General features: G+C 41.6%; 1 protein-coding gene across 2 annotated transcripts; it reads left to right on the top strand.

Annotated features, from left to right (window-relative positions):
• The first annotated feature begins 31,475 nt into the window (after nt 1–31,475).
• On the top strand, nt 31,476–58,214 carry LOC106072058 (membrane progestin receptor gamma-like). Of its 2 annotated transcripts, XM_056003804.1 has the most exons (5): nt 31,476–31,813; nt 38,300–38,455; nt 44,864–44,980; nt 45,787–45,923; nt 56,582–58,214. In XM_056003804.1, the coding sequence occupies exons 3-5, from the start codon at nt 44,924–44,926 to the stop codon at nt 57,387–57,389; spliced, it is 1,002 nt and encodes a 333-aa protein (XP_055859779.1). In that variant the 5' UTR covers nt 31,476–31,813; nt 38,300–38,455; nt 44,864–44,923; the 3' UTR covers nt 57,390–58,214. The 2 variants fall into 2 exon arrangements, with proteins under 2 accessions (XP_055859779.1, XP_055859778.1); XM_056003803.1 differs by lacking the exon at nt 38,300–38,455 and having other exon boundaries at nt 31,477–31,813.
• Nucleotides 58,215–72,089: the final 13,875 nt, after the last annotated feature.

Below are 72,089 nucleotides of genomic sequence, written 5' to 3'. Positions count from 1 at the left end.
TCGGTGCTGTGTCTCGAAGTCATAGGTTTGCAAACGTTCAATCCACCTGGCGACTTGTCCTTCAGGATTTTTAAATGACAACAGCCATTGAAGAGCAGCGTGATCTGTCCTAAGGATGAGTTTTGACCCATATAATTATTTGTTGAAATGTTGTATGGCATCCACAACTGCCATACGGAACATTGGTATATAGGTGTCCCAGTCATCTTGACGATCATCGACGACTTTCGACAGGTGTTGTTCCAGTGTTCGGTTAAATCGTTCTAACATCCCGTCTGACTGGGGGTGAAGAGGGGTTGTGCGTGTCTTCTCGATGCCGAGTACCTGGCACATCTCTTGGAAGATCTTGGATTCGAAGTTTCGGCCCTGGTCGGAGTGTAACTCTATGGGAGCACCGAATCGGCTAATCCAGTTTTCTACAAGTGTTTCCGCTATGGTGGTGGCTTCTTGGTTTGGTATCGCATACGCCTCAGGCCACTTAGTAAAATAGTCGATCGCTACTAGAACGTACTTGTTTCCTCTCTGGGACTCAGGAAACGGTCCGGTTACATCGAACTCTATTCTTTCGAAGGGATTACCGACGTTGTATTGCTGCATACATCCCCTCGTTCTCCTGTGCGGGCCCTTCGCTGCTGCACATGCGTCGCACCTTCGGCACCATTCTTCTACATCATCCCGGTAGCCGAACCAGTAAAACCGCTGGCGTACTTTTTCAAAGGTCTTGTTGACACCTAAATGTGACCCACTAGAATTATTATGGATTTCTTGCAACACCTCGGCAACTCTTACTTTAGGCAGCAACAGCTGCAAGCGATTGCTTTCTCCATCTGCGGTTTCCCAGACCCTCTTGAGAACTCCGTTGTAAATTGTCAGTGAGTCCCATTGCGCCCAATATGCCTTGGTAGCAGCTCCTTTATCAGAAAGGTGATGCCATTCCAGTCTTTGTCCATCTTCCTTCATAAGCAGAATGGGAGCCAGATCTTCATCTTTTAACTGGTCTTCTCGGACTCTTTCGTCGGACCATGATCCACAAGCTTGTACTCCAAGACGTTGGCAATCAATGATACCCCCCTTTTCTTCAACCTTGCTGCAGTGTTTACATTCCATTCTGCAAGGCCGTCGAGACAGCGCGTCAGCATTTTGGTGAGTTTGGCCTTTTCGGTGCTGTGTCTCGAAGTCATAGGTTTGCAAACGTTCAATCCACCTGGCGACTTGTCCTTCAGGATTTTTAAATGACAACAGCCATTGAAGAGCAGCGTGATCTGTCCTAAGGATGAGTTTTGACCCATATAATTATTTGTTGAAATGTTGTATGGCATCCACAACTGCCATACGGAACATTGGTATATAGGTGTCCCAGTCATCTTGACGATCATCGACGACTTTCGACAGGTGTTGTTCCAGTGTTCGGTTAAATCGTTCTAACATCCCGTCTGACTGGGGGTGAAGAGGGGTTGTGCGTGTCTTCTCGATGCCGAGTACCTGGCACATCTCTTGGAAGATCTTGGATTCGAAGTTTCGGCCCTGGTCGGAGTGTAACTCTATGGGAGCACCGAATCGGCTAATCCAGTTTTCTACAAGTGTTTCCGCTATGGTGGTGGCTTCTTGGTTTGGTATCGCATACGCCTCAGGCCACTTAGTAAAATAGTCGATCGCTACTAGAACGTACTTGTTTCCTCTCTGGGACTCAGGAAACGGTCCGGTTACATCGAACTCTATTCTTTCGAAGGGATTACCGACGTTGTATTGCTGCATACATCCCCTCGTTCTCCTGTGCGGGCCCTTCGCTGCTGCACATGCGTCGCACCTTCGGCACCATTCTTCTACATCATCCCGGTAGCCGAACCAGTAAAACCGCTGGCGTACTTTTTCAAAGGTCTTGTTGACACCTAAATGTGACCCACTAGAATTATTATGGATTTCTTGCAACACCTCGGCAACTCTTACTTTAGGCAGCAACAGCTGCAAGCGATTGCTTTCTCCATCTGCGGTTTCCCAGACCCTCTTGAGAACTCCGTTGTAAATTGTCAGTGAGTCCCATTGCGCCCAATATGCCTTGGTAGCAGCTCCTTTATCAGAAAGGTGATGCCATTCCAGTCTTTGTCCATCTTCCTTCATAAGCAGAATGGGAGCCAGATCTTCATCTTTTAACTGGTCTTCTCGGACTCTTTCGTCGGACCATGATCCACAAGCTTGTACTCCAAGACGTTGGCAATCAATGATACCCCCCTTTTCTTCAACCTTGCTGCAGTGTTTACATTCCATTCTGCAAGGCCGTCGAGACAGCGCGTCAGCATTTTGGTGAGTTTGGCCTTTTCGGTGCTGTGTCTCGAAGTCATAGGTTTGCAAACGTTCAATCCACCTGGCGACTTGTCCTTCAGGATTTTTAAATGACAACAGCCATTGAAGAGCAGCGTGATCTGTCCTAAGGATGAGTTTTGACCCATATAATTATTTGTTGAAATGTTGTATGGCATCCACAACTGCCATACGGAACATTGGTATATAGGTGTCCCAGTCATCTTGACGATCATCGACGACTTTCGACAGGTGTTGTTCCAGTGTTCGGTTAAATCGTTCTAACATCCCGTCTGACTGGGGGTGAAGAGGGGTTGTGCGTGTCTTCTCGATGCCGAGTACCTGGCACATCTCTTGGAAGATCTTGGATTCGAAGTTTCGGCCCTGGTCGGAGTGTAACTCTATGGGAGCACCGAATCGGCTAATCCAGTTTTCTACAAGTGTTTCCGCTATGGTGGTGGCTTCTTGGTTTGGTATCGCATACGCCTCAGGCCACTTAGTAAAATAGTCGATCGCTACTAGAACGTACTTGTTTCCTCTCTGGGACTCAGGAAACGGTCCGGTTACATCGAACGCTATTCTTTCAAAGGGATTACCAACGTTGTATTGCTGCATACGTCCCCTCGTTCTCCTGTGCGGGCCCTTCGCTGCTGCACATGCGTCGCACCTTCGGCACCATTCTTCTACATCATCCCGGTAGCCGAACCAGTAAAACCGCTGGCGTACTTTTTCAAAGGTCTTGTTGACACCTAAATGTGACCCACTAGAATTATTATGGATTTCTTGCAACACCTCGGCAACTCTTACTTTAGGCAGCAACAGCTGCAAGCGATTGCTTTCTCCATCTGCGGTTTCCCAGACCCTCTTGAGAACTCCGTTGTAAATTGTCAGTGAGTCCCATTGCGCCCAATATGCCTTGGTAGCAGCTCCTTTATCAGAAAGGTGATGCCATTCCAGTCTTTGTCCATCTTCCTTCATAAGCAGAATGGGAGCCAGATCTTCATCTTTTAACTGGTCTTCTCGGACTCTTTCGTCGGACCATGATCCACAAGCTTGTACTCCAAGACGTTGGCAATCAATGATACCCCCCTTTTCTTCAACCTTGCTGCAGTGTTTACATTCCATTCTGCAAGGCCGTCGAGACAGCGCGTCAGCATTTTGGTGAGTTTGGCCTTTTCGGTGCTGTGTCTCGAAGTCATAGGTTTGCAAACGTTCAATCCACCTGGCGACTTGTCCTTCAGGATTTTTAAATGACAACAGCCATTGAAGAGCAGCGTGATCTGTCCTAAGGATGAGTTTTGACCCATATAATTATTTGTTGAAATGTTGTATGGCATCCACAACTGCCATACGGAACATTGGTATATAGGTGTCCCAGTCATCTTGACGATCATCGACGACTTTCGACAGGTGTTGTTCCAGTGTTCGGTTAAATCGTTCTACCATCCCGTCTGACTGGGGGTGAAGAGGGGTTGTGCGTGTCTTCTCGATGCCGAGTACCTGGCACATCTCTTGGAAGATCTTGGATTCGAAGTTTCGGCCCTGGTCGGAGTGTAACTCTATGGGAGCACCGAATCGGCTAATCCAGTTTTCTACAAGTGTTTCCGCTATGGTGGTGGCTTCTTGGTTTGGTATCGCATACGCCTCAGGCCACTTAGTAAAATAGTCGATCGCTACTAGAACGTACTTGTTTCCTCTCTGGGACTCAGGAAACGGTCCGGTTACATCGAACGCTATTCTTTCAAAGGGATTACCAACGTTGTATTGCTGCATACGTCCCCTCGTTCTCCTGTGCGGGCCCTTCGCTGCTGCACATGCGTCGCACCTTCGGCACCATTCTTCTACATCATCCCGGTAGCCGAACCAGTAAAACCGCTGGCGTACTTTTTCAAAGGTCTTGTTGACACCTAAATGTGACCCACTAGAATTATTATGGATTTCTTGCAACACCTCGGCAACTCTTACTTTAGGCAGCAACAGCTGCAAGCGATTGCTTTCTCCATCTGCGGTTTCCCAGACCCTCTTGAGAACTCCGTTGTAAATTGTCAGTGAGTCCCATTGCGCCCAATATGCCTTGGTAGCAGCTCCTTTATCAGAAAGGTGATGCCATTCCAGTCTTTGTCCATCTTCCTTCATAAGCAGAATGGGAGCCAGATCTTCATCTTTTAACTGGTCTTCTCGGACTCTTTCGTCGGACCATGATCCACAAGCTTGTACTCCAAGACGTTGGCAATCAATGATACCCCCCTTTTCTTCAACCTTGCTGCAGTGTTTACATTCCATTCTGCAAGGCCGTCGAGACAGCGCGTCAGCATTTTGGTGAGTTTGGCCTTTTCGGTGCTGTGTCTCGAAGTCATAGGTTTGCAAACGTTCAATCCACCTGGCGACTTGTCCTTCAGGATTTTTAAATGACAACAGCCATTGAAGAGCAGCGTGATCTGTCCTAAGGATGAGTTTTGACCCATATAATTATTTGTTGAAATGTTGTATGGCATCCACAACTGCCATACGGAACATTGGTATATAGGTGTCCCAGTCATCTTGACGATCATCGACGACTTTCGACAGGTGTTGTTCCAGTGTTCGGTTAAATCGTTCTACCATCCCGTCTGACTGGGGGTGAAGAGGGGTTGTGCGTGTCTTCTCGATGCCGAGTACCTGGCACATCTCTTGGAAGATCTTGGATTCGAAGTTTCGGCCCTGGTCGGAGTGTAACTCTATGGGAGCACCGAATCGGCTAATCCAGTTTTCTACAAGTGTTTCCGCTATGGTGGTGGCTTCTTGGTTTGGTATCGCATACGCCTCAGGCCACTTAGTAAAATAGTCGATCGCTACTAGAACGTACTTGTTTCCTCTCTGGGACTCAGGAAACGGTCCGGTTACATCGAACGCTATTCTTTCAAAGGGATTACCAACGTTGTATTGCTGCATACGTCCCCTCGTTCTCCTGTGCGGGCCCTTCGCTGCTGCACATGCGTCGCACCTTCGGCACCATTCTTCTACATCATCCCGGTAGCCGAACCAGTAAAACCGCTGGCGTACTTTTTCAAAGGTCTTGTTGACACCTAAATGTGACCCACTAGAATTATTATGGATTTCTTGCAACACCTCGGCAACTCTTACTTTAGGCAGCAACAGCTGCAAGCGATTGTTTTCTCCATCTGCGGTTTCCCAGACCCTCTTGAGAACTCCGTTGTAAATTGTCAGTGAGTCCCATTGCGCCCAATATGCCTTGGTAGCAGCTCCTTTATCAGAAAGGTGATGCCATTCCAGTCTTTGTCCATCTTCCTTCATAAGCAGAATGGGAGCCAGATCTTCATCTTTTAACTGGTCTTCTCGGACTCTTTCGTCGGACCATGATCCACAAGCTTGTACTCCAAGACGTTGGCAATCAATGATACCCCCCTTTTCTTCAACCTTGCTGCAGTGTTTACATTCCATTCTGCAAGGCCGTCGAGACAGCGCGTCAGCATTTTGGTGAGTTTGGCCTTTTCGGTGCTGTGTCTCGAAGTCATAGGTTTGCAAACGTTCAATCCACCTGGCGACTTGTCCTTCAGGATTTTTAAATGACAACAGCCATTGAAGAGAAGCGTGATCTGTCCTAAGGATGAGTTTTGACCCATATAATTATTTGTTGAAATGTTGTATGGCATCCACAACTGCCATACGGAACATTGGTATATAGGTGTCCCAGTCATCTTGACGATCATCGACGACTTTCGACAGGTGTTGTTCCAGTGTTCGGTTAAATCGTTCTACCATCCCGTCTGACTGGGGGTGAAGAGGGGTTGTGCGTGTCTTCTCGATGCCGAGTACCTGGCACATCTCTTGGAAGATCTTGGATTCGAAGTTTCGGCCCTGGTCGGAGTGTAACTCTATGGGAGCACCGAATCGGCTAATCCAGTTTTCTACAAGTGTTTCCGCTATGGTGGTGGCTTCTTGGTTTGGTATCGCATACGCCTCAGGCCACTTAGTAAAATAGTCGATCGCTACTAGAACGTACTTGTTTCCTCTCTGGGACTCAGGAAACGGTCCGGTTACATCGAACGCTATTCTTTCAAAGGGATTACCAACGTTGTATTGCTGCATACGTCCCCTCGTTCTCCTGTGCGGGCCCTTCGCTGCTGCACATGCGTCGCACCTTCGGCACCATTCTTCTACATCATCCCGGTAGCCGAACCAGTAAAACCGCTGGCGTACTTTTTCAAAGGTCTTGTTGACACCTAAATGTGACCCACTAGAATTATTATGGATTTCTTGCAACACCTCGGCAACTCTTACTTTAGGCAGCAACAGCTGCAAGCGATTGCTTTCTCCATCTGCGGTTTCCCAGACCCTCTTGAGAACTCCGTTGTAAATTGTCAGTGAGTCCCATTGCGCCCAATATGCCTTGGTAGCAGCTCCTTTATCAGAAAGGTGATGCCATTCCAGTCTTTGTCCATCTTCCTTCATAAGCAGAATGGGAGCCAGATCTTCATCTTTTAACTGGTCTTCTCGGAATCTTTCGTCGGACCATGATCCACAAGCTTGTACTCCAAGACGTTGGCAATCAATGATACCCCCCTTTTCTTCAACCTTGCTGCAGTGTTTACATTCCATTCTGCAAGGCCGTCGAGACAGCGCGTCAGCATTTTGGTGAGTTTGGCCTTTTCGGTGCTGTGTCTCGAAGTCATAGGTTTGCAAACGTTCAATCCACCTGGCGACTTGTCCTTCAGGATTTTTAAATGACAACAGCCATTGAAGAGAAGCGTGATCTGTCCTAAGGATGAGTTTTGACCCATATAATTATTTGTTGAAATGTTGTATGGCATCCACAACTGCCATACGGAACATTGGTATATAGGTGTCCCAGTCATCTTGACGATCATCGACGACTTTCGACAGGTGTTGTTCCAGTGTTCGGTTAAATCGTTCTAACATCCCGTCTGACTGGGGGTGAAGAGGGGTTGTGCGTGTCTTCTCGATGCCGAGTACCTGGCACATCTCTTGGAAGATCTTGGATTCGAAGTTTCGGCCCTGGTCGGAGTGTAACTCTATGGGAGCACCGAATCGGCTAATCCAGTTTTCTACAAGTGTTTCCGCTATGGTGGTGGCTTCTTGGTTTGGTATCGCATACGCCTCAGGCCACTTAGTAAAATAGTCGATCGCTACTAGAACATACTTGTTTCCTCTCTGGGACTCAGGAAACGGTCCGGTTACATCGAACGCTATTCTTTCAAAGGGATTACCAACGTTGTATTGCTGCATACGTCCCCTTGTTCTCCTGTGCGGGCCCTTCGCTGCTGCACATGCGTCGCACCTTCGGCACCATTCTTCTATATCATCCCGGTAGCCGAACCAGTAAAACCGCTGGCGTACTTTTTCAAAGGTCTTGTTGACACCTAAATGTGACCCACTAGAATTATTATGGATTTCTTGCAACACCTCGGCAACTCTTACTTTAGGCAGCAACAGCTGCAAGCGATTGCTTTCTCCATCTGCGGTTTCCCAGACCCTCTTGAGAACTCCGTTGTAAATTGTCAGTGAGTCCCATTGCGCCCAATATGCCTTGGTAGCAGCTCCTTTATCAGAAAGGTGATGCCATTCCAGTCTTTGTCCATCTTCCTTCATAAGCAGAATGGGAGCCAGATCTTCATCTTTTAACTGGTCTTCTCGGACTCTTTCGTCGGACCATGATCCACAAGCTTGTACTCCAAGACGTTGGCAATCAATGATACCCCCCTTTTCTTCAACCTTGCTGCAGTGTTTACATTCCATTCTGCAAGGCCGTCGAGACAGCGCGTCAGCATTTTGGTGAGTTTGGCCTTTTCGGTGCTGTGTCTCGAAGTCATAGGTTTGCAAACGTTCAATCCACCTGGCGACTTGTCCTTCAGGATTTTTAAATGACAACAGCCATTGAAGAGCAGCGTGATCTGTCCTAAGGATGAGTTTTGACCCATATAATTATTTGTTGAAATGTTGTATGGCATCCACAACTGCCATACGGAACATTGGTATATAGGTGTCCCAGTCATCTTGACGATCATCGACGACTTTCGACAGGTGTTGTTCCAGTGTTCGGTTAAATCGTTCTACCATCCCGTCTGACTGGGGGTGAAGAGGGGTTGTGCGTGTCTTCTCGATGCCGAGTACCTGGCACATCTCTTGGAAGATCTTGGATTCGAAGTTTCGGCCCTGGTCGGAGTGTAACTCTATGGGAGCACCGAATCGGCTAATCCAGTTTTCTACAAGTGTTTCCGCTATGGTGGTGGCTTCTTGGTTTGGTATCGCATACGCCTCAGGCCACTTAGTAAAATAGTCGATCGCTACTAGAACGTACTTGTTTCCTCTCTGGGACTCAGGAAACGGTCCGGTTACATCGAACGCTATTCTTTCAAAGGGATTACCAACGTTGTATTGCTGCATACGTCCCCTCGTTCTCCTGTGCGGGCCCTTCGCTGCTGCACATGCGTCGCACCTTCGGCACCATTCTTCTACATCATCCCGGTAGCCGAACCAGTAAAACCGCTGGCGTACTTTTTCAAAGGTCTTGTTGACACCTAAATGTGACCCACTAGAATTATTATGGATTTCTTGCAACACCTCGGCAACTCTTACTTTAGGCAGCAACAGCTGCAAGCGATTGCTTTCTCCATCTGCGGTTTCCCAGACCCTCTTGAGAACTCCGTTGTAAATTGTCAGTGAGTCCCATTGCGCCCAATATGCCTTGGTAGCAGCTCCTTTATCAGAAAGGTGATGCCATTCCAGTCTTTGTCCATCTTCCTTCATAAGCAGAATGGGAGCCAGATCTTCATCTTTTAACTGGTCTTCTCGGACTCTTTCGTCGGACCATGATCCACAAGCTTGTACTCCAAGACGTTGGCAATCAATGATACCCCCCTTTTCTTCAACCTTGCTGCAGTGTTTACATTCCATTCTGCAAGGCCGTCGAGACAGCGCGTCAGCATTTTGGTGAGTTTGGCCTTTTCGGTGCTGTGTCTCGAAGTCATAGGTTTGCAAACGTTCAATCCACCTGGCGACTTGTCCTTCAGGATTTTTAAATGACAACAGCCATTGAAGAGCAGCGTGATCTGTCCTAAGGATGAGTTTTGACCCATATAATTATTTGTTGAAATGTTGTATGGCATCCACAACTGCCATACGGAACATTGGTATATAGGTGTCCCAGTCATCTTGACGATCATCGACGACTTTCGACAGGTGTTGTTCCAGTGTTCGGTTAAATCGTTCTACCATCCCGTCTGACTGGGGGTGAAGAGGGGTTGTGCGTGTCTTCTCGATGCCGAGTACCTGGCACATCTCTTGGAAGATCTTGGATTCGAAGTTTCGGCCCTGGTCGGAGTGTAACTCTATGGGAGCACCGAATCGGCTAATCCAGTTTTCTACAAGTGTTTCCGCTATGGTGGTGGCTTCTTGGTTTGGTATCGCATACGCCTCAGGCCACTTAGTAAAATAGTCGATCGCTACTAGAACGTACTTGTTTCCTCTCTGGGACTCAGGAAACGGTCCGGTTACATCGAACGCTATTCTTTCAAAGGGATTACCAACGTTGTATTGCTGCATACGTCCCCTCGTTCTCCTGTGCGGGCCCTTCGCTGCTGCACATGCGTCGCACCTTCGGCACCATTCTTCTACATCATCCCGGTAGCCGAACCAGTAAAACCGCTGGCGTACTTTTTCAAAGGTCTTGTTGACACCTAAATGTGACCCACTAGAATTATTATGGATTTCTTGCAACACCTCGGCAACTCTTACTTTAGGCAGCAACAGCTGCAAGCGATTGTTTTCTCCATCTGCGGTTTCCCAGACCCTCTTGAGAACTCCGTTGTAAATTGTCAGTGAGTCCCATTGCGCCCAATATGCCTTGGTAGCAGCTCCTTTATCAGAAAGGTGATGCCATTCCAGTCTTTGTCCATCTTCCTTCATAAGCAGAATGGGAGCCAGATCTTCATCTTTTAACTGGTCTTCTCGGACTCTTTCGTCGGACCATGATCCACAAGCTTGTACTCCAAGACGTTGGCAATCAATGATACCCCCCTTTTCTTCAACCTTGCTGCAGTGTTTACATTCCATTCTGCAAGGCCGTCGAGACAGCGCGTCAGCATTTTGGTGAGTTTGGCCTTTTCGGTGCTGTGTCTCGAAGTCATAGGTTTGCAAACGTTCAATCCACCTGGCGACTTGTCCTTCAGGATTTTTAAATGACAACAGCCATTGAAGAGAAGCGTGATCTGTCCTAAGGATGAGTTTTGACCCATATAATTATTTGTTGAAATGTTGTATGGCATCCACAACTGCCATACGGAACATTGGTATATAGGTGTCCCAGTCATCTTGACGATCATCGACGACTTTCGACAGGTGTTGTTCCAGTGTTCGGTTAAATCGTTCTACCATCCCGTCTGACTGGGGGTGAAGAGGGGTTGTGCGTGTCTTCTCGATGCCGAGTACCTGGCACATCTCTTGGAAGATCTTGGATTCGAAGTTTCGGCCCTGGTCGGAGTGTAACTCTATGGGAGCACCGAATCGGCTAATCCAGTTTTCTACAAGTGTTTCCGCTATGGTGGTGGCTTCTTGGTTTGGTATCGCATACGCCTCAGGCCACTTAGTAAAATAGTCGATCGCTACTAGAACGTACTTGTTTCCTCTCTGGGACTCAGGAAACGGTCCGGTTACATCGAACGCTATTCTTTCAAAGGGATTACCAACGTTGTATTGCTGCATACGTCCCCTCGTTCTCCTGTGCGGGCCCTTCGCTGCTGCACATGCGTCGCACCTTCGGCACCATTCTTCTACATCATCCCGGTAGCCGAACCAGTAAAACCGCTGGCGTACTTTTTCAAAGGTCTTGTTGACACCTAAATGTGACCCACTAGAATTATTATGGATTTCTTGCAACACCTCGGCAACTCTTACTTTAGGCAGCAACAGCTGCAAGCGATTGCTTTCTCCATCTGCGGTTTCCCAGACCCTCTTGAGAACTCCGTTGTAAATTGTCAGTGAGTCCCATTGCGCCCAATATGCCTTGGTAGCAGCTCCTTTATCAGAAAGGTGATGCCATTCCAGTCTTTGTCCATCTTCCTTCATAAGCAGAATGGGAGCCAGATCTTCATCTTTTAACTGGTCTTCTCGGAATCTTTCGTCGGACCATGATCCACAAGCTTGTACTCCAAGACGTTGGCAATCAATGATACCCCCCTTTTCTTCAACCTTGCTGCAGTGTTTACATTCCATTCTGCAAGGCCGTCGAGACAGCGCGTCAGCATTTTGGTGAGTTTGGCCTTTTCGGTGCTGTGTCTCGAAGTCATAGGTTTGCAAACGTTCAATCCACCTGGCGACTTGTCCTTCAGGATTTTTAAATGACAACAGCCATTGAAGAGAAGCGTGATCTGTCCTAAGGATGAGTTTTGACCCATATAATTATTTGTTGAAATGTTGTATGGCATCCACAACTGCCATACGGAACATTGGTATATAGGTGTCCCAGTCATCTTGACGATCATCGACGACTTTCGACAGGTGTTGTTCCAGTGTTCGGTTAAATCGTTCTAACATCCCGTCTGACTGGGGGTGAAGAGGGGTTGTGCGTGTCTTCTCGATGCCGAGTACCTGGCACATCTCTTGGAAGATCTTGGATTCGAAGTTTCGGCCCTGGTCGGAGTGTAACTCTATGGGAGCACCGAATCGGCTAATCCAGTTTTCTACAAGTGTTTCCGCTATGGTGGTGGCTTCTTGGTTTGGTATCGCATACGCCTCAGGCCACTTAGTAAAATAGTCGATCGCTACTAGAACATACTTGTTTCCTCTCTGGGACTCAGGAAACGGTCCGGTTACATCGAACGCTATTCTTTCAAAGGGATTACCAACGTTGTATTGCTGCATACGTCCCCTTGTTCTCCTGTGCGGGCCCTTCGCTGCTGCACATGCGTCGCACCTTCGGCACCATTCTTCTATATCATCCCGGTAGCCGAACCAGTAAAACCGCTGGCGTACTTTTTCAAAGGTCTTGTTGACACCTAAATGTGACCCACTAGAATTATTATGGATTTCTTGCAACACCTCGGCAACTCTTACTTTAGGCAGCAACAGCTGCAAGCGATTGCTTTCTCCATCTGCGGTTTCCCAGACCCTCTTGAGAACTCCGTTGTAAATTGTCAGTGAGTCCCATTGCGCCCAATATGCCTTGGTAGCAGCTCCTTTATCAGAAAGGTGATGCCATTCCAGTCTTTGTCCATCTTCCTTCATAAGCAGAATGGGAGCCAGATCTTCATCTTTTAACTGGTCTTCTCGGACTCTTTCGTCGGACCATGATCCACAAGCTTGTACTCCAAGACGTTGGCAATCAATGATACCCCCCTTTTCTTCAACCTTGCTGCAGTGTTTACATTCCATTCTGCAAGGCCGTCGAGACAGCGCGTCAGCATTTTGGTGAGTTTGGCCTTTTCGGTGCTGTGTCTCGAAGTCATAGGTTTGCAAACGTTCAATCCACCTGGCGACTTGTCCTTCAGGATTTTTAAATGACAACAGCCATTGAAGAGCAGCGTGATCTGTCCTAAGGATGAGTTTTGACCCATATAATTATTTGTTGAAATGTTGTATGGCATCCACAACTGCCATACGGAACATTGGTATATAGGTGTCCCAGTCATCTTGACGATCATCGACGACTTTCGACAGGTGTTGTTCCAGTGTTCGGTTAAATCGTTCTACCATCCCGTCTGACTGGGGGTGAAGAGGGGTTGTGCGTGTCTTCTCGATGCCGAGTACCTGGCACATCTCTTGGAAGATCTTGGATTCGAAGTTTCGGCCCTGGTCGGAGTGTAACTCTATGGGAGCACCGAATCGGCTAATCCAGTTTTCTACAAGTGTTTCCGCTATGGTGGTGGCTTCTTGGTTTGGTATCGCATACGCCTCAGGCCACTTAGTAAAATAGTCGATCGCTACTAGAACGTACTTGTTTCCTCTCTGGGACTCAGGAAACGGTCCGGTTACATCGAACTCTATTCTTTCGAAGGGATTACCGACGTTGTATTGCTGCATACATCCCCTCGTTCTCCTGTGCGGGCCCTTCGCTGCTGCACATGCGTCGCACCTTCGGCACCATTCTTCTACATCATCCCGGTAGCCGAACCAGTAAAACCGCTGGCGTACTTTTTCAAAGGTCTTGTTGACACCTAAATGTGACCCACTAGAATTATTATGGATTTCTTGCAACACCTCGGCAACTCTTACTTTAGGCAGCAACAGCTGCAAGCGATTGCTTTCTCCATCTGCGGTTTCCCAGACCCTCTTGAGAACTCCGTTGTAAATTGTCAGTGAGTCCCATTGCGCCCAATATGCCTTGGTAGCAGCTCCTTTATCAGAAAGGTGATGCCATTCCAGTCTTTGTCCATCTTCCTTCATAAGCAGAATGGGAGCCAGATCTTCATCTTTTAACTGGTCTTCTCGGACTCTTTCGTCGGACCATGATCCACAAGCTTGTACTCCAAGACGTTGGCAATCAATGATACCCCCCTTTTCTTCAACCTTGCTGCAGTGTTTACATTCCATTCTGCAAGGCCGTCGAGACAGCGCGTCAGCATTTTGGTGAGTTTGGCCTTTTCGGTGCTGTGTCTCGAAGTCATAGGTTTGCAAACGTTCAATCCACCTGGCGACTTGTCCTTCAGGATTTTTAAATGACAACAGCCATTGAAGAGCAGCGTGATCTGTCCTAAGGATGAGTTTTGACCCATATAATTATTTGTTGAAATGTTGTATGGCATCCACAACTGCCATACGGAACATTGGTATATAGGTGTCCCAGTCATCTTGACGATCATCGACGACTTTCGACAGGTGTTGTTCCAGTGTTCGGTTAAATCGTTCTAACATCCCGTCTGACTGGGGGTGAAGAGGGGTTGTGCGTGTCTTCTCGATGCCGAGTACCTGGCACATCTCTTGGAAGATCTTGGATTCGAAGTTTCGGCCCTGGTCGGAGTGTAACTCTATGGGAGCACCGAATCGGCTAATCCAGTTTTCTACAAGTGTTTCCGCTAAGGTGGTGGCTTCTTGGTTTGGTATCGCATACGCCTCAGGCCACTTAGTAAAATAGTCGATCGCTACTAGAACGTACTTGTTTCCTCTCTGGGACTCAGGAAACGGTCCGGTTACATCGAACGCTATTCTTTCAAAGGGATTACCAACGTTGTATTGCTGCATACGTCCCCTCGTTCTCCTGTGCGGGCCCTTCGCTGCTGCACATGCGTCGCACCTTCGGCACCATTCTTCTACATCATCCCGGTAGCCGAACCAGTAAAACCGCTGGCGTACTTTTTCAAAGGTCTTGTTGACACCTAAATGTGACCCACTAGAATTATTATGGATTTCTTGCAACACCTCGGCAACTCTTACTTTAGGCAGCAACAGCTGCAAGCGATTGCTTTCTCCATCTGCGGTTTCCCAGACCCTCTTGAGAACTCCGTTGTAAATTGTCAGTGAGTCCCATTGCGCCCAATATGCCTTGGTAGCAGCTCCTTTATCAGAAAGGTGATGCCATTCCAGTCTTTGTCCATCTTCCTTCATAAGCAGAATGGGAGCCAGATCTTCATCTTTTAACTGGTCTTCTCGGACTCTTTCGTCGGACCATGATCCACAAGCTTGTACTCCAAGACGTTGGCAATCAATGATACCCCCCTTTTCTTCAACCTTGCTGCAGTGTTTACATTCCATTCTGCAAGGCCGTCGAGACAGCGCGTCAGCATTTTGGTGAGTTTGGCCTTTTCGGTGCTGTGTCTCGAAGTCATAGGTTTGCAAACGTTCAATCCACCTGGCGACTTGTCCTTCAGGATTTTTAAATGACAACAGCCATTGAAGAGCAGCGTGATCTGTCCTAAGGATGAGTTTTGACCCATATAATTATTTGTTGAAATGTTGTATGGCATCCACAACTGCCATACGGAACATTGGTATATAGGTGTCCCAGTCATCTTGACGATCATCGACGACTTTCGACAGGTGTTGTTCCAGTGTTCGGTTAAATCGTTCTAACATCCCGTCTGACTGGGGGTGAAGAGGGGTTGTGCGTGTCTTCTCGATGCCGAGTACCTGGCACATCTCTTGGAAGATCTTGGATTCGAAGTTTCGGCCCTGGTCGGAGTGTAACTCTATGGGAGCACCGAATCGGCTAATCCAGTTTTCTACAAGTGTTTCCGCTATGGTGGTGGCTTCTTGGTTTGGTATCGCATACGCCTCAGGCCACTTAGTAAAATAGTCGATCGCTACTAGAACGTACTTGTTTCCTCTCTGGGACTCAGGAAACGGTCCGGTTACATCGAACGCTATTCTTTCAAAGGGATTACCAACGTTGTATTGCTGCATACGTCCCCTCGTTCTCCTGTGCGGGCCCTTCGCTGCTGCACATGCGTCGCACCTTCGGCACCATTCTTCTACATCATCCCGGTAGCCGAACCAGTAAAACCGCTGGCGTACTTTTTCAAAGGTCTTGTTGACACCTAAATGTGACCCACTAGAATTATTATGGATTTCTTGCAACACCTCGGCAACTCTTACTTTAGGCAGCAACAGCTGCAAGCGATTGCTTTCTCCATCTGCGGTTTCCCAGACCCTCTTGAGAACTCCGTTGTAAATTGTCAGTGAGTCCCATTGCGCCCAATATGCCTTGGTAGCAGCTCCTTTATCAGAAAGGTGATGCCATTCCAGTCTTTGTCCATCTTCCTTCATAAGCAGAATGGGAGCCAGATCTTCATCTTTTAACTGGTCTTCTCGGACTCTTTCGTCGGACCATGATCCACAAGCTTGTACTCCAAGACGTTGGCAATCAATGATACCCCCCTTTTCTTCAACCTTGCTGCAGTGTTTACATTCCATTCTGCAAGGCCGTCGAGACAGCGCGTCAGCATTTTGGTGAGTTTGGCCTTTTCGGTGCTGTGTCTCGAAGTCATAGGTTTGCAAACGTTCAATCCACCTGGCGACTTGTCCTTCAGGATTTTTAAATGACAACAGCCATTGAAGAGCAGCGTGATCTGTCCTAAGGATGAGTTTTGACCCATATAATTATTTGTTGAAATGTTGTATGGCATCCACAACTGCCATACGGAACATTGGTATATAGGTGTCCCAGTCATCTTGACGATCATCGACGACTTTCGACAGGTGTTGTTCCAGTGTTCGGTTAAATCGTTCTAACATCCCGTCTGACTGGGGGTGAAGAGGGGTTGTGCGTGTCTTCTCGATGTCGAGTACCTGGCACATCTCTTGGAAGATCTTGGATTCGAAGTTTCGGCCCTGGTCGGAGTGTAACTCTATGGGAGCACCGAATCGGCTAATCCAGTTTTCTACAAGTGTTTCCGCTATGGTGGTGGCTTCTTGGTTTGGTATCGCATACGCCTCAGGCCACTTAGTAAAATAGTCGATCGCTACTAGAACGTACTTGTTTCCTCTCTGGGACTCAGGAAACGGTCCGGTTACATCGAACTCTATTCTTTCGAAGGGATTACCGACGTTGTATTGCTGCATACATCCCCTCGTTCTCCTGTGCGGGCCCTTCGCTGCTGCACATGCGTCGCACCTTCGGCACCATTCTTCTACATCATCCCGGTAGCCGAACCAGTAAAACCGCTGGCGTACTTTTTCAAAGGTCTTGTTGACACCTAAATGTGACCCACTAGAATTATTATGGATTTCTTGCAACACCTCGGCAACTCTTACTTTAGGCAGCAACAGCTGCAAGCGATTGCTTTCTCCATCTGCGGTTTCCCAGACCCTCTTGAGAACTCCGTTGTAAATTGTCAGTGAGTCCCATTGCGCCCAATATGCCTTGGTAGCAGCTCCTTTATCAGAAAGGTGATGCCATTCCAGTCTTTGTCCATCTTCCTTCATAAGCAGAATGGGAGCCAGATCTTCATCTTTTAACTGGTCTTCTCGGACTCTTTCGTCGGACCATGATCCACAAGCTTGTACTCCAAGACGTTGGCAATCAATGATACCCCCCTTTTCTTCAACCTTGCTGCAGTGTTTACATTCCATTCTGCAAGGCCGTCGAGACAGCGCGTCAGCATTTTGGTGAGTTTGGCCTTTTCGGTGCTGTGTCTCGAAGTCATAGGTTTGCAAACGTTCAATCCACCTGGCGACTTGTCCTTCAGGATTTTTAAATGACAACAGCCATTGAAGAGCAGCGTGATCTGTCCTAAGGATGAGTTTTGACCCATATAATTATTTGTTGAAATGTTGTATGGCATCCACAACTGCCATACGGAACATTGGTATATAGGTGTCCCAGTCATCTTGACGATCATCGACGACTTTCGACAGGTGTTGTTCCAGTGTTCGGTTAAATCGTTCTACCATCCCGTCTGACTGGGGGTGAAGAGGGGTTGTGCGTGTCTTCTCGATGCCGAGTACCTGGCACATCTCTTGGAAGATCTTGGATTCGAAGTTTCGGCCCTGGTCGGAGTGTAACTCTATGGGAGCACCGAATCGGCTAATCCAGTTTTCTACAAGTGTTTCCGCTATGGTGGTGGCTTCTTGGTTTGGTATCGCATACGCCTCAGGCCACTTAGTAAAATAGTCGATCGCTACTAGAACGTACTTGTTTCCTCTCTGGGACTCAGGAAACGGTCCGGTTACATCGAACGCTATTCTTTCAAAGGGATTACCAACGTTGTATTGCTGCATACATCCCCTCGTTCTCCTGTGCGGGCCCTTCGCTGCTGCACATGCGTCGCACCTTCGGCACCATTCTTCTACATCATCCCGGTAGCCGAACCAGTAAAACCGCTGGCGTACTTTTTCAAAGGTCTTGTTGACACCTAAATGTGACCCACTAGAATTATTATGGATTTCTTGCAACACCTCGGCAACTCTTACTTTAGGCAGCAACAGCTGCAAGCGATTGCTTTCTCCATCTGCGGTTTCCCAGACCCTCTTGAGAACTCCGTTGTAAATTGTCAGTGAGTCCCATTGCGCCCAATATGCCTTGGTAGCAGCTCCTTTATCAGAAAGGTGATGCCATTCCAGTCTTTGTCCATCTTCCTTCATAAGCAGAATGGGAGCCAGATCTTCATCTTTTAACTGGTCTTCTCGGAATCTTTCGTCGGACCATGATCCACAAGCTTGTACTCCAAGACGTTGGCAATCAATGATACCCCCCTTTTCTTCAACCTTGCTGCAGTGTTTACATTCCATTCTGCAAGGCCGTCGAGACAGCGCGTCAGCATTTTGGTGAGTTTGGCCTTTTCGGTGCTGTGTCTCGAAGTCATAGGTTTGCAAACGTTCAATCCACCTGGCGACTTGTCCTTCAGGATTTTTAAATGACAACAGCCATTGAAGAGAAGCGTGATCTGTCCTAAGGATGAGTTTTGACCCATATAATTATTTGTTGAAATGTTGTATGGCATCCACAACTGCCATACGGAACATTGGTATATAGGTGTCCCAGTCATCTTGACGATCATCGACGACTTTCGACAGGTGTTGTTCCAGTGTTCGGTTAAATCGTTCTAACATCCCGTCTGACTGGGGGTGAAGAGGGGTTGTGCGTGTCTTCTCGATGCCGAGTACCTGGCACATCTCTTGGAAGATCTTGGATTCGAAGTTTCGGCCCTGGTCGGAGTGTAACTCTATGGGAGCACCGAATCGGCTAATCCAGTTTTCTACAAGTGTTTCCGCTATGGTGGTGGCTTCTTGGTTTGGTATCGCATACGCCTCAGGCCACTTAGTAAAATAGTCGATCGCTACTAGAACGTACTTGTTTCCTCTCTGGGACTCAGGAAACGGTCCGGTTACATCGAACGCTATTCTTTCAAAGGGATTACCAACGTTGTATTGCTGCATACGTCCCCTTGTTCTCCTGTGCGGGCCCTTCGCTGCTGCACATGCGTCGCACCTTCGGCACCATTCTTCTATATCATCCCGGTAGCCGAACCAGTAAAACCGCTGGCGTACTTTTTCAAAGGTCTTGTTGACACCTAAATGTGACCCACTAGAATTATTATGGATTTCTTGCAACACCTCGGCAACTCTTACTTTAGGCAGCAACAGCTGCAAGCGATTGCTTTCTCCATCTGCGGTTTCCCAGACCCTCTTGAGAACTCCGTTGTAAACTGTCAGTGAGTCCCATTGCGCCCAATATGCCTTGGTAGCAGCTCCTTTATCAGAAAGGTGATGCCATTCCAGTCTTTGTCCATCTTCCTTCATAAGCAGAATGGGAGCCAGATCTTCATCTTTTAACTGGTCTTCTCGGACTCTTTCGTCGGACCATGATCCACAAGCTTGTACTCCAAGACGTTGGCAATCAATGATACCCCCCTTTTCTTCAACCTTGCTGCAGTGTTTACATTCCATTCTGCAAGGCCGTCGAGACAGCGCGTCAGCATTTTGGTGAGTTTGGCCTTTTCGGTGCTGTGTCTCGAAGTCATAGGTTTGCAAACGTTCAATCCACCTGGCGACTTGTCCTTCAGGATTTTTAAATGACAACAGCCATTGAAGAGCAGCGTGATCTGTCCTAAGGATGAGTTTTGACCCATATAATTATTTGTTGAAATGTTGTATGGCATCCACAACTGCCATACGGAACATTGGTATATAGGTGTCCCAGTCATCTTGACGATCATCGACGACTTTCGACAGGTGTTGTTCCAGTGTTCGGTTAAATCGTTCTACCATCCCGTCTGACTGGGGGTGAAGAGGGGTTGTGCGTGTCTTCTCGATGCCGAGTACCTGGCACATCTCTTGGAAGATCTTGGATTCGAAGTTTCGGCCCTGGTCGGAGTGTAACTCTATGGGAGCACCGAATCGGCTAATCCAGTTTTCTACAAGTGTTTCCGCTATGGTGGTGGCTTCTTGGTTTGGTATCGCATACGCCTCAGGCCACTTAGTAAAATAGTCGATCGCTACTAGAACGTACTTGTTTCCTCTCTGGGACTCAGGAAACGGTCCGGTTACATCGAACGCTATTCTTTCAAAGGGATTACCAACGTTGTATTGCTGCATACGTCCCCTCGTTCTCCTGTGCGGGCCCTTCGCTGCTGCACATGCGTCGCACCTTCGGCACCATTCTTCTACATCATCCCGGTAGCCGAACCAGTAAAACCGCTGGCGTACTTTTTCAAAGGTCTTGTTGACACCTAAATGTGACCCACTAGAATTATTATGGATTTCTTGCAACACCTCGGCAACTCTTACTTTAGGCAGCAACAGCTGCAAGCGATTGCTTTCTCCATCTGCGGTTTCCCAGACCCTCTTGAGAACTCCGTTGTAAATTGTCAGTGAGTCCCATTGCGCCCAATATGCCTTGGTAGCAGCTCCTTTATCAGAAAGGTGATGCCATTCCAGTCTTTGTCCATCTTCCTTCATAAGCAGAATGGGAGCCAGATCTTCATCTTTTAACTGGTCTTCTCGGAATCTTTCGTCGGACCATGATCCACAAGCTTGTACTCCAAGACGTTGGCAATCAATGATACCCCCCTTTTCTTCAACCTTGCTGCAGTGTTTACATTCCATTCTGCAAGGCCGTCGAGACAGCGCGTCAGCATTTTGGTGAGTTTGGCCTTTTCGGTGCTGTGTCTCGAAGTCATAGGTTTGCAAACGTTCAATCCACCTGGCGACTTGTCCTTCAGGATTTTTAAATGACAACAGCCATTGAAGAGCAGCGTGATCTGTCCTAAGGATGAGTTTTGACCCATATAATTATTTGTTGAAATGTTGTATGGCATCCACAACTGCCATACGGAACATTGGTATATAGGTGTCCCAGTCATCTTGACGATCATCGACGACTTTCGACAGGTGTTGTTCCAGTGTTCGGTTAAATCGTTCTACCATCCCGTCTGACTGGGGGTGAAGAGGGGTTGTGCGTGTCTTCTCGATGCCGAGTACCTGGCACATCTCTTGGAAGATCTTGGATTCGAAGTTTCGGCCCTGGTCGGAGTGTAACTCTATGGGAGCACCGAATCGGCTAATCCAGTTTTCTACAAGTGTTTCCGCTATGGTGGTGGCTTCTTGGTTTGGTATCGCATACGCCTCAGGCCACTTAGTAAAATAGTCGATCGCTACTAGAACGTACTTGTTTCCTCTCTGGGACTCAGGAAACGGTCCGGTTACATCGAACTCTATTCTTTCGAAGGGATTACCGACGTTGTATTGCTGCATACGTCCCCTCGTTCTCCTGTGCGGGCCCTTCGCTGCTGCACATGCGTCGCACCTTCGGCACCATTCTTCTACATCATCCCGGTAGCCGAACCAGTAAAACCGCTGGCGTACTTTTTCAAAGGTCTTGTTGACACCTAAATGTGACCCACTAGAATTATTATGGATTTCTTGCAACACCTCGGCAACTCTTACTTTAGGCAGCAACAGCTGCAAGCGATTGCTTTCTCCATCTGCGGTTTCCCAGACCCTCTTGAGAACTCCGTTGTAAATTGTCAGTGAGTCCCATTGCGCCCAATATGCCTTGGTAGCAGCTCCTTTATCAGAAAGGTGATGCCATTCCAGTCTTTGTCCATCTTCCTTCATAAGCAGAATGGGAGCCAGATCTTCATCTTTTAACTGGTCTTCTCGGACTCTTTCGTCGGACCATGATCCACAAGCTTGTACTCCAAGACGTTGGCAATCAATGATACCCCCCTTTTCTTCAACCTTGCTGCAGTGTTTACATTCCATTCTGCAAGGCCGTCGAGACAGCGCGTCAGCATTTTGGTGAGTTTGGCCTTTTCGGTGCTGTGTCTCGAAGTCATAGGTTTGCAAACGTTCAATCCACCTGGCGACTTGTCCTTCAGGATTTTTAAATGACAACAGCCATTGAAGAGCAGCGTGATCTGTCCTAAGGATGAGTTTTGACCCATATAATTATTTGTTGAAATGTTGTATGGCATCCACAACTGCCAGTAGCTCACGTCTTGTGACACAGTAGTTTCTCTCGGCTTTGGACAATCTCCGACTAAAGTAAGCTTTGACTCTCTCAGTTCCATCTATCTTTTGGGATAAGACAGCGCCTATTCCAGTATTGCTAGCATCGCTGTCAAGTATGAACGTCTCGCCTGGTATCCGGTAGGCCAGAATGGGTGATGAAACAAGAGCCTTTTTAAGTCGCTCAAAAGCCTCCTGGCATTCCGTTGTCCAAATAAACGGCCGCTTCGGTTCTGTCAATTGATGAAAGGCGCTACAGAGGCTAGAGAAGTTTGGTACGAAACGTCTGTAGTACGTGCAGAGTCCAAGAAAACTTGTTAACTCCTGGATATTAGCGGGGATCGGCCATTCATTTACGGCTTCAACTTTATCCGGGTCTGTGCTGACTCCTTCCTTTGACACGATGTGCCCAAGGTACTTGACGCTCCTTCTGAACAAGGAGCACTTCTTTGGATTCAATTTCATGCCAGCGTTTCTGATTCGTTCGAATACTTCCTTCAGGTTTGCGATATGTTCCTCGAAGGTTCTGCCTATGACGATAATGTCATCTAAGTAGACAAGACACGTGGTCCAGTTGAGTCCTCTTAACACATGCTCCATTAGTCTTTCAAAGGTGGCTGGGGCGTTGCAGAGTCCAAAAGGCAAATTGCCAGAGACCATTACCAACAGAAAAGGCCGTTTTATCTCTGTCCTCGGGGTGTAGTCCTACTTGCCAGTAACCGCTTTTCGGGTCAAGGGTGGAAAAGATCTGCGACCAAGCAAGTGTGTCCAATGTGTCGTCAATCCTAAGAAGCGGGTAGCTGTCCTTATGTGTGGCGTCATTTAATAATCTATAGTCGACACAAAATCTCGTGGATCCATTTTTCTTCTTTACCAAGACGATGGGTGAACACCATGGACTGTTGGATGGTTCAACAACCCCTTGCTGCTTCATCCGTTCTTGGTGTTTTGCTAGCGGCAGGCGACGTGGTTGCTGTCGTATAGGCCTAGTGTTTCCTGTGTCTATTCGATGCTGGATTAGATTTGTCCGCCCAAAGTCCATTTCATTAGATTGCAATATGTCAGAAAACTCTCTGAGGAATTGTTCTGCTTTGGTGTACTGTTCTTTCGACAATATCGTTTTGACTTCTTTCAGACTAAGAGACTAAGACTAAGACTAAGACTGCTTTATTGATCCTTACGGAAATTTGTTGTGATTACAAGGACTCGTTTCTCATATAAAGACAACACAACAGAAAAATACACATAAATACAACAGACAACATAAAGAGTTCATTCAGCGACTACACACAGGTATCTTGGTGCATTTCATGTTCCCTGATCAATGAGTGGCGGTGATAGAGTCTGACCGAGTGAGGTACGAACGAGTTTTTGTACCGCTCCGTTCTTGTTTTGATTGACAGCAGTCGCCCACTTCGCGACGACCTGGCGTAGTTCTGATGGAGCGGGTGGCCGTTGTCTTCCAAGATTTTTTCGATTTTTCTTAGGCACGTTTGTTCAAAAAGTTCCTTTAAATGTGGTAATGTTGTGAGTGTAATTTTTGATGCTTTTTTAATGATATTTTCTAGACGTTGCAACAGTTTAGATGAGGCGTTGCCTTGGCAACAACTTATTCCGTATGTTAGCAGATTTTGTACAGTCGCGCAGTAAAATGTCTCAAGGATCTTCTTATTTAATTTAAAACTGTTGAGTTTGTATAGAAAAAAGAGTCTCTGGGCTGTTTTCTTTGTCAGAGTTCCAAGGTGGTCTTCCCATGAAAGCTTGTTGTTGATGATAATGCCTAGATATTTATATGCCTTTACTTGTTCTATAGATGTAGTGTTTATTTGCAGTTCACGTATAGTTTGTTTTTTCTTTCTAAAATCTATTATAAGTTCTTTAGTTTTTGTTACATTCAGTTCTAGAAATTTAGTAAAATGCGGTTCACTGGACTCGAGTCTTTCGACGGGGTTTTCACTGCTACAGTTTCTTATCATCTCAAGAGCATGGCAACCAGCGATGGTGCTACCTTTCCGAAAGTGTTTCTCTACTGTACCGAGGTTCATAATTCTTACGGGTACCATTAGGTCTTTCCCAATTGTGACTAGTGCCTTTCCTACTGCTATCCCGTTGTGGTTGGTGTCCAAGCTTTCTACCAGCGCTGTTCCTGTCGTGGGATAGCCGTCCTCAATTTTCCCCCAAATGATCATTTCAGACTTGGCAGGCAAGGTTGTATTTTCTACCAACTTAATCCTTCTGACTCGGCCATCTTCTTCATTCTCGTCGCCAAGCAAGGGTACTTCGAGGTCTCCACATTGTAAAGTGCCTCCGCCGATATTTAAGGAAAAGCCATATTTCAGCATGAAGTCGAGCCCTATTATGCAGTCATCTGTGACGTCAGCAATCAGGAATTCGTGTTCGAATGACTGATTCCCGATCTCGACTGTTATGTCGATCAGGCCTTTTATGGGCATCAGTTCTCCACTGGCTGTTTTCAACGAGTAGGCTCTAACTGGCGTTTTCTTGCTACTGTCCACTTTATCCGTCCGGATGACTGATCGTGAGGCACTAATATCTAGGAGGAAGTGATAATTTTGACATCCAATTTTTCCGATGATTTTCAGACTCTTACTCTGTCCTAGCACGGCGACCGGGATGATGGTTGTAATGGCTCTCATTCTCTGTGTCGCCGGGTTCCGCCCCTTGAAGCCGGCGCGTGCTAGTTTCCCTGGTAGCCCCGAGAATTTGGTCGTGCATACCTTTCTGATCTGTAATGGGTTCCAGTTTGTGGAAGTGCAGCTTTTTTGTATATGACCGAGTTCACCACAATTCCAGCACCGTACAGGAACCCTAGGTTGATGTTCTTGTATCTGGTTTGTTTGTCCTTCATCTAGTGACTCTGTCACCCTTCTCACAATTGTGCGAATTCTTCCTCTTTGACTTCCAACTTTCGGCCTTGATGAACGCTCCCAGATGCGTCTTTAGCGGCTTCATATGAGAGAGCGTATACGAGGGCTTCACTGGCCTTACGTCTACCACTAACTCTGGTGGCTTTCTTTAACTCGGGGTCTCGAAGCGCATCAATGAAGGCGTCTGTGATAATGACCTCCAGAAAATCTTGTGCGGCTGTTGGGTAGGCCAGATGTGCGAGGCGTTCGATGTCTGTCTCTAGCTCCTGTAGTGTTTCATCGGGGCGCTGTTGTCTGATCTTTAGTTGCACACGATATACTTCTTGCAGATGTTCATCCCCGTATCGGAGTTCCATAGCCTGGACAAGGGCGGCGAAGTCTTGCTGGTTCGGTAGAGACTGTAGCAATTCGGAGGCTTTTTCTCTTAGGGATAACACAAGGGCTGTTGCTTTCTACTCCTCACTGTTCCATTTGTTAACTTTGGCTGCTGCGTCAAATTGCTTCTTGTATACTGACCAGGACACGGAACCATCAAATACGGGGGGCTTCATTTTCCCGGAGACATCAGGTACAAATGACGTCATATCTGCTTCTGGTACATTTGTGTGCTTGCGTTGGACTTGTATCTTCATTTCGTTGATGGCCTTCTCTACTGCGTCGACCCTCTGATTTATCTGCTCGTCAATGTTGGTGATTCTCTCCTCCACAGCATGTATGCGTTGGTTCATTGCCAATAACTCCGTTTTGATTCCCGAGTCCATGGCGTCTATCTTGTAATTGGTGTTTTCTAGCCCCGAGATTATAGCTGCCATCTGCTCCTGTTTGCTACTTGTGATCTGTCCCTGCATAGCTGCCATCTGCTCCTGTTTGCTACTGGTGATCTGTTCCTGCATAGCTGCCATCTGTCCCTGCATAGCTGCCATCTGTTCCTGCATGATACTGGTACTGGTGTGATCTGTTGCTGCATGCTACTGGTGAGCTGTTCCAGCCAGTCCGGTTCGACTTCAAAAAGATATGTATCCGGATCTTTTTTTTTTCCTTCACCAGTTCTTTCCGAAGGCGTGCTTGTAAGGTTCCTTTGTTGCCGCTCGTCTTCAGATCTCGACCACGGAGCTCTTCCTTCAGTTCCTTCAAAAGGAGTTGGTCTAGCGTTTTCGTAGTAGCCATAGCAGATCCAATCCCACTTCTGACACCAGTTGTTACGAATCTCCCTATCCAGGCTGGCTGCAAATTGCACCAAACGACACCACCAACTTAAAGAACTTGACAACTCTGGGCTTGAAAATAACGTAATAGTTTAATGTCAATAAATAACAGCCAATACTGTACAATAGGCAGCACGTAAAACAAGACTGTACAAATATCTCTCTGCCGTATCAACTCTTGCACTGGTCTCTCTGTCTCGTCTCGGACTTGTACTGAGCCGTTGTAACGAACTGTAGATCGGGAAGTTGTGACTGACTCGTCTCTGATACCTTCGCTCTTTATATAGGGTCCCTGCTGGCATTCTAGAACCGGACAGAACGTCGCTCGACCATTCTGGGTGGTCAGATGACTACATCCCTCGTGACACTCCTGAGCTCTGTTCACGACGTCGATCCTTCCCGAACCATCATGTTGATACTCGTCTCGGCCGATCGTCGTAACTCGTCACGGTTGACCGCTCGTCTAGCGCTGGCCTGGGGCGATTTGCGTCGGCTGACTACACACACACACACCACTACCCCCATCTGTGCCACCACCAGGTTTATAACAATATATATATATATATATATATATATATATATATATATATATATATATATATATATATATATATATACTAGACATATGTTACCCGCGACCCGCGGGTCTTTATTTGCGCATTACTGTTGATATAGTCGCTGAGAGTGTTTTGTAAACAACACGGCTACGCAGCTTTAGCGAACAGCGAACGAATGTATTAGAAATGCTTTAGAAAAACAAATTTGAATGTTAATTTGATTAAAATATCAAATGAATGGACAATAATTAGTATGTTTATGTGTTAAAGCATAAAACTATCTTTGCGAAAAGAAGTTTTATCATCTTAGAGTTCAGTAAGAGTTTTAGACCTAGGCCTAGGAATAGACTCAGACCTCAGAGATGTGTTAATGTGTAACCATTTGGTAATGTCTAATGAAAGAATGTTCGCCAGGAAATCTGTAGATATCAGGAACTAATTTATGTAAAAAATGCTTTTGGATAATCTAGTGGATTGGATTTAGATGTATGTTAAACGTAGCTAATGATCCTTTCACGTTATTTCTGTTTCGCTACGAAAATAAAATTAGTTTTGAGAAAATGGGTTTACCCGAAGGAAGTCGATACATTCTTATCTATTAAAAACGAAAAGAGCGATAGCTTTGTTAAATGAATGGGATTATAAAGTGAATAATTAAACGAAATAATGTTTAGTACGCGATTCATGAATGAATATAGATCTAGGCCTATCTCAACTCGGCTTCGCAGCTTTCGTAAACGAATGTAGCTTTAGAAAACCAAATTTGAATGTTTAATTGATCAAAATATGAAATGAATGGACTTTAATTAATATGTTTATGTGTTAAAGTATAAAACTATCTGTTCGAAGAGAAGTTTTATCATCTTAGAGTTGAATTAGAGTTTTAGATCTAGGGATGGGATTATAAAGTAAACAATTAAACGAATTAATTTTTAGTACGCGATTCATTACGGAATTGTCTAATGAAAGAATGTTCGTCAGGAAATCTGTAATCACAGATATAAGGAACTAATTAATGTAAAAAATGCTTTTGAAACACAAAATTGAAGGTTAATTTTATTATATAATGAAATCAATGGATCTTCTTTTGTCTTTTCATGTGTCAAAGTAAAAAACTATCTGCGAAAAGTGTATTTCTTAAAATTAGATCTAGGTCTAAATCCTTTCTATTTTTTCTCATGTCAACATTGTAGACATGGCCTAGATCCATAAAATACTATAGCTGTAATAGAGTCGGACAACTTTATTTTTTTTGAGGGTCTTACATTTGTTTTAGGGCTACAATACATTCACTAAGGTCTAAGTTGGTACCCAAGGAACATTCCTGCCTAGTTTTATCAAGATTGGTCAAGCGGTTTTGATGTCTATAAGTAACATACATACATACATACATACATACATACATACATACATACCCCTCACATTCTACTTTATAATATACTAGACATATGTTACCCGCGACCCGCGGGTCTTTATTTGCGCATTACTTCCGATATAGTCACTGAGAGTGTTTTGTAAACAATTAAACAAAATAATAATGTAATAAGTAAAGCGAATGTGTCAATGTAAAAATAGTGTGAATGAAGCTATCAAATCAAAATAGCTAATAGGCTTAATTAAATCCATTTTTTTTTCAAATTAAAACATTTGCTTGAAGGCCTACATATATTTGATTAAAATTTGAGATGAATATACTAAATTTTGTATGTTCATGTGTATAAAGTATAAAGTAGATCTTGAGGTAGACGTAGATCTAAATCTACACTAATTTAGAGTTCTGTGCTGCGCATGCGTGAACTTTTTTTCATGAATGAATATAGGCCTATCTCAACACGGCTACGCAGCTTTAGCGAACAGCGAACGAATGTATTAGAAATGCTTTAGAAAAACAAATTTGAATGTTAATTTGATTAAAATATCAAATGAATGGACAATAATTAGTATGTTTATGTGTTAAAGCATAAAACTATGTTTGCGAAAAGAAGTTTTATCATCTTAGAGTTCAGTAAGAGTTTTAGACCTAGGCCTAGGAATAGACTCAGACCTCAGAAGAGAGATGTGTTAATGTGTAACCATTTGGTAATGTCTAATGAAAGAATGTTCGCCAGGAAATCTGTAGATATCAGGAACTAATTTATGTAAAAAATGCTTTTGGATAATCTAGTGGATTGGATTTAGATGTATGTTAAACGTAGCTAATGATCCTTTCACGTTATTTCTGTTTCGCTACGAAAATAAAATTAGTTTTGAGAAAATGGGTTTACCCGAAGGAAGTCGATACATTCTTATCTATTAAAAACGAAAAGAGCGATAGCTTTGTTAAATGAATGGGATTATAAAGTGAATAATTAAACGAAATATTGTTTAGTACGCGATTCATGAATGAATATAGATCTAGGCCTATCTCAACTCGGCTTCGCAGCTTTCGTAAACGAATGTAGCTTTAGAAAACCAAATTTGAATGTTTAATTGATCAAAATATGAAATGAATGGACTTTAATTAATATGTTTATGTGTTAAAGTATAAAACTATCTGTTCGAAGAGAAGTTTTATCATCTTAGAGTTGAATTAGAGTTTTAGATCTAGGGATGGGATTATAAAGTAAACAATTAAACGAATTAATTTTTAGTACGCGATTCATTACGGAATTGTCTAATGAAAGAATGTTCGTCAGGAAATCTGTAATCACAGATATAAGGAACTAATTAATGTAAAAAATGCTTTTGAAAAACAAAATTGAAGGTTAATTTTATTATATAATGAAATCAATGGATCTTCTTTTGTATTTTCATGTGTCAAAGTAAAAAACTATCTGCGCAAAGTGTATTTCTTAAAATTAGATCTAGGTCTAAATCCTTTCTATCTTTTCTCATGTCAACATTGTAGACATGGCCTAGATCCATAAAATACTATAGCTGTAATAGAGTCGGACAACTATATTTTTTTTTTGAGGGTCTTACATTTGTTTTAGGGCTACAATACATTCACTAAGGTCTAAGTTGGTACCCAAGGAACATTCCTGCCTAGTTTTATCAAGATTGGTCAAGCGGTTTTGATGTCTATAAGTAACATACATACATACATACATACATACATACATACATACCCCTCACATTCTACTTTATAATATAGATATATATATATATATATATATATATATATATATATATATATATATATATATATATATATATATATATATATATATATATACGCACGTTTATGCATAGATAGGGTTAGGGTTTATTGGGCGTTAGGGTTAGGGTTTGGAAAAAAATCGCCCCCCCTCCAAAGTTCTGGATCCGCCAGTGCCTTGGCTGCGCTGGGGCAAGTGATGGTATAGTATTAAAATGTCACCCAAAATAGACAAAATCAAATCAAAAAATCTATTACTGAATTCTGATCCCCCCCTTGCTACGCCCATGATATATATATATATATATATATATATATATATATATATATATCATGGGCGTAGCCTGGTAGGGGTTGGGGTTCAATGCCCCCCCTTCCCCGAAATGAAATCCGCAAGGGGGGGGGGCGGAATTAAGTGACTGATTTTTGCTTTCATTTTGTTTATTTTAGGTAAGATTTTAATACTAAATCATCACTTACCACAGTACAGCCGGGGGTTTTGAGTTAAAAAACCTCTTCCAGGGTGTTTTGAGTTTAAAAACCCCTACCAGGGGTTTTGAGATACAAATCCCTCTACCAGGGGGTTTTGAGTTTAAAACCCCCTTCCAGGGGGGGGGGGGCGGGGGGGGGTGATCCGCCCCAAACCCTCCTTCCCTCGAAAAAAAATCCTGACTACGCCCATGGTCAGAATGTAATAGAGATTAATTATGTACACACATACACACACATCTATCCATACAATTTTTTTTTCGAGGGTTGGGGGGCAGGGGGGGACGCCCCCCACCCCCGAAAAAAAAATCCTGGCTACGCCCATGATATATATATATAGTGCCTTACTTTATACTTTATAGTATAAGATAATATTCTCTCCTCCCCCTGTTAAAAACTACTGCTAATAATAGTGTATATTCCTAGTTGTTTATTCATTGTACAAAGCTATCCGTATTTACGGTCGGTATTTTATCACAAACCAAGAGATTAGAGACAGGGTTACTTTAGCGATCGGAACCCATGATGACATGCTAATTATTGTAAAGAAACGCAAACTTAAAATATATGGCCATATTTCAAGATCTACGGGGCTCACAAAGACCATCCTTCATGGAACAGTACCAGGAAAAAGAAGAAGAGGCAGACAGAAAAAGCGATGGGAGGACAACATAAAAGAATGGACAGGCCTACCATTGATAGAGGTTTTAAACAAAGCAAAGGACAGGAAGGAATGGAGAAAGACGGTCGACAAATCTTGCTTGGTGCCCCAACAATCCAACAGACTAAGGACTAAGGGATAGGTAAAGGTAAAAAAAAATTATATAGGTCTGTGAGTCGGCTCTACAGCTTATTTATTTTCTCTTTCTTCTTATCCATGATTAAAGCCGGTATTTAAAAAACAACTAGGTTATTCCCTCTTTTGATAATGCGTTTGGTCTTGATCCTGTGCTTTGACAACGCAGAAAACTGGCCAGGAGTGTAAATACCGACGCTAAATGCGGATATTGCCATAATAATAATAATAATAATATAAAGAAGCACTAAAAACAGTCACTCATAGTGCCGCCCGCACCCCCCTCAACCTCAACACATAGGATATATCAAGATCTAGAATTCTAGAACCATATCTTGGTTTTATTTTTTCATTGGTCATTGGGATAGTCTATTTCTTATTTATTTTTTTTTCATCATGGCGACTGATTGAAAGTTAACCTCTTAAATCCTTAATCATCAATGAAATAAAATTACAAAAATGGATTCTAGATCTAGATAGATCTTAGAGTTAGACAGACATAGATCTAGAATCTAGATCTAGATCTATATATATAATATAATTAGGTATTAGTCTAGCTTATAATTTTAAATTTATAACGACTTTAAGTTAACGTGATATGAATATTCAATATGATATGAGATATGTCATACACTCAGTCATAGATCTATCTAGATCTACTCTAGTCTAGAAGTAGAGACTAGTCTCTAGATTCTAGTAATACTAATATTACTAACTTAGTAATACTAGCATACGACTCAATATGAGGCAATATGATAGTAATACTGAAATATTCTCAGATACTGAGATAGTGATACTCATCATACTGATACTGATACTATGATAATGATACTGAACTGATACATTTGTAACAATGCATCATTATCATATGTCATACTGTGATACATCTAATCTATCTATACTCATAGTCTATAGTATACAATATAGATCTATATAAGATCTCTCTCTATATATATACATTATTTAAATTATTATTATAAATTATAGACTATAAATTACCGTCACTATCAATGTAGATCTATATGTCTATATACTGTTATAAACCTGGTGGTGGCACAGATGGGGGTAGTGGTGTGAGTGTAGTCAGCCGACGCAAATCGCCCCAGGCCAGCGCTAGACGAGCGGTCAACCGTGACGAGTGTCAACACGGCGGTTCGGGAAGGATCGACTGCGGTCCAGGAAGGATCGACGTCGTGAACACAGCTCAGGAGCGTCACGAGAATTGTAGTCATCTGACCACCTAGGAACGTCGAGGGGCGTTCTGTCCGGTTCTAGAAGGCCAGTAGGGACCCTATATAAAGAGCGGAGGTGTCGCAGTCAAGACGGTCTAGAAAAGGGGCTCAATACAGCAGGGTTCAGAAAGCGGGTTCACTGCAGGGGTTCAGAGCCCGGTTCACTACAGTCCGGTCGACTACAGCACAGTTCAGCGGTGTGGTTCTGTACGGAGCATTACGACGGTTCAGTGCGGAGTACTGTCAGTACAGTTGAGACGGCTGGCGTCTTGATCTTGGTCTGCGATCGAGTCCGACACAACGAGCCTAGTGTGTGAAGTCAGTCCTGAACTGTTGAACCCAGTGCAAGCCCGGAACGAGACGGAGAGGCCAGTGCAAGAGTTGATACTGCGGAACGGTGTTATCGGAGAGATATTTGTACAGTGTACGTGTTGCCAATTGTACAGTATTGGCTGTTATTTATTCAACTATTAAATTGTTACGTTACTTTGGAGCCCTGAGTTGTCAAGTTCTTTAAGTTGGTGGTGTATGGTGCAGTTTGCATAGAGCCTGGATAGTGAGATTCGTAACAATACTAATATAGATCTATCTAATCAGTATCATAATCATTATAATCTTATATCAAATGTCTAGATCTAGAAATCTAGATAGATCTAGACTACTTAGTCACTACTAGAGTCTAGATATAAATTATAATGATATATCATATACCATGGGCGTAGCCAGGATTGACGATAAAAAAGAGGATGTCCCAAAAAGCTGTGCCACCTGGCCATCATTTCTGGTGGTTAGATGCACAGAGGAGGGAAAAAGCCTGACAAAGTTGAGCCCTTTTACTATCTATAAGGGACTCAAGTCAGTAGTGGGAGAGCCCAAGAGTGTGTCTAAGCTACACAAAACAATGGAACTCCTTGTAGAAGTAGACAGCAAGACACACTCTGATGAGCTTTTAAGATGCAGAAGACTCTGTGATCTCCAAGTGGAAGTCATGCCACACAAGAGTCTGAACACCAACAGAGGTGTAATCAGCTCTAGGGACCTACTGGAATGTTCCGAGAAGGAAATAGTGGAGGGCATTGAAGGAGTCACCCATGCCCGGCGCATTACCAGGCGCAGGGAGGGTGAGGAGGTCAAAACCGCCACTATTATCCTCACATTCGGAACTAGGACACCGCCAGAGTATGTGAAGGCAGGATACCTACGAGTTCCAGTGAGGCCCTACATACCTAACCCCATGAGGTGCTTCAAGTGCCAGGGTTATGGACACGGCGCGGCAGTCTGCAAGAGGAACACTGTGTGTGCCAGATGTGCTGGAGAGGGTCATGAGGACAAGGGCTGCACAGCCCAGTTCAAATGCCCAAACTGTCAAGCTGGCCACTCAGCCTACTCCAAGGACTGCCCTGTGTGGAAACAGGAGGTTGCCGTGCAGGAGTACAAGGCAAGAAACGGATGTACCTTTAGCCAGGCGAAATCGGCTGTACTGGCCCTACCCAAGGGCCAATTCGGCTTGACAAAGACCTACGCCCAGGCTGCTGCTAAGAAAGGAAGATCCATAGCCACACAGACGGACACATTGACCCCACCACCCCCTCCTCCTCCCCCAACTCAGAAGAAAACACCGCCAAAGAACACACCTCTGAAGAAACAAGAAAGCCCTGTTGTCATGCTAAAGAACAGGTTCTCTGTGCTCGCTGATGAGAGCATGGAGACTGAGCAGCATGTCAAAACCAATACTCCGGGAGAACCCGGAGACATCATGTCTGACACAGGTTCTCCTCAGAGAACCCAGCCAGACACCCCAACCTCTACCGAGTTAGAGGTTGACCAATTCCCTAAGGGGAGAAATCAAAGCGGAGAGGATGCCCGAGGTGAGAGAGGAGGAAATAACCTCCGCTCTAACCAGAGGGATCTCCCCTCTCCAGAGAGAAAGACTTCCCCCAAAAGGGGGTTGTCCTCCTCTCCATCCAAACCCAAGAATAAAAATACCAAGGTCACTGGAATAAAGGGAAACCCCTCCGGGGGCCTCCCAAGGCCAAATAGCTCCAAGTAGGTCATCTAGAATAAGCCATGGATTCCAGAATTGTACAGTGGAATTGTAGAGGCCTCAAGGCCAATTACGAGGAAATGCAGCTACTGATGGACTCTGAGACTCCTGTAGCTGTCTGTTTACAGGAAACATTTCTGAAAGATTGCATCAGCTTCCGAAGCTACCGTGCTTACACCAAGAATGTTGAGGATGCAGAGAGAGCATCAGGTGGAGTCTGTATCCTTGTGAAGGATAGCACCCCCCATGAGAGGGTAGAACTACAGACCACACTACAGGCCGTAGCAGCTAGGGTAACCCTTCACAAGGTTATCACTTGCTGCAGCCTGTATCTACCACCAGGCGCTCCATTAAACCGAACAGACATGGAGGACCTATTGAAACAACTCCCCCGGCCTTATTTAATCCTTGGGGATTTCAATGCCCATAACACCATGTGGGGATCCAACAATACCGACACAAGAGGTCGTATGCTGGAGGATATCTTCCTCCAACATGATTTATGCATACTTAATGATGCATCACCGACCTACTTGCACCCAGGAACTGGATCATTCACATGCATTGACCTCACCGTATGCGTCCCCGGACTTCTGGACGATTTTAAATGGTCAGTTAGCAATGATCTACGGGGAAGTGATCACTTCCCAATCATCATTACTAACAATCTCCATTCATTGGGACGACCTCAGCGGTGGAAACTGAATAAGGCCGATTGGGAACAATTCCAAAAAAGATGCTCTGAGGATATCACAGAAAATATCCTCCATGAACAGAACCCAGCTGATACCTTTGCTAGCAAGCTACTAAGTATAGCCAGGAAAGTTGTACCCCTAACCTCTGCAAATCCAAAACGGCCTAGCAAACCATGGTTTGATACAGCTTGCAAAAGTGCTATTGGTGATAGGAAAAAACGACTGGCTGCATTTATAAAGAATCCTTCCCAGGAAAACCTAAAGCTATTCAGGATAGCTAGAGCAAAGGCTAGACAAATTATACGGTCAGCCAAAAGGAATTCCTGGAGAAGTTTTGTCGGCAGTCTGGATGCCAAAACTTCTGCTAGAGCGGTTTGGAAGGCAGTAAGGCGAATCAAAGGGAAAGAATCAAATGCAATAGGGCATTTGAAAAACCAAGGACGAACTGTCACGTCCCCCAGAGAAATAGCTGACTGCCTTGCATCCTCAATAGCAGAAAAATCATCCACTGCACACTACACGCCAGAGTTCCAAAAAGTCAAAACCAGGGAGGAAAGACACCCCATTGATTTCAGGTCAGAGAACAATGAAGACTACAACAAACCGTTCTCGCTTGAGGAACTGAGGGAATCGCTGGACAACTCACATGACACAGCGCCTGGAGAAGACGAAATCCATTACCAGTTCCTCAAGCACCTTCCCGAACCCTCATTGGCAGTCCTGCTAGGGGTCTATAACTGTGTGTGGCAAACAGGCGCTTTCCCAAACAGCTGGAGGAAAGCCACAGTTATACCGATACCTAAACCGGGAAGAGACGGCTCTGACCCAGCTAACTATCGACCAATAGCACTAACAAGCTGCATCTGCAAAACCATGGAAAGAATGATTAACAGTAGGCTGGTCTGGTACCTGGAAAGGAATAAAGTGATCTCAAACTACCAGTGCGGATTCCGGCAGGGGCGGACAACAACTGACCACCTGGTAAGGCTGGAAGCTTATATTAGAAATGCATTACTCAGAAGAGAACATCTAGTAGCTGTATTCTTCGATATAGAAAAGGCCTATGACACAACCTGGAAACATGGCATTCTACGTGACCTGGCGCTTATGGGGCTTAAGGGACACCTCCCCCGTTTTGTGGAGGAATTCCTGAAAGATAGAAAATTTCAGGTTCGAGTGGGCAACTCCGCTTCTGACACTCATGACCAGGAAATGGGTGTACCCCAGGGCAGCATGCTGTCAGTCACCCTGTTCAACATTAAAATAAATAGCATCATAAATGCGCTGTCCCCTGGCATAGAGTGCTCTTTGTATGTTGATGACTTTGTCATTCTTACTTATGGGAAAAACATGAACACCTTAGAAAGGAAATTACAGTTATGTTTAAACAAAATTCAGGGTTGGGCAAACTATAATGGTTTCAAATTCTCAGACTCCAAAACAGTTAGTATGCATTTTTGTAATCTAAGGGGGCTCCACCCAGACCCTGAACTATTTATACACAAAAAGAAGATCCCTGTCGTGAAAACTACAAAATTTTTAGGCCTCACCTTAGATTCCAAATTTAATTTTCTCCCCCACATTAAGGAACTTAAGAAGAAATGCCAAAAGTCATTAAACATACTAAGAGTACTCAGCCGTACGGACTGGGGAGCTGACAGAGATACCTTGCTGCTGCTCTATCGGAGTCTAATTCGATCCAAGCTAGACTACGGATCCATAATATATGGAGCAGCAAGGAAGTCGTACCTAAAAATACTGGAACCAATACAAAATGCTGCCCTGCGTCTCTGTCTCAGCGCGTTTCGTACATCACCTATCCCAAGTCTCCATGTGGAGGCTGGAGAACTCCCCATGGATATAAGAATGAAAAAGCTTGCAATGCAGTATATAGTCAAGCTAAAATCCAACCCCACGAACCCTGCTTTCGACTCCATATTTAACCCCACAGAGGTAGAATTATACAATCGAAGGCCTAACGTCATACAGCCGTTGGGCCTTCGAATGAGAGAACCCATCCAACATTTAACCCCACCCATTGACCAAATCTCTAAAATAGAAACCCCTCAGAATCCTCCTTGGCATACCCAAGCATACTACAAGTCCACTTTAGGGAACTGCAGGAGAGCTACGGAGATTGTGGCACCATCTACACAGACGGATCCAAAATGGAGGGAAAGGTCGCGTGTGCCTGCTCCTTTCGGAACAAAACAATCTCCCGTAGACTCCCTGATGGCTGCTCCATCTTTATGGCCGAATTGCACGCAATATTGCTTGCACTTATGGCCGTAAAAGCATCAGAAAGGAGTAAATTTATAATCTGCTCCGACTCCAAATCTGCATTGCAAGCTTTGGGGCGGATGAAGACTGACATCCCATTGGTACATAAGAGCCTGAAGCTGTTGGACCTAATAACAGCCGACCGTAGGGATGTCACCTTCATCTGGGTCCCCTCCCATGTTGGCATTGAGGGAAACGAAGCCGCAGACAGAGAAGCAAAGAGAGCCCTATATCATGCGGTGTCAGGAACCCAAATCCCCTACTCGGACCTGAGACAAAGTATTGCCTCTGCCACCTATCGAGAGTGGCAGAACCGATGGGAGGCTGAGACTCACAGTAAACTCAGGCAGATTGTGGCGGATGTCAGGTGGCGGCCCACATCTAAGGGTCTGACAAGGCGTGGTAGCACGACCATGTCCAGACTTAGGATTGGCCACACCTACATCACGCACTCTTTTGTACTGAAGAAAGAGGAGCCCCCACTTTGTGAGTACTGTGACTCTCGCCTCACCGTGGAACATATCCTCGTTGATTGCCCCAGATACCAGGATGTCAGAGCGAAATATTTTAGAGTCACTAATTTAAATACACTATTTGATAATGTCGACCCTGGGAAGGTACTGGGCTTTATCCGGGAAGTGGGGCTATCTACGAAGATCTGATTTATGAATTTGTGAACATGCACTATTTACATTAGATTTTTACCAAATATTTAAATTTTTACTACCTTGACTATTTTAACTGTGAATAGACCTTGATTTTAATGATATGACTGTATAGAATCTGGCCCTGTTGTTTAGAGAGTAGTCCTTAAGGGACTGCAGGCACGACATGGCCTAAATTGTGCCGATGTGCCTCAAATCAAACAATCAATCAATCAGTTGTCAAGTTCTTTAAGTTGGTGGTGTATGGTGCAGTTTGCAGAGAGCCTGGATAGTGAGATTCGTAACATTACTAATATAGATCTATCAAATCAGTATCATAATCATTATAATCTTATATCAAATGTCTAGATCTAGAAATCTAGATAGATCTAGACTACTTAGTCACTACTAGAGTCTAGATATAAATTATAATGATATATCATATACCATGGGCGTAGCCAGGATTTTTTTTCGGGGGGGGGGGGGTTTAGGGGGGATTTTTTCTACCCTCCCTCCCCCCCCCCCCCCGGCCGCGAAAAAAATATATTTATATGTATGTATGTGTGTGTGTATATAATCTTTATTAAATTCTGACCCATCATTCTTTCGGAAGACGCTTATTGTGCCCTAGAATAGGTTCTTCCTAGAGTTAGTAGAAAATTGTCAGCAAGGGGGGTCTGGGGGAGCGCTAGGAGCTCCCCCATCGCGGGGCGGAGCCCCGCCGCCAAGCACTATTTCTGGTATTGAAAGCCAACTAAATGCATATTCTGAGGTATCTACAGTTCATTTTCCTGCTATTAAAAGTTTTATTTTAAAAACCTAATGTGCTATTCTTACTGACTTAAACCCTCCCGCGCCGTTCGACGCATTTGCCGTTAAACTGTTTCCACAAAAATCTGTCACTGGTAATGTCTGAGGCCTCTTCCCACCTGCTCTGGGGACATCCATGAATGTGTGGCGCCAAATTGTACTAGGATGTCATCGCAAATCTTCTTATGCCTAATTCATTTTGTCGGAGAACATGTTCCGCAAACCTCGTACGACGCTCTGTCACAATCTTACTAAGGAGTTGACTCCCAGTTCGGCAAAGGATTTCCTTTATTTAGACCCGATCTCTATAACTGACTCCTTAAATCTGTCTTAGCCATCTTTGTTGAGCCACTTTTAGTGTTTTATTCATTGCACTTTATTAATTGAGCCCCCCCACTGGTAGAAATGTGTAACCTCTCTTGAATACTCTCTTGGAATTATGTGACTGTAGTTTGCTTTAAATTTTATATCGAAAAGTGAAGTTTTATCGTCAAAATCATCTGTTGGGGCTTTTAAACTAAAAAATCTCTGGAGTTGTGTTGTTTTTTTTAAAATTCAAAACCCCATTTAGATACGGTCATAGAAGTTAGTAACTGTAGTTTGCTTTAGAATAATATTGAAGATTGAGGTTTTCCACCTCAAAACGCTCAGTAGGGGGATTTTAAACTCAAAACCATCTGGAGGGGTTTTAAACCTTTCAAAAAGCCATCTGTAGGAGAGGAATTTAAACTCAAAACCCCCAATTGTCTTGGCTACGCTCAAATAATTTTAGTGTGTAATTTGATTTTTTTATATTGAAGAGGTATTTTTTAGCATCAAACCACTCTGAAGGGGGATTTAAACTCAAAACTCCTTTTGGCAACGCTCATAGCATTTTGAATGCGTAATTTGCTTTTTTCTTACATTGAAGATGTATTTTTTAGCTTCAAACCCCGCTTGCGGAGGGTTTAAACTCAAAACCCCTTTGGCTACGCTCATAGATTTCTGAGTTTGTAATTTTCTTTTTCTTTTATATTGAAGAGGTATTTTTTTGGCTTCAAAGTCCACTGGAGGGGAGTTTAAACTCAAAACCACTTTAAATACACTCATAACATGTTGAGTGTATAATTTGCTTTGTTTTTAATATTAAAGAAGTATTTTTTACCTTCAAACCCAGCTGAAGGGGGGTATAAACTTAAAACTGAGTCAAAACCCATTTAGCTACGCTCATAACATTTTGAGTGTATAATTAGCATTTTATTCATGTTGAAGAGGTATTTTTAGCTTAAAACCCCGCTAAGAGAGGGGGGGGGGGGTTAAATTCAAAACTAAGTCTAAACCCATTTAGCTACGCTCATAAAATTTTGAGTGCGTAATTTGCGTTTTTTTTTATACCGGTCATTGAAGAAGTATTTTTTAGCTTCCAAACCCTACTGAAGAGGGGGTGGGGGTTAACTCAAAACTCCTTTGGCTAAGCTCATAGAATTTAGAGTGTGTAATTTTCTTTTTTTATATTCTAGAGGGGGTTTATCGTAAATTTTGGAGTGGGTTTAAAAATCAAAATCTTCCTTAACTGTGCGCGTGAAATTTAGGGGATTGTTGTTTACATTTTTTTTGTTTTGTGTTATAGAAGAGGTGAATTAAACTGTGAAAACCCCTGGTAGGGGGGTTTTAAACTTGAACCCCCTTAGTAGGGGGTTTTAAACTCAAAACCCCCCTGGTAGGGGTTATAAACTCAAAACCTCCGGTGGGGGGGGTTTAAACTCAAACACCCCTGGTAGGGTTTTTTTAACACAAAACCTCTTTTGCTGTGCTAGGGCAAGTGATTGTTTAGTATTAAAATCTCACCTAAAATAAACAAAAGCAAAGCAAAAAAATCAGTCACTGAATTCCGACCCCCCCCCCTCCCCCCGCAGGGGGGATTTCATTTCGGGGGGGGGGGGGGGGGGGGGGTTGAACCCCAAAAACCCTCCCCTGGCTACGCCCATGTCATATACCTAGATCTAGATTCTAGATAGGTCTAGAATTAGTGTTATAAGTAATTAAAGTATAGTTACAGTATAGTAGTACAAGAGTCTAGATCTAGACTAAGAGATAAGTAGCAATTTTTAGTTTATCAAAATAGACATATCCTTTTATTTCTGTCCAATCCTTTGCTTTCTTTAGACTTATATTTACAATGAATTTTGACAACTTGACCACTTCTGGTTGTCTTGAGCGGCACAAGTTCTCTAGACGTTGATCTATAACTGTCTGTTTCATTTGTTCTAACAGTTTGCTGTTCATTGTCTTCGTTGGTATCATAGTACCAAGAGAAGTCTTCTTCAAAAATCTTGTTAAAAAAATGTTGATTTCATCTGTAGGTTTTTTCCTCATTTGTCTTTATGATGTAAGATCTGGCTGATGGATGTTTCTTAATGGCAACTGCTTTCTGCCATGTTTGTCCTAGATGAACTCTCACTTTCTCTCAGACAGAGTAATCTTTAGGTAATCTTGCTTTTGCATTGTATTTCACTCTGCTTCTCATCTGTCGTTCGTTGAGTAATGTGTGTGCATTTTCAGCTACCGATGGTTTCAATAGTTTGGGATCAGTTGGAATGATGTCCTTGAGTCTTCTACTCATCAGCAGTTGTGATGGTGAATACGGCAGTCTGCTTATCGAAGTATTTCTATACTCGATCATAGCAAGATATGGATCTTTCCCACTTTTGTATGCTTTGTTGAATATCTGCTTTATGATACCAAAATACACCTCACTTTGACCATTTGATTGAGGGTACCTGGGGCTTGATGTGGTTATCTTAAAACCCCACTCAGAATCAAACTCTCTATATTGATAGCTGTTGAATGGCATATTGTCTCTCACTATTTCTTCTGGTATGCCATTTCTAGCAAAAATACCTTTCAGTGCCCTGATAACACATTCTGCTGTTTTGTTCTCCAGTGGTTTTATTTCAGGGTATTTGGAGAAATAGTCCACAACAAGGAAATAGTCATTGTTCCGCCATTCAAACAAATCTGTTGCAACCTTTTTCCATGGTCTGTCTGGTACAGCATGAGGTAGCAATTTTTCCTTCACATTATTACTTTTGAACATTGCACATGTTGAGCATTTCATTATTGTCGAAAAAATATCTTGGACAATCCTGGCCAAAACACACTCTGTCTTGCCTTCGATCTGGTTTTCTCAAGACCAAAATGACCTGTGTGCAACTTGTCGAGAATTTCATTTCTCATACTTGAAGGAATTATAATTCTGTTCTCATAAAACAATATTCCATTCTCTTCATGAATACTGTCTTTAAATGGCCAATACTCTTTTATTGTTTCATGAACTTGAGTTTTTAACTTTGTCCAACCTTCTCTGACATAATTAGTTACTAGTTTCAATTTAGCATCAGATTCAGTGTTCCATCTAATTTCAATTATCTTCTGATCACTGCCCGGAAACTGTGCTGTTGCACTAGAAATTCTCATAACCATGTCATCATTTGAATTAGATTGTTCTTGACCACTGATGTACGCACATGATAACGTATCAGCTATTTGCATTTTTGAACCTGGAGTGTAAGTTACTGTTAATTGATATCTAATCTCAACAGTCTTATCAACTGAAGTTTTTGTGAAATCTTGTGCAACGGCTTCATCATAATAGTATGCAAAGGTTTGTGATCTGATTGTACAGTCACAGTTTGTCCAAAAATAAAGTGGTGAAAATGTTCAGCTGCAAACACTATAGCTAACATTTCCTTTTCTATCTGTGCATATCTGCACTCTGTTTCTGTCAGTTATCTTGACATATGTGCAACTGGTTTGTCTTCTTGCATTAAACATGCTCACAACCCTTTAGAATAAGCATCACACTGAATAGTAACTGATGTTTCAGGGCTAAACAGTTGTAGAACTGGAGCTTCACTGTTTTCTTTATTAGTTGGAAAGCATTTTCTTGCTCTGCATTCCACTGCCACAACACATCTTTCTTTAGCAATTCACGCAACAGATTTGTGATTGTTGACATGTTTGGAATGAAACTTGACAGAAAGTTCAGCATCCCTAGCAGTCTTTGAATTCCTGTGCGATCTGTTGGTGCTGGCATCTCTATTATTGCTTTTATTTTAGCTGAATCTGGACGAATACCATCTGCTCCAATGAGGTAATGAACACCAGAAAGTTTTTACTGTATCTTGTTCTTGTTGAGCTTTACATTGTTCTTTCTAGCTCTCTCCAGAACATTTTAAAAATTTGATCATGTTCTTTTTCATCTTTTGCTGCAATCAGCATGTCATCTGACATGATATGTACACCTGGGATGTCTCCGAATACTTGATAAGCACGTTTCTGTATGTTCTGTTGTCACAGATAAATAAATAACATTAACATACTGTAGACATTAATTTATAATAATAATAACTGAGACTGTGTTTATCAAAATAGACATAGAAGACTATCCTTTTATTTCCGTCCAATCCTTTGCTTTCGCACAAAACATAAACAACAATGATATATTATCATATAATATTAGCACAGTATTAGTGTATTAGATAAAAAAATCTAGATCTAGATCAGTGGTCTTCAACGGGGGCGCATCGACCTTCGCTAGACTCAGACCAATTGTTGGGAAAACCAGAAGCTGACTATAGTGACCAAAATGGATGTCTACAAGGCATGGATTTTGAGTATTGTACAGCAGTGAGTTATGGACTACCTTTGAAAAGCAAGACAGAAAACAAAATTTATTCCACTTGCGCTGTCACTGACATATGTGGACAGGAGTGTCTCTCCAAAATAGGACTCCACAGTCACATGAAAAAGTGTTCTACGGGATGAACCAAAGTCATTATGACTGAAGGGGGCCAAACAATATCTAGACCTAGAATCCTAGATCTAGATCTACCATCTTGTCTAGTCTTATGATGGCAGCATACAAGTCTAGGTTCTGTTCCTGCATTCACAAGATGAAAATCATGTCCTAGTAGCCTGAAAACCACTTTCAGAAGGCGAACGTTCATATATTATGTTACACCACAAATCATCAAAATTGGAACCTTTTTACTGTGGCATTGATGCTGTTCATGTTGGACAACAGTATTATTTCAGTATCTTGTATGTGGTCAGACTAATGCACCTTATAAATTTTCCTTAGACAGAGTAGGTGGAAGGAGTTTAGCTTTTTGATGTGGTGGGAATATAAGGTCTAGGACTCTGATGCATATAAGAGTGAAAGGAGCACTACAGCACTGTTTTGTGGATATGCTAAGTCATCTCCGTTGCCACATTTGTACTTGAAGTCTGCCACAAGCAGCACTGCCATGTGCAACACGGAAGTCTAACTCATCTACATAGGCATTTGCTGATATGGTGCTTCCCAGATAGACAAACTTTTTAACATATATACCAGTTTCTGGCCATCTATAAGAATGTCTGGTTCTGTGACAGATTTATTTGGAGGAGGTTCTGTCATTATTTTGCTTATACTTTTTAAATTTCATTTTTAAATGGAATTTTACAAGCACAACTTGAGGAAAACAATTGTAGAAAAAATCTATACAAGTTTTGTTCACAACAAAAAGTACTAGAGTGATTCAAACAATCACACAAAACAGAAAGAGAATTGTTGACATGCAGAAGTAGTAAGACAAAAAGGAAAGTTTCCTTTTTTTTTTCGATATAAAAACAGTAGGTCTCTTCTAACCTGTCAATGTTTGAATATAAAAGATGAGGGGGTGTAGGTCAAGTCAGGCTGGGACCAGACCTAATCTGAAATGTGATACCAACGGGGTGGCTTGGAAGTACAGTTGAGAGTACGGTACTATTTCTCTTCTTCACGAAAATACCCTAGTCACCTGTTTTTTTATTCATAACAATAATTATATGTTAATAGAAAATTTATTAACTTTTTTTTCTTCTACAGCTCTATTTATATTGACTAAAAAAATTGAAACAGCATTTTAACTTGTTAAAAAAAATTGTGATGCTGGGGATGTCTGTATCAACAGGCCTTAGTGGTCCAATATATTATGCGCATCAGGTAATTTCTGAGTAAAAATAAACCTGTTTGTTTTACATGTTTTGGATGTTCTTTCAGATTTAAAGATAATGTCATCCTAGTCCAAACCTCCCGCAGTATGAAGGGGGATGGCAGCCAGCGGGACCATTGAGACCATCGAACAACAGTCAAGAGTGCATACCACACATTGAGGCAGCAATCTACATGTCTCTAAGTAAAAAAGTTACCAGATCACACATGGAAACACCCATATTAGTCATAAAACAAAATAAAGTAAAGGCCGGTGGGGATTATGCTGGCCAGATGACATCTTCACTCACTGTCAGCGATAGAAGAAAGGGCTTTACATTATCTGCCCCATAAATAGCGAGATCATAAAGAAGTACTGTCATGAAATTGGTTGCTCCATATAACTTAGTATTTTCATAAGTGAAAACACAATGTCCAATAACTGAATTCCTCTTTAGGAAATATAAAAAAAACTCTACACACTTAGAAATCATGAAAAGACTAAAACACAATTTAACTGAATTTCAATAATAAATCACAAAAGTAGAACTAACTTGAAAATTATTAACTGACCTCGCTCATTGTTTTCTGTTGTGTATATATCACTAATTTTTCACTCCCTTGGCTACTTTAAGTACCAGTACTGTTGAAAAATTACTGTTGTTACTTACAATGTAAACATGCTGTTAAATGCTTATACAATTAGAAATATCTTGATCTTGATACTTATGGGACAGGTACCTTAACTTTTTTTTTGTATTATGTTTTACTTTTTTCAATTCTTCCATTCCTGTCATCAAATGTCTGTTTTTTTTTAGGTTCCTGAACATTTTCATGAGCACTATATTCTGCGTGGTTATCGCCATCCTAAAAGTTCAGTTACACAGTGCCTACTTAGTGTTTTTGATCCAACAAATGAAACATTAAATATATGGACACATTTCCTACCTACATGGTAATATATTTTTTAAAACTTTTTCTCTCCATAAATGTTTTCCATGTTCTGATTCAGTTAAACATTTTGCCCATTGTAGTGCACTACCCATGTATAATTAATTTTCAATAACTTTTTTTGTTAGTTATCAGAAAATATTATAATTGGTCTAGCATTAAAGGGGAATGCATGCCCTTTTTATATAACACAAATTAATATTTATAAAACCCAAAAGTTAAATACATTTTAGAACTTACAGACTATAGACAAGTCTCATAGATCTAGATCTAGTTATGATCAAACTACAACACAGATTTTTAAATGATTTTTTAATGATATTTATCCATATTTTCACAAAACTCTATAGATTATAGTTGTCACTAACTTTCAAAAAGTGAAAACTGACAGACAGTAACTAGTCAACTAATTCTAGCTCTAGACTAGATCTAGGAAAAATATTATCCCAAGTCATACAAATAATTTTTTAATGATATATATCTATAAGTTTCATAATACTTTATATCGTCCCGAGACATGACGTTAAATTGCGCTCCTCTTCCCTTAGCACTTTTGGAGCTCAAAAGTGCCCTACTTCTTTTCTATCATTGTGTCTGCCTCCTCTTTTTCTCAGTCTGCCTTCATTGACCATCACTCTGTCTCCTTATCTTTAAAACCTCCCTATGTCTTAGACCAGTCCGTTTGCCGTGGACTGCGACAGGTAAGGGGGGGGGGGGGGATAAAGAGATCCTGGTGTTTGAGTGGGCGTCTATCTGAGGATGGACCACCACAACACAATACTTTGGCTCCAAGTTCCCCTAGACCTGAGGCCCAGATGGCCCGCTCTGGGTCAACAGGCTGGTCATGCCGAGCTACCATCATAGGTCTTCAAGCTGCTGTATCGGACACATTCCCGATGCAGCAGCTGACTGAGTATAGCACCTGTGTAGTCCTGGCGGGTTCATTCTGGACATCCGAATGGCCTGTCCCCTTGTTGGACTCGATGGCGGGTGGGGAGCACAGGTACCGAATAATAAGAATATATATATGGATAAAAAAAAAACAATAAACTACTTGCCCCAGACTTACGTCTGGGCAAGAGACACCATATTGAGGCATAAAAGGAGAAGGCCACAAAAAACTGTACTACCTGGCCATCATTTTTGGTGGTCAGGTGTTCAGAGGAGGGGAAAAGCCTGACAAAGATGAGCCCTTTTCTCATCTACAAGGGGCTTAAGTCAGTAGTTAGAGAGCCCAAGAGTGTATCTAAGCTGCACAAATCATCAGAACTTCTTGTAGAAGTTGATAGTAAGATACACTCTGATGGGCTTCTTCGATGCAGAAGAATCTGTGATCTCCAAGTGGAAGTCATGCCACACAAGAGTTTCAACACCAGCAGAGGTGTTATCAGCTCTAGAGACCTGCTGGAATGTTCCGAGAAGGAAATAGTGGAGGGCATTGAAGGAGTCACCCATGCCTGGCGCATTACCAGGCGCAGGGATGGTGAGGAGGTCAAAACCGCCACTATTATCTTCACATTTGGAACTAGGACACCACCAGAGTATTTGAAGGCAGAATACCTACGAGTTCCAGTGAGGCCCTACATACCTAACCCCATAAGGTGTTTCAAGTGCCAGGGTTATGGACATGGTCTGGCATGGACATGGCAGTCTGCAAGAGGAACACTGTGTGCCAGATGTGCTGGAGAGGGTCATGAGGACAAGGGCTGCACAGCCCAGTTCAAATGCCCAAACTGTCACGCTGGCCACTCAGCCTACTCCAAGGACTGCCCTGTGTGGAAACAGGAGGTTGCCGTGCAGGAGTACAAGGCAAGAAATGGATGTACCTTCAGCCAGGCGAAATTGGCTGTATTGGCCCTACCCAAGGGCCAATTCAGCTTGACAAAGACCTACGCCCAGGCTGTGACTAAGACAGGAAGATCCATAGCCACACAGACAGACACATTGACTCCTCCCCTGCTCCAACTCAGAAGAAAACACTGCCAAAGAACACACCTACGAAGAGACAAAAAAGCCCTGTTGTCATGCTAAAGAACAGGTTCTCTGTGCTCGCTGATGAGAGCATGGAGACTGAGCAGTATGTCAAAACAAACACTCCGGGAGAACCCAGAGACATCATGTCTGACACAGGTTCTCCTCAGAGAACCCAGCCAGACACCCCAACCTCTACCGAATTAGAGGTTGACCAACTCCCTAAGGGGAGAAATCAAAGCGGAGAGGATGCCCGAGGTGAGGGAGGAGGAAATAACCTCCGCTCTAACCAGTGGGATCTCCCTTCTCCAGAGAGAAAGACTTCCCCAAAAGGGGGTTGTCCTCCTCTCCATCCAAACCCAAGAATAAAAATACCAAGGTTACTGGATTAAAGGGAAACCCCTCCGGGGGCCTCCCAAGGCCAAATAGCTCCAAGTAGGTCATTTAGAATAAGCCATGGATTCCAGAATTGTACAGTGGAACTGTAGAGGCCTCAAGGCCAATTATGAGGAAATGCAGCTACTGATGGACTCTGAGACTCCTGTAGCTGTCTGCTTACAGGAAACATTTCTGAGAGATAGTATCAGTTTCCGAAGCTACAATTCTTACAGCAAGAATGTTGAGGATGCAGAGAGAGCATCAGGTGGAGTCTGTATCCTTGTGAAGGACAGCATCCCCCATGAGAGGGTAGAACTACAGAGCACACTACAGGCCGTAGCAGCTAGGATAACCCTTCACAAGGTTATCACTTGTTGCAGCCTGTATCTACCACCAGGTGCTCCATTAAACCCAACAGACATGGGAACCTATTGAAACAACTCCCCCGGCCTTATATAATCCTTGGGGATTTCAATGCCCATAACACCATGTGGGGATCCAACAATACTGACACAAGAGGCCGTATGCTGGAGGATAACTTCCTCCAACATGATTTATGGAAACTTAATGATGCATCATTGACCTACTAGCACCCAGGAACTGCATCTCTCACATGCATTGACCTCACCGTATGCGTCCCCGGACTTCTGGATGACTTTAAATGGTTATCAATGATCTACGGGGAAGTGATCACTTCCCAATCATCATTACTTACAATCTCCCCTCATTGGGACGACCTCAGCGGTGGAAACTGAATAAGGCCGATTGGGAACAATTCCAAAAATGACGCTCCGAGGATATCACAGAAAATATCATCGATGAACAGAATCCTTCCCAGGAAAACCTAAAGCTATTCAGGATAGCTAGAGCAAAGGCTAGACAAATTATACGGTCAGCCAAAAGGAATTCCTGGAGAAGTTTTGTCGGCAGTCTGGATGCCAAAACTTCTGCTAGAGCGGTTTGGAAGGCAGTAAGGCGAATCAAAGGGAAAGAATCAAATGCAATTGGGCATTTGAAAAACCAAGGACGAACTGTCACGTCCCCCAGAGAAATAGCTGACTGCCTTGCATCCTCAATAACAGAAAAGTCATCCACTGCACACTACACGCCAGAGTTCCAAAAAGTCAAAACCAGGGAGGAAAGACACCCCATTGATTTCAGGTCAGAGAACAATGAAGACTACAACAAACCGTTCTCGCTTGAGGAACTAAGGGACTCGCTGGACAAGTCACATGACACAGCGCCTGGAGAAGATGAAATCCATTACCAGTTCCTCAAGCACCTTCCCGAACCCTCATTGGCAGTCCTGCTAGGGGTCTATAACACTGTGTGTGGCAAACAGGTGCTTTCCCAAACAGCTGGAGGAAAGCCACAGTTATACCGATACCTAAACCGGGAAGAGACGGCTCTGACCCAGCTAACTATCGACCAATAGCACTAACAAGCTGCATCTGCAAAACCATGGAAAGAATGATTAACAGTAGGCTGGTCTGGTACCTGGAGAGGAATAAAGTGATCTCCAACTACCAGTGCGGATTCCGGCAGGGGTAGACAACAACTGACAACCTGGTAAGGCTGGAAGCTTATATTAGAAATGCATTACTCAGAAGAGAACATCTAGTAGCTGTATTCTTCGATATAGAAAAGGCCTATGACAGAACCTGGAAACATGGCATTCTACGTGACCTGGAGCTTATGGGGCTTAAGGGACACCTTTCCCGCTTTGTGGGGGAATTCCTTAAAGACCGAAAATTTCAGGTTCGAGTGGGCAACTCTGCTTCTGACACTTATGACCAGGAAATGGGTGTACCCAAGGGCAGCATTCTGTCAGTCACCCTGTTCAACATTAAAATAAACAGCATCATAAATGCTCTGTCCCCTGGCATAGAGTGCTTTTTGTATGTTGATGACTGTCATTTTTACTTATGGGAAAAACATGAACACCTTAGAAAGAAAATTACAGTTATGTTTAAACAAAATTCAAAATTGGGCAAACGATAATGGTTTTAAATTTTCAGACACCGAAACAGTTAGCATGCATTTTTGTAATTTAAGAGGAATCCACCCAGACCTTGAACTATTTTTACACAAAAAAGAAGATCTCTGTTGTAAAAACTACAAAATTTTTAGGCCTCACCCAAGATTCCAAATTAATTTTTCTCCCCCACATTAAGGAACTTAAGGAGAAATGCCAAAAGTCATTAAACATACTTAGAGTACTCAGCCATACGGACTGGGGAGCTGACAGAGATACCTTGCTGCTGCTATATCGGAGTCTAATTCGATCCAAGCTAGACTACGGATCCATAATATATGGAGCAGCAAGGAAGTCTTATCTAAAAATACTGGAACCCATACAAAATGCTGCCCTGCGTCTCTGTCTCTGCGCGTTTCGTACATCACCTATCCCAAGTCTCCATGTGGAGGCCGGAGAACTCCCCATGGATATAAGAATGAAAAAGCTTGCATTGCATTATATAGTCAAGCTAAAATCCAACCCCACGAACCCTGCTTTCGACTCCACATTTAACCCCACAGAGGTAGAATTATACAATCGAAGGCCTAACGTCATACAGCCGTTGGGCCTTCGTATGAGAGAACCCATCCAAAATTTAACCCCACCCATTGACCAAATCTCTAAAATGGAAACCCCACAGAATCCTCCTTGGCTAATGAATAAACCCAAATTAAATTTATCCCTCCTTAATTTCAAAAAAGAAAATACAGACCCAAGCATACTACAAGTCCACTTTAGGGAACTGCAGGAGAGCTACGGAGATTGTGGCACGATCTACACAGACGAATCCAAAATGGATGGAAAGGTCGCATGTGCCTGCTCCTTTCGGAACAAAACAATCTCCCGCAGACTCCCTGATGGCTGCTCCATCTTTACGGCTGAATTACATGCAATATCGCTTACAATAATGGCCGTCAAAGCATCAGAAAGGAGGAAATTTATAATCTGCTCCGACTCCAAATCTGCATTGCAAGCTTTAGGGCAGATGAAGACTGACATTCCATTGGTACATTAGAGCCTGAAGCTGTTGGACCAAATAACAGCCGACCATAGGGATTTCACCTTCATCTGGGTCCCCTCCCATGTTGGCATTGAGGGAAACGAAGCCGCAGACAGAGAAGCAAAGAGAGCCCTAAATCATGCGGTGTCAGGAACCCAAATTTCCTGCTCGGACCTGAGACAAAGTATTGCCTCTGCCACCTATCGAGAGTGGCAGGACCGATGGGAGGCTGAGACTCACAATAAACTCAGGCAGATTGTGACGGATGTCAGGTGGCGGCCCACATCTAAGGGTCTGACAAGGCGCGGTAGCACGACCATGTCCAGACTTAGGATTGGCCACACCTACATCACACACTCTTTTGTGCTGAAGAGAGAGGAGCCCCCACTTTGTGAGTACTGTGACTCTCGCCTGTGACAGGTGGGGAAATGTGACGTGTGTTTGGCACGTTTTTGTCTAGGGGATGATTATTTTTAAAGCTATCACACCCCCACTTATCAGCATATGAGTCGGGAGCAGACACGCAACGAGACGAAGCAATGAAAGATAGATACAAAAGTTAAAATAAAGAATATTTATTTACATAAATATACATATAAGGATAAAAAGGGGGAGGGTTTGCATCTATCTCTAGTATATTCTATGTTTAATCATCACTCTTGCACCTAATAAGAGAGTATGTCACTTTGTCCTCTGACTTAGCTGGTATTCCTGTTGATGTCGCAGCTGGCTGTGTCCTGGCTTGAGGTTCTGCAGCTGGAGGTGGCGCTCTAGCGGATAGAGGGACGCCGGTGATATAGTTCTTGTGGAGTCTCAATCCCCAAAATCTAATATCTGTAGTGGGCACAGTAGGGCGGGTGGCCGGCTACCGTGGGCACAAGGTTACTGCGGGCAGAGCTGATCTGCCGTTGGCAGCGTAGTTGACAGGATATGTCCAGTGAGTTGCAGAGGGTTGGCGTAGCTATGACGTCTCGCACAGACCTGAGTCCATAGGGACGTCGCACCTAATAAGATGACAGGTGGGCTGTCGAATAGGCGGGCAATGCCGATAGCGCCAAGTAGTAGAGTTGAGTAGTGTCGTGTAGACACTGAACAGCAACAGCAAATAGGCAGATCTCAGTAGGAAAGTGTAGTGCTGAATAGCACTAAGCACAAATGCAGGTAAATAGATCGTTGGTCCAATAAATAAATAGGCAAGTGCAGCGCTGAATAGCACTAAGCACAACTGCAGGTAAATAGATCGTTGATCCAATAACTAGGCAATAGGCAGACACCTGAGGGAGGCTGCGGATAAATAAAGACAAGTTAGGACATGTCTCTCATACATCTTATCGATGCCCTCGACTGAGGTGCATTCGTCAGATTGGTAAAATTGCTTTAGAGCACAAGGGGGAGGTGATGACAAATGGGATTTGGAAAATAGATGGATGATAGTAGCAATATCAAAATGTACATAAAAGGGGAAATAATAACATAAAATGTACATAGAAGGGGAAATAATAATCTCAAATGAACAACACAGGTGGGTAGAGAAAGAAAAAGGGGGGGGGGTTGAATTGGGCGGTGGTCAGCGACCCAGATGATTGTTTACATATGACCGTGGGTCGAGAACAATGGAGCGCGCTTGAATGGTGTGTCCGTTCAAGCGGCGCAACTCTCATTAGGGTAAAATGAGTAAAGGGGAGATAATTCAATACAGGGAAGATAACTCCTATCTCCTTTCTAAGCGCAGTATTAGTGCGATAGTAAAATCATCAAGGCGATCAACCGAGATAAAGGAAATAAAATAAGATGTACAAATATATACATGGTTGCCTCAATGATCAATTGAGCAACGTAGCATTAATAGATTAATGCAATACATAAAATATACATTAGCCATGTTCATGTTTTCTACTTACGCCAGTGAGAAATACACAATGCACTAATTAAATATAAATGAAATAATGAAATACACATAATAGTCTCCAGTGAGAAATAGCACAAAAGTAATTAAGATGGAACTTGTGATTAAGTTCGGCTTACCACCAGGTATTCCTCTAGGAGGTAGAATAAATGATATAGTCCAGACTCGATAGCTCATCTCGAATGAGAAATGAAAGAGGGTCTGGCTTGAGTTGGTTTACTTTATATAAGCCTGGAAAGTGCGGGCGGACACAGGAAATGTCCTAGGCTAAGAATTATCTTACACGTGGGTGGATTTGACTCGAGGTGGGAGTTGCACCTTGGAATATCACGCGGTGTGTTGACCAGGGTAATCTCTTAGATCAAAGAGAGACGTGAGAGAAGGGGGGGGGGGGAATGATTAGCTTGCATTCAAACCAAGGTGGTGTCAACCGCGACCGTCAGTCAGACATCCGGGGGATAAGACAAAGGAGATAGTGTGATTATCTTTCCCCGATCAAGGGCAGATAAATGAAAGGACTGGCCTAGTTTTCTCCAAGGTGGTGGACTAAGTCTAGCCTGGTATAGAGGAAAAGGTGGGGCGGGTGGAGAATTTAGGGGTAGGATGGAGAAATAATTAAAATAAAATAAATAAATAATGAAAAATAATAATTAATGCTGTGATAATTTAGAGTGACTCTGACAGCGAGTTTTTGACTTGTCACATCGCCTCACCGTGGAACATATACACGTTGATTGCCCCAGATACCAGGATGTCAGGGAGAAATATTTTAGAGCCACTAACTTAAAAACACTATTCGACAATGTCGACCCTGTGAAGGTACTGGGCTTTATCCGGGAAGTGGGGTTGTCTACAAAGATCTTATTTATGAATTTGTGAACATGTACTATTTATATTAGATTTTTACCAAATTATAAAATGTTTACTACCTTTACTATTTGAACTGTGAATAGACCCTGATTTTAATGATTTAACTTATAGAATTTAGCCCTTGTTATGTAGAGAGAGAGTAGTCCTTAAGGGAATGCAGGCACGACATGGCCTAAATTGTGCCGATGTGCCCAAAATCAAATCAAATCTCTCAACCCTTTTATATGGACACTATACAGAAAACAACTAAGACTTCTTGAGCTCTTTCACCAAAGATGCTCGCGCTCCATCATGGACATATGGTGGCAGGACCGCACTACAAACAGCAATGTCCTTGCGAACGACGGTATGGACAGTATAGAGGGACTTCTTATGGTCTGACATTTACGCTGGGCAGGGCATGTATCCCTTATGGGAGACAAACGAATGTCAATGGCAGTTTTTTTGGTTAGCTAAAAGGTGGTCGATGTAATACGCCCCACGGAAACGCTTCAGAAACCAGCTTAGGCGCCAACTTGCCTTAGCTGACATAGAAAAGAGCACCTGGTTGCATGCGGCCTCAGAAGGAGACAGCTGGAGGTCACTCACAAAGGCCGTGGGATACATATTTGAGACGAAAAGACAATCCACTGCCAAGAACAGAGGCAGGCGGCGAAATGGTTATACTTGACATATTTGTAGCAAAATATGTAGGTCACAGCTGGGAATGTGCAGCCACGGGAAATACAGCATACTTCATAGATCTTTGGACTCGAAGACAAGCCTTATTAATATTATTATTATTATTATAAATGAAAAACTGTCATGAAATCCCCATATTGATGAAACTATCAAAAAATCAAACATAGCATTTGGGTTAATGAGAAGAAATTTCTATAAATCAAATAAGAACATAAAATTAAAATATTATTTAACCTTGGTTAGGCCAATAATAGAATATGCATCCTCTGTTGTTTGTTTGGGACCCCTCAACGCAAGAATACATAAGGAATTGGAACAGACACAAAATAGATCAGTGAGATTCATAACAAACGAATACCGATATTCACATTTGACTAGAGTAAAATCTTTAGTAAAATCACTAAATTTAGAAAGCCTTCAGGGTAGAAGACTCAAAAGTAAAGTACCAATTATACATAAAACACTTAACCATAATCTTCAAATACAATAACAAAATCGAATAAAACAGAAAGACACAAAGAGTTAGGCACATTCCTCGTTCCATATGCTAAGACGTGTACAAATCCTCCTTCTTCCCTTGTGCTATTAGAGCATGGAATGGGTTGCCTGAGCTAGCTAGGAAAACCAGGACTTAGCAGAATTTATGTCATTGGTTAATATGCATGACTAAATGCATGAAGCGTAGGACGTAATCATCTTCTTATGATGAGGACCATTTTTTGTCATCCAGAGAGCATAGGGCTTTGCACTGGAGTTTTTTGCATTCTCATGTGTCAGGTGAAACCTAAGTGAGCCCAAATTGTTCAGATGCACACTGGGTGGTTGGTCATTTCACCTAAGTGAGCCCAAATTGTTCAGATGCACACTGGGTGGTTGGTCATTATGCTGGCCACATGACACCCACATTAACCGTGGGCTATAGAAACTAATGACCTTTCATCATCTGCCCCATAGATTGCAAGGTCCGAAAGAAGAACTTTACTTTACTTTTACCGTGATGCTCTATCGTGTGCTTCAGCCTTCCATGTGGCAGGGCCCATGTTGAATTAGGCACTATGGCAGCTTTGAGAGTTCCTTTGTCCACTCTTTGAAGGATTTCTATGCCAGGTATCTTGTCTTGCTTCAAGTTTATTCAGGTAGACATGAGGAATTGGCTCAGTTTCTATTTCATGCATTCTATGTAATGTTCACATTTAAGAAGCATAGCAACATTGTAAACTACCAGCTAGGTATGAGTGGTGATACCTCGTCTGTTTCACACATTTCTAGACATATTAATTTAATTTGTTATACTAGTTTGGCTTAACAATCTATTTTATGTAGCTTAAATATTGTGATTTAAACTTATATGATTATTTGTGTTCAATTCATTAATTAAATTATTTATAATTTCTTTTGGATTAGTAATTGTGCTTTATTCATTTGAGAGTTATGCTGAATAGGAATAAGAACAAAGAACCTTCCATAGCAAATATGCACAAATTGAACTTGAGCTGTAAATATTTTTCCTCATTAAATTTTTCATTCATGCAGGTCAAAGTCCTCTTGATAGGTAACTAAGCAACTTATACCTTATCTTGTATAATACAGATGTTACTTCAAAAAAGAAGATGATTATGTCCTACGCATCATGCCTCTAGTCATGCATGTTAACCAATGACTTCAATTCTGCCAAGTCACTGGTTTTCCTGGCTGATTAAGGCAACCTCTCTCAGCCAAACATCTTGTGTTACCATAGTATGAGTTCAAAGGAGTACTCATCATATGTATTTTTAAATGCAAAGCTTAAATAAATAAAGCTCATAAATATTCTCATTAAAATATTGTTTTGCTTTTCAGGTATTTTGTCTATGTTGTCTATCACCTGTGGTGGAGTATTGACTTTACTAATGATGTCTACAGCTGGCCGTTACTTAGTTATCTTTTAGTTTGTTGTGCCTTTCCATTGGCTAGTGCTGTGGCTCATCTCTTTAATGTCATGTCTGATTGTGCCAGACATGTTTGCTTTTTTCTAGATTACTCTGCTCTTAGTTTGTTTAGTTTTGGTGTGGCTCTCATTTACAGGGCCTATTGTTTTCCTTCACACATTCTAAGTAACACCACTGGTTGCACATGGTTTAAAGATCATTATGTTAACTTGGCGGCCATCACAGCGATTTTATGTACTTTTATTTCTTGCGAGACTCGCTTTATGAAGCCCAGTGCTGCTCGTAAAGCAATTCGTTTAGGAGCTTTTGCCATTCCATACTTGTTTGATAGTATACCAATATTTTATAGAATTCTGTTTCCTGATGTCAATGAGTGGTCTGCTGAGTATTTGCATAAACGACAGTTTCTTTTTGCATTAGTAGCTGCTTTTCTGTATGCTTCTCATCTACCTGAACGTTTATTACCTGGAATATTTGACATCATTGGTCACTCCCACCAGCTGTTTCATGTTTCTTCTATTTTGGCTGTAATGGACCAACTACAAGCAGTTCTACTGGATTTTAAGGAGCGCAGAAGTTTTGTTGAACCCTGTTGGCAGTCAAGGGAATTTAGTAATAGCCTTGGTTATTTGTTGAATATTTTTGTTATTAATTCCATCATTATAATGATTTTTACCATTCGTTTACTGTACCTGAAACACAAGATGAAGTGCACTTAGTTACAAATAAATAGGCTATACAAAATTTAATAACGTAATTTATTTTTTTAAGAAATATCAAAATATTTTTTTTTATATAATTTCATTTAAAGTATATATTTCAATTATTTATTTATAAAAATTGTGTTTAGAGTAAAAAAAAAAAAACAACAGTTGCGTTGCTAGGGATGCTGACTGCACTACTTGACACCCATTAGTGGGTGACACCATAGTTGGGTAAAAAAATTGGAAATAGCAATAAAACTTTTTTTTTATTTTACAATTAACCCAATTAAGCATTTTCATGTTTAATAATCTTTCTATATATATAACTAATTTTTGTTGAATTAACATCAAAATGTAAAAAAAATTTCAATATACATCTATTATTGCCAGTTGTTTTTAAATGTCCATCTTTGGTTTTCATTTTGTTGTCTTTTTGCAACTGCATATTATCAGTCATTCAAATTCCATTTTACATGTTATGTTTAAACACATAAACTCACTCATAACTAACAAAAGGTTGACAAGTTCTCCTTCTCATAAACAGGTGTTCAAATTTTCATGGCTAAAAGAACTTTTTACATAGAGCTCATAAAGTTCTAGATCTTTGATATCTTTTTGTATTGCTAGGGATAATGTTAACTTAAAAAAAATTGTTTTTAATGTCCTTTTTTCAGTTTGGCATCCTTCAGTCATAAAGCAACTATTGATTATTTCATAGAAATGATGTCACCCACACAGCAGTTCCCCCTTCTCCATGAAACAATTTGGTGTCAGTGTCGTTGCAGGCTCTGCCAGGGTATAGCACTGTTGTCGGTAATAAATTGACCTGAAGTCTGACAATATCCATCTTTGATTTTTATTTTGTTGTATTTTCCTACTGAATACTATCAATAAATCTAATTCCAAATGTTATGGTTTAAACACATAATTACAGAAGGATATGTAGCATTGTGCTGCAAGATGCTAATGGTCAATCAAGTCACTGACTTTTTCTCAAGGAATGTTTGGGTATAGCTGCTTGGCTGCAGAGGTTTGAATTCAGATTTTTCTTCTCATCAGTGGGTAGCCAGCCAATACTAACAAGCCTCCTCCTGCCAGAAGCTTACTGGTTTAGGCCCAGTTGCTTGCCTTTGCCCCTTTTCCTGTCTGTTCCGCCAGACCCAAATATCTGAGCTACACAATAACAGCTTTCTCCTTATTGAATGTTGCCAAAAATCTGTCAATAATCTTAACATATAAAACAATGCAAGATCTTTTATAAATAATAAGTTTCCTTTTCTGGACTTATTACTTTATTTACAACTTAATCAAAGTCAATATCCATTATGATTCAATTTTCTTAAATGGAATGGTTTACATCTGGCGCCATCCCTATTTTTCTTTGTTTACATGTAGAAAGTCAGCACACAGGCATTAGTGGATTAGATTAGAAGTAGAAAGGACTGAAGTTATTAATAGTTTCTGATATCCACATCTAAAAAGTTTCCTATAATTTTTTGTTAACCCAAAATTTTTAGTTCTTTATATTAACAATTACTACAATAGTAGGTTATTAAGGACAGAAATGAAAGTATTGTAGTATACTTTAACCCTCATGTTCATTATTTAAAAATAGCTAAACCTCCCTTTTAATTTTAGCTAATCTTTGATTGGCTTTAGGACAGAAAGGTCGACATTTTAGTGAATCAGTGGTTCTTAAAATTTATACAGGTTGAATGACAAAGTATCCAGACATGCAGGTCTTATGAGATCCTTCTAAGTGTTTCTGTCATTTCTCATTACCTACTTAATTATATCATGCCTTTTGACCTTCATAGCCTACCAGCTGATGGACCCTTAGGTTATTTTTTTTTTTTATCCTTTAATGTAATTTTAGCTTGCATTCATTGCCACAAACTTAACAGTATTAATTATAAGTTTTTGTTAGCAGCTCTTTAAAATCTTTTAAAGGAAACATATTTTATTTATACTTGGTCTTTATCTCATTTAAATACCAGTAACTATAAATAAAATTTTAAAAAATTAATTAAAAAAGAGAATCAAAGCACTCTTTACATTGTTTTACCAATTTTACAGTATTGTACCAACCATTCAATGTAGATAATTAGCACTAAATTTGAATAAATATTATTGGTACAGTCTATTTGAAAAAGGGGTAAAACCAGAACCAGCGACTTCTCTGGAAAAAAAATAATATGACAAAATGACCTTTTTAAATCTGAGATTTGATTTGTCTGTGTTTTGTTAGCTGGTTTTTGGTTACCATTAAGTTTGTTTTTTTTTAAATTTGAAATTATGTGACAGAATTTTATTTGTGAAAATATGCTTTACTGCTAGAGCCATACAGGCAGATATGACTTAAAAAACTTAACCTAAATGTGGATTAAAATGTTTGTTATAAATCTGAGAATCAACGGATACATTGCCATACAATGTGTAAGTTTTTTAAAAATTAAAATACATTTTGTAAAAATTAACTTAGTATATACTATATTATATATTACATTTTTGCTTTGCTTTCACCATTCAAAACTTTTCTGCTATTCACACTGATATATAAATCCTCCTATTTAGCAACTTGAAATCAGACTTTTTAAAACCTGATTATATTTCAAGTTTTAAAGCAGACTTAATTTACTACCATCCTCTTAATTTAGTAGGACAAGATTTATTTAAGTGTCATGATATCGTTTGAAGTGATAGACTTGTATCTTCTCACTTCATCTGATATGCGAATTCGGATATGACTTGTTGTTTTTTCAAGTCAATTTCAATTTAATGGAAAAATTAAACCTGTAGATTATTTTTACATTTTAATTTTTTTAAAAGTATTTTTTTATAGTTTGATTTTACTTCTAAAAATTCTTTTTGTGGTATGCCCTTTGAATTGATGATGCAACATTCTGTGGTTCCTCCTTTGTTAACATACACTGAAGAATATTTTGGCTCTTGTCTGAGTAATAATTTTTTACTTGAAATATTAAATCAATAAACTTTTACTATGGTAGTTGGACATTAGATATATTGTAAGCTATATTAATTGCTGGGCTGTAATCTGTAGGTCATGACATAATAATATTGTAAAGAACTTGACTTTTGAACCAGTGTGTTACAAGTTCAAATCCTGCTGAAGACCAGAGGCTTGAATTGTTTTTAATTTTTAGGACGCCTCTTGAGTCCACCCATCTACAATGGGTAGCTGACATTTACTGGTGAAAGTAAACCAGTTGGTTGTTATTAGCTGACAGCCATAGAAACAGATACATTCACATCTTCTGTCTTAGGGGAACTTTACTTTTTGGAAATATTTGTATTAATTGTTTTTGTTTAGCGCAACGTTCATGCTTATAGCATTCTTCATGTGCTATGGTCCAATCACTTTTGGGAGCTGTTTGAGGATGGGGGATACCCTGGAGAAAGTTTGGGTACTGCCTTTTCAAACACTATTTTTAAATAAAGTTGCTGAAGTCTGAATTTAAACTCAAGGCCTCAAGCCTCTATTATGGAAGGCTAACGTGTTAGCCACTGAGCTATTCAAGCCTGAATTAAAATAGAAGGTTTTATAGTCTAAAAAAGTCTGTTGTGTAAAATTTTTAACAAAGATCTAATTCTCTACACAAGTCTTATCTCCACTTTTCTTAACACATTTTCTACATAAAACAAAAATAATTATTTACGATAAATAGATCAACTATTTGAATCATTTTTGTATTGATTCATGTGTTGTCATCAACAAAGTTTCAAGGTGATCCAAGAATAGGAAATTGGAGAAATAATGTGTACAAAATTCCACTCAGAGTTGATTAAGCTTTGGAAAACAAAAGCATGTTGGTCTTGCTGTATAGTAAATTGTCAACACTAGGTGCATCTTATATTAATAAGATTTTAAAATCAATTTGCATATACTTTTTTCGCATGAGATTCTATTGATCCTATTGTTGACTCCTCCTCTCTTTAGAACAAGTCTGTCTTCCCTCAAAAATAATAAGTTCAATTGTATTGTTAAGTCTTTTTCTGCATTCATTTGTAATGTCCACTGTTGTGACTCTAACTGCATTCAATGTTTTTGGTTCTGTCTCATCTTTTTTCTGCTTTCGAGTAATGTTTTCTAAGATAGTAGTTTAAGATAGTAATTGCCTTCATTGTCTCTGCTTCAACATGTCTGTTGTGTTTTTTAGATTTGTAACATTCTGGCTTTTTTTCTTTTGAGCAACAGAAAATTTGTTTATGTAGACTGTTAAATTGTTTTGTTAAAGAAAGTTATTTTGTATTGTTCAAGTTAATGTTTTTTTCTATTATGAAAGATTGGATGGGTATGCATAATGCATTGATAATGTTGTGTTCTCTCTGAGCTTTAAAAGATGTCTAATTTTGACTGATGTCCATCTTTCAAACCACATGGTCATGTTTGACTTAAATCTTTGAATCTTTGTCATGGTCTCTTATTGCACAACTTTTTTCTGTAGTTGTCCTATGTTGCATTGTACTGTCTTTGAAGAACTTTCTAATTGCTAATACTAAATGTCTGAAAAGTTTCAGACCTAACAATGAAATGTGTAGTTTGTTTCTTCAATTGAATAAAAATTTTATTTCTCAATATTATGTCTTTTTAGATCTAGAGTCTAAGCATTTCTCCTAGCGATGTCCCACCTCTCCAACCAGTCAAAATAGTAGGTCAATTTAACCTATTTCTTAAAGTAACAGTTGCTCTCAGATTTTCATCAAATGCTGATGCTATCACTTCTATTTCTATCACTATAAAACAACTATTTAATGGAGAAAGATGCTTAATACTATTTTTTTTTTTCATAAAATAGTTTTTACAAAGTTAATGGCATCTGCATTGTCTCTACATGTTCTTCGAATTATATTAAGAATCATACTAAGAATAATTTTTTTAGAATTTTTGATAATTGGCCATTTTCAACATAGCTACTACTTGTTGAAGCCTGTAGTGTTAAGATGACTTGACTGATTTTCTTTCTTTTTTTTTTTTAAATAGTATTCAAATATACTATTCTAGAAGTCACTGACATTTGTACCTTTCTTAGGAGATTTTTTAAATTCTGGCCAGTCAGATTTGGTGTCAAGGTTTTTCTTAATTTTCTCTGACTACTTAGGAAACTTTGCCTTCCTAATGTACTGCACAGTCCTAGCTTGACACTCCCATTTACTATAAACAAATGATTTGTTGCATCCATTCTCTTTAAAATAATGAATTCCATGCCTTCCAATCCAATCTTTGTAAAATAATAAAGCAATAACTTTCCAGCCTGTTGAATATAATTACTAAACAGCTGTTTTCTATTACCTGTGAATCTCAGTAGCTGTGACATTCCATTGTATTTTTTCAATATCTATTATATTGTTATTTGTGACTTTTTTTTAGTAAAAGTCTAAGGATTTTTAAAAACTTTATTACATTTTTGTGTGATTGTGATGGATTTTGATATATTAACTGTAACCTCAGTGATAACTTAAAGGAATAAGTCTTTATTAGTTATTTGTAGCCTAGTATCAGTTAGAAACTTTTTAGACTAGATGGTGTAATTCTGTAACATGTACTGGATATTGTTGAATTTATACCAGCTAGCAAACTCTTTTCCCATTTTATTAATATTTTTATGTATATAGGGAATCTATTTTACATTTTTTTTATACTGGTATTGTTATAAATTGAGGCACAATTCTACATAAATCTATACCTAAGGATGTTTTATTATTGTAATGCATTTACATAAAAAATTATTATTTTTTTAATAATCAACTGATATGATTATGCTAAGCAGTTTAATGTATTTGTATTGAGTTATATATTGAAATTTATTCATTTTTTTATTGGTTGCTTTGTTTAGTTGGTCAAAATAATATTTTATCAACTTATATCAACGTATATGCTAAATAGCTTACTTGACTTTACTAATTTTAGAATGAAATTAAGTTTGGAAAAAATATTCAAAATTTAGTCTTTATTTCTTGGCATTATTTATAATTGTTTTATTTGAAATATTGGAAACATATTTCCTTATATTTATTTCATCGTACCATGAAAAAATAATCAAAATTGTAAAAACAGTCATAATTTTTTAATTTGTCAAAAAAAATATATGTATATCATTAAATTTTTACTGCCATATTGTTTGTAAAATAAGAATATCTATTGTGATGAGTAACAAATAAAAAAAAAGATTTGTTCTAGCTATATAACTTTTCTACCTCTGAAATATAATACATCTTTTTTTTTTACCAATGACACACTGTTTATTTGGTACACAGGCAGCGCTGGGCTTGAGAACATGTCAAACTATTTCTTTAAAATACAAAATGATTTTCTAGGTCTTCAACGCTACTTGTGTTAGATTCTTCCAGTGGCATAGCTAGGGATTTGTGGGGTCCAGTGGGCTTGACCTATTCAGGTCCCTGTATTTTGACATTCAACATCGTGACATGAGATAACGCACTTAATATATGTCTAAATTCTATTATCTTTGACTCAACGTGAATAGCAAGATTACATGGCAGCGGCTTAATATGTTATGTAAAATAAAATTTACGACATTCATTGGGGTCCCCCTCAAGTGGGGGGACTTTCGAATTTGGACCCCCCCTTACTGTACCTAGCTACGCCACTGGATTCTGCTAACCAACTTTTGAATAAATATATTTTTAGATGCTTGTTTTTTGGTTTTTGAAGATAATTTTTTTATCTATTGTGCTTCAGCTATTTGGTTTTGTATATTTGATCTTGAAACATTCAAATCATGTCTGAAGGGGTACGGTACCTGTAACACAATCACGCTGTTGTTTATATTTTTCATTTGAATATGTTAATACAAGTGTTTGTTGTTGGGGTTTTTTTTTTGGTTATGTATGTCAGGATTTTTTTTTTTTTGTTACATCAAAGTTTATTTTTTGACAAATTTGAATGTTAATTGCTGAATTTTTTTTTAGTACAAAATAGTGGTAATTTGTATCATGAGCTCCTGCAGTTGGGTGCAATTCGCCACTCATGGCTCAAAGTCGTAACTGCAACTTTTTTATTACAAAGAATATTAAAGAAAAGAAATGGTGCACCACGCCACCCATACCTATTAAGTTCACAGTAAATACTTGTTTCTTGAAGTAAAAAAAAAAACAACAAAAAAAAAAAAACAACTAACACGTGAACAAACTATTTACTGTACACTTTGGTAAGTTTATGTGTGCGCCTCATGCATCCAAACGGTTGATCAAACAAAAAATGCAAACACTGCCAAAACTGTCAATAACTTAACTACTGAATTGCTTCTTGTCGCGATGGACAAGCCGGCGATGAACGCTTATCTGCAACGCTGATATTCTTCATAATGTTGCAGCTCTTGCATCATTTTAGGACGAAAACAAAACAAGTTGAACTGAGCAGTTCGCTTAAAAAGCGAAACGTTAAGGATGAAACTAACGAACAAAGTAACGTAATGTAAAGCCGTGTTCTGTAATAAATCCCGAAATCTAAACATATAAACAAATGTTGTTATTTTTTCTCGGTGTGTCTGACGACTACAAATTCTCGGTAGCATAACTCAATACCCAGTTTGCCTGCCAGCAGTCTCGCCTTCCTCAAAATGCCAGGCGACCTGATTAGGCTACATTGTGGCATAATCAGCATTTGTTTTCTATTATTCCTTTCATATTTTGTTATTGTGTTCAGGGAATGAAAGTGTTTCTAGTTTTATGGACTATTTTAGTAGTGTGCATGTTAAAAACCAGTGTTTCAGTGGATAGCATGAATAATATGATCATCAATAAATCTATGTACACACCCGCCATTTAAGGAAACAAATGACCGATACATAACAAAACGAAACAAATGAGGCCGTAGAGGACTTCGAGTCAAAAGCAGGAAAAGGGGATAAAGGGGCTATCTGCCTCCTATTTTCTTGGGCAATGTTAGATCACTAAATAATAAAATGGACGAACTTTATTGTTGCTGCAGACATTTCTACCAATTCCGTGAAAGCTCGCTAATTTGTCTCACTGAAACGGCTAAATGAAATTATTCCCGACACATCAGTAGACATGGATGCGTTTCTTTTGTACAGATCAGACAGAACAGCAGATAGTGGAAAAAACAAGAGGAGAAGGACTGGCCATTTATGTAAATGAACAGTATTGCTGTGTCAACAATATTTCAATCAAAACTAAAGTGTGTACGACCGATATTGAACTACTATATCAATCTCAGGCCATACCGAGAGAGTTTACACAAATCTACGTCATACTTGTGTATGACCGACAGCCAACACAGAGAAAGCATCAGAACATATACTAGACATTGTACAATCGTATTTTCACAAAAAAGTCCTGATGCTGTCCGACTAGTTATGGGAGATTTCAATCATCTTTCGTTAGCTCAACACTTGCCAACATATAGTCAATATGTTAATTGTCCTACAAGGCACGATAAAACCTTGGACATGTGTTATAGCAACATAAAAATGGCCAACACATCTCGATCGTTATTCCCCCTCGGAGAGTCGGACCACACAATGATCCATCTTACACCCACTTACAAACCGGTTTTAAAAACTACAAAACCCGTAGTACAGGTCTGACGACGCTGTTTTACAGCTACAAAGTTGTCTGGAGCAAACAGATTGGGACATGTTTGTAAATAACTGCCCTGACATTGATGAACTTACAACAACCGTTAATTCTTACATCCAGTTCTGTGAAAACATGATTGTACCCAAGAAGAAAATTAAGACATTCAGTAATAATAGACCCTGGATAACCAAAGAAATAAAGGAAGCGATTCTATACAAAAAAAAAAAAAATGCTCAAGAGCAGTTATTCTGAATTCATCTCAGCCAAAAAAGCCCTTAAAAAGAAATTATTTGAAGGAAAAGAGAGATTCAAGGAAAAAATTGAAAGTTCTTTCAAGAAAATAACTCTAAAGCTTGTTGGAGGGGCTTGAAACAAATTACTGTCTAGGTACCCATGCGCAAACCAATGTGCATCGCTGACAATAACAAATTTGTCAATGAATTAAAGGATTTCTACAGCCGATTTGACTGCCACAACTTCGAGAAAGACCACCATGATTTATTGGCATAATTTGAAAACAGTAATATAAACCAGTACTTTGCTGGGATGGTTAAAAATTATATTAAACCGGCTAAAACCGATAGCAGATAACATATCAGAAGAACAAGCGGGTTTTAGACAAGGTCGCAGCACAACAGAACAAATCCTAAATCTCAGAATACTCTGTGAAAAATATCTCCAACACCAAGATAATCTTTTCCATGTCTTTATTGATTTCAAAAAAAGCTTTCGATCGAGTATGGCACGGGGCACTCTGGGCGGCAATGGAAAAGTACAACATCAATAAAAACATATCAATAAAAACATAATCAAAGTTATGCAGAACCTCTACAAGGATGCCACCAGTGCGGTGTACTTCAATAATAATATTGGGGACTGGTTCAAAACCACAGTTGGAGTAAGACAAGGCTGCCTACTTTCACCAACACTCTTCAATATTTTCCTTGAAAGGATAATGGAAGATGCTCTCGAGGGTTATGATGGTACTGTTAGCATTGGAGGAAGAAGAATCACTAACTTGCGCTTCGCAAATGACATTGATGGCCTAGCAGGGACAGAAGAAGAACTAGCTGACCTGGTGATGCGCATTGACAAGACCCGCAGCATATGGCATGCAAATAAATGCCGAAAAAAAAAACAAATTATGACAGGGCTTTAAAAGAGGCATCAGTATTGGAGGTGAAAAGCTGACTAGTGTTAACAGCTTCAAATACCTCGGAGCTATTGTCTCAGATGAGGGAACAAAACCCGAAATACTGGCCCGAATAGCACAGTCCACAGCAGCCCTTTCAAAACTGAAAATAATTAGGAAAGACTAGGGCTTGGCACTCGGCACCAAAATTAGACTGGTCATGGCCACATTTTTATATGCTTGCGAGTCTTAGACGCTGACTGCAGAGCTAGAGAGGAGGATCCTAGCAATGGAATTGAGATGCTACAGAAGGATCCTAGACATCACTTTCAAAGACCGCATCACTTTCAAAGACCGCATCACAAACCAAGAGATTAGAGACAGGGTTATTGCAGCGATCGGACCCCATGATGACCTGCTAACTATTGTAAAGAAACGCAAGCTTAAAATATATGGCCATATTACAAGATCCACGGGGCTCGCAAAGACCTTCCTTCAGGGAACAGTACAAGGAAAAAGAAAAAGAGGCAGACAGAGAAAGCGATGGGAGGACAACATAAAAGAATGTTTGTTTGTAAAATGTTTTACATGTTTCGGATGTTCCTTCAGAGTTGAAGATAGTTTGCTTCCTAGTCCAAACCTCCCGCAGGACGACGGGGGATGGGAGCGGGCAGGGTTTGAACCCGGGACCGTCGATAAATCTGAACGACCAGGCCTACCATTGATAGAGGTTTTAAACACGGCAAAAGACAGGGAGGAATGGAGAAAGACGGTCGACAAATCTTGCTTGGTACCCCAACGGTCCAACAGACTAAGGGATAGGTAAAGGTAATATAAACCAGTCTCAAGAACTGTTTAATAAACAAGAAGTGACTAAAATATTTAAACAAGTAAACACCGCCAAAGCCTCGGGACCCGACAAATTAAGTGGCAAACTTTTAAAGCTATGTGCGAAACAACTGGCTTATGTCTTTTGTGCTATACCGTATTTAACAAGTCCTGGCAAACGCACAAAATACCTTCCATTTGGAAGACATCTGAAATAATTCCAGTACCCAAAAAGAAGATCATTGCTTCCAACAACGACCTACGCCCGTAGCACTTACATCAATTCCAATGAAGTGCCTGGAGAAAATGATTTTAAAACATCTACTGAAAGAAGCCAAAACACGTTTTGACCCGCACCGGTTCGCTTACAAACCGTCAAGAAGTACAGAAGATGCAATACTATTCATGCTGAATTGTCTATACCATCATCTTGATACTCAGAGACACTACGCCAGAGTATTATTCGTATATTTTTCATCTGCATTCAACACCATCCAACCACATCGCATTATACATAAACTATCTGAAATTGAACGTTAGCAAAAACATAAAAGCATGGATTCTAAACTTTCTTATCAAACGTCCACAATATGTAAAAGTGAACGGGCATGTATCAGTCACGAGAGAGCTTAGCACTGGAGCGCCGCAGGGGTGCGTCCTGTCACCAGTATTGTATACTATATACACAAATGACATTCAGAGCCTATCAGCTGACAATCCCATCATACAATTTGCTGACTACACAGCAATCATTGGCCTTATTGCAGGTGACGAAAATCTGTATCATTCAACAATTAACACCTTTTACCAATGGTGTATAGATAACTTTCTAATTTTAAATGTTCAGAAAACTAAAGAAATGATTATTGACTTTCGGAAACATAAAGGCCATATTGCAGAAATTCAGATAAACAATCAAACCATAGAACAAGTACAAGAATATAAATATCTAGGAACAACCATCAACAACAAACAGAAATGGAGTGAACATTGTCAAAACCTCTACACAAAAATTCACCAGCGACTTTCTATCTCAGAAAGCTAAGAAAATTTAACATCGACAAAACAATTATTAAACTTTTTTTTATAAAGCAACCATCAGCAGTCTAATTAACTTTGCCATCACCTGCTGGTATGGTAATACTTCACTGGCACAAAGACTTAGACTAAAATAGACTAATTAACAAGGTTACAAAGACAGTTTGTGTGGAAACAGACTGAAAAATCGGCCCCCGAAGTGGTCCACCCAGGCAGGCTTTAATATTTTCAGAAAGAACATCCGAATGAAATTATATCAAAGACAAATGAGAGATAAGAATGGAGAAAGAAGGTTGACAGATCTTGTGTAGTACCCCAACGGTCCAGCAGATCAAATGATAGGTGCAAGTGAATGCAAAGTTAGATGTGAACCTGGCCTAACTAGTTCACCTTTCAGACCTTGTGGTCTATAGGGCAGATGATGTAAAGTTCATCTGTTTTTTTGTGGCCTACGGTTAACGAGGGTGTAATATAGCCAACACAACGACCAACCACCTTTACTTTTCCCCAATTAATGTCAGGTGCCATTAGAGCTGGGCGGACTCAGAGGCGCCCAAGGATTCTTAAGTTGAAAATCCCAGTCTTCACTAGGATTCGAACCCGGAACCCCCGGTTCGGAAGCCAAGCGCTTTAGCGCTCAGCTACCGCGACTCTCGTGGCCAAACTGAAGTCTTACTATTGATGTAATTGTTTTGAAAAGGCTCAATCTCTTATTCGAATCCTCCAAAAAAAAAAAAAAAAAGATGTGGAGTTTTAGCTACAGTAATTCTGATGAAGAAAATTCAGTTTCAAGAATTACTATTTGTTTTAAATGAGGTCTAACTTATAATGCATACTAATTAGCTTTTTCTCTTTAAAAAACTGCTTGCATAAGTGATTTAAAAAATTAAGATTTTTCGCTTTCAGAAAAAAAAAAGTAGCCGTTGCATCAGAACTTTGAATGGGCTAAAATATTGTGATGTCGGATTTTCACTATCTTTTCTAGTTTACGGGACAGACGGACAGACATTTCACACAAAACTAATAGCATCTTTTCCCTTTTCGGGGGCCGCTAAAAAAGCATCGCATATCACTCGAATACAGCTACCATCTCTTGAAGAACTTTTTCATGAAAGATGCCTTTCCAAAACACTCGATTCATAAGGACAACCTGCACCCATTAAACCACTGTTACATAAGATCTGAACGAAGTGGTCATGTCCTTTCCATTAGGACTAAAACAGAAAGATTTAAAAACTCCTATTATCCCACTTTCGGTCAGAGTGTTACAAGATCAGCTGTCGTCATCGAGAAGTACATAGAAGTCTAATTCATAAAGCGCTGGTTGTGAATGTGTATGTTGTTTGAATTGTTCATCTATACTGTTAATGTACAGTAGTTACGCTGATGTTGTCAATTGTAGTCAAACTGAATTTCCATTTGATTGGATCAATAAAATTATCTTATCTTAACATGGCCAAGTTGGTATTTATGTCATTAATGAGACTGCTGATTAGCTGTTAAGCGGCCACTTATGCTAAGATGGACAGACTGCAACATCGCGGAAACTGGTTCAGGAACAGATGAATAATTGACTTTTAAAAGACAAATCAGAAACACATATGCAGTTTGTCAAGTTTCACTTACAGCCGTTATTTTAAAATACACAAAAGAAGTAAATTTAGCATCAACGCTCTCTCTTGGGACTGTTATTGAAGAAATAGATAATCTTCTGGATGACACCAACAGCATTACGTGTATCTGAAATGGCATTAGGTCAATAAAAACAACTTTAAGTCTGTGGGACTCGCAACGGAAAATGTTTGCTTTAGGATATTTTTCACAAATCCTTACCTGAACACAGTTTTAAATGCTACCCATCACGGGGCAGCTATCGTAGCCTTGGCCGAGTAATTTGTCCGTGTGAAAAATGTACACAATGTAGGCCTATTCGCTGACAATGAAGTTCAGTGCCTGCATTTTATTAATGAAATACAAAGAAAATGCAGTCAATTCATGCTGCTGCTGTCGTATATTTTGGTTTCTTGTGCTGCTGCCAGTGCTACGTCGATACAAATCAACGTTTTGACTCGGGTGGTATGGGAAGAACTTTTTTTTATATCTCATGTATCACAAACTGGTGAGCGCTAACACTGACTGCTACTCCGCAAGACATAAATTTATCAAGATGACTGCACTCTTCAATCTTGTTGAAAGAAACTTTCACATTTATCAAATCAAAAGACAGCTGGCAAGCTTTTTACTATAAGACAAAAAAAAAACTTTTATCATATTCTAGGTCTTTACTAAATATGATGATCTTAAAATTTGCTAAATCGTTTGCTTTTTAGCTGACTCAGGCAACCCATTCCATTAAAAGATAAAAAGAAAGCAGAACGGTTAAAGAGGTACTTATTTAATGTGAAAAGCTCTTGCTTCGTCCTATTACATTCTCAAAAAACGCGATTTGTATATATATGAATATACCATGACCCATTATTTAAAATATAAATTAAATTTCCTTTCATTAAATATCGGATGTGACAGCGCTATATAAATTATTGTAATTATTATAATAATTTTCATCATTAATGACTTCATACTAAGCATAAGTTTGCCATTAATTATAATAGTATAAAAATTTATTTAGATCTAGATTTAATTTTTAATTAAATATTTTTTTTTGTAAGCCTTAAGTATAGTATTTTTAGTATTGTTAAAGAGCTAATTGTAGCGCCTATTTTCTTGTTTTTTTTTTGTTTTGCTGCGTTACCCGGTTATATCAATGTTTTCTAACTTAACCTCTCTCATCCCTCTTTTTTGTTAACTGACAATGGAACCATCAGAAGACGGGGGAGGGAAGGAGCAAAAAAAAATGGGAGTGCCATCAAAGGTCCATGCCAAACACAACCTGGAAGACATCAAAGCAGTCTATGCCGCTCATGCATAGCAGAAAGTACAGTCTAACGTTTTGCAAATTTTCTTGATATTCTTATTGAATTTCAAACAAAATTAATTGTAATAACAATTTGAAAAAAAAAGAACAACAAGAAAACGTGTTCAGGCCTTTGTGTCTTGCTGCTGTCACTTTTTTTTGAAGTTGTCTGCATTGAAATTTTGTTTCTTCGGTCGCGACCAGACCGGCCCATTTGGTA

This window comes from Biomphalaria glabrata, chromosome 11, assembly GCF_947242115.1.
Source record: "Biomphalaria glabrata chromosome 11, xgBioGlab47.1, whole genome shotgun sequence".
Taxonomy (NCBI): domain Eukaryota; kingdom Metazoa; phylum Mollusca; class Gastropoda; family Planorbidae; genus Biomphalaria; species Biomphalaria glabrata.
Note: the sequence above shows the minus strand (reverse complement) of the source record. Positions and strands in the feature narration are given on the sequence as shown.

What these genes read in the sequence shown, in the direction of transcription:
- LOC106072058 (XM_056003804.1), top strand. Translation starts at nt 44,924, where the DNA reads ATGCTGGGGATGTCTGTATCAACAGGCCTTAGTGGTCCAATATATTAT. An exon ending in CAATATATTATGCGCATCAG is followed by an intron (nt 44,981 to 45,786) that starts GTAATTTCTGAG and finishes GTTTTTTTTTAG; the next exon opens with GTTCCTGAACATTTTCATGA. An exon ending in ACACATTTCCTACCTACATG is followed by an intron (nt 45,924 to 56,581) that starts GTAATATATTTT and finishes TTTGCTTTTCAG; the next exon opens with GTATTTTGTCTATGTTGTCT.